This window comes from Physella acuta, unplaced genomic scaffold (genome assembly GCF_028476545.2).
Source record: "Physella acuta isolate Inbredline_101_S28 unplaced genomic scaffold, ASM2847654v3 ptg001457l, whole genome shotgun sequence".
NCBI classification, from domain to species: Eukaryota; Metazoa; Mollusca; class Gastropoda; family Physidae; genus Physella; species Physella acuta.
Genome location: NW_026732972.1, coordinates 176,189 through 248,277, shown reverse-complemented (window position 1 = coordinate 248,277; position 72,089 = coordinate 176,189). Strand labels below are relative to the sequence as shown.

Sequence of the window (72,089 nt, the reverse complement as noted above, 5' to 3'; positions counted from 1 at the left end):
TTGACAACCACGGCCTGGAGGGGACTGACCAGCGGTCAGACGTTGAATGAGTGGAGTCGTGAGGGGCCATCTTTTGTGGCGTGTCTGATTCATTTAGACGGTGGGTGGGTGGGGAGGGTGGTGAGGGTGGGGCGACCTTCATTTGGTAGCAGAAATAGTAGAATGTGTTGGGATATTTCTGTTAGGCGATATATATATATATATATATATATATATATATATATATATATATATATATATACATGTATATATATATATACATGTATATATGTATAACTAAATTGCTATGTAAATAACATACTGGCGTACTAGTCGGATCCGACTGCTAACAAAGTAAAATTGTTCAAAGTAAAATATGCACCCCCCTTCTTTTAGCACCCCCTTGTGTAACGCCACCGAATCCCCAGTAAATGTTATATAACGTGTGACACAGGCGGCGACGCTGTGACGTAAATTATCGCCCGATACTTTAATTCCGCTGATAGCCAGATCAAAGCGTGACGTCATTGGCCTAGTGAAATAGATCACAAAGGAAGGGAGGTAAACGCGGCTCATCTTCGTGGTGTCATCTACATTCCCTCCCCTGTGGGTTTGTGTTTGTTGGTGTTTTACATACTCTCCCCTGTGGTGTTTATTGGTGTTTTAGAGATTTTTAAAAAAAAACTAGCATTGTCTAAAGTTTATTTACACCAAAATTTAACTTTATAAACGATTGTACGACTAATGTTTAAACAATGTTATGCTGTCCTTGAGTATTCTTAACCCTGAGGGGGGGGGGGGGGGGGGGTTACTTGACTCACGTTAAGGAAACAAAGTCGGCTGGGTATTTTGCTGACCACACAATCTCCCTTTATATGGCAGTGGTCGCTGCAACAGATCAACTCTGTTTCATCGAGTGTCTTTGGCCACAACGGGAAAGATGATGATAGAATAAAATAATAATTATTGCGTTGTTTAATTTTTTTTAAATATGTTCATGTGTAGTTTTTTTTTTTTTACCTATATTTGAAGATATTATTAGCCCTACTTTATCAATTCAAGTTACAACCGCTACTTTGAAAATCTGTTTAGAAAAAAAAATAACTGCGCGATCTAAAAAAAAACAACAACAGTGTTATAAACTTTCTGATTAACAAATATATTTTTCTTAACACTCCGCATTTTTTAAAGCCAAAAATAAAAACAATTTAACAGGTTATAAAGAGCTAATATCTGCTGCAAATGTGCACTTTTTGTTCGTTTTCGGTAAGTGGACCAAGGTTTGTTTCCTCAGATGTAAACCTTGTCACTCTCTAGAGCTGGATCATGTCTTTTAATGTCTTTGAAGCCGTGTTTTTGAAGATCGATGGAGCTTTTCCGTTATGGGGTACCAGACGGCGATACATGGGCCCGTTTTTTAGTGTCATGTTTGATGCAAGTGTCAAGCTAGTGTTAGAGTTAGGGTTGGTGTAAGTTAAAGTTTGGTTGGAGATTTCATGAGTTGATAACAGCCGTTCTGTAATGTAAAAAAACAAAATCTTAATAGCTGCGTTTTGTCCAAAAACAGGGAAGGTTTGAAATATTGGCTTTTCTAGATTTTTGGTTATGTTGAATTTTAAAGTAATACGTTTGATATTCAATCACTGTAACACCCTCCCCCTCCCCACTCTTGGATTACTGTAACACCCTCCACCTCCCTACTCTTGGATTACTGTAACACCCTCCCCCTTCCCACTCTTGGATCACTGTAACACCCTCCACCTCCCCACTCTTGGATCACTGTAACACCCTCCCCCTCCCCACTCTTGGATCACTGTAACACCCTCCACCTCCCCACTCTTGGATCACTGTAACACCCTCCCCCTCCCCACTCTAGGATCACTGTACCACCTCCCCCTCCCCTCTCTTGGATCACTCCCCCTCCCCTAATTATTTAACATGACATAATTACCCGTCTGTGTATAGTCAGACTTAATCAGTTAGTTGTTCTAGTCTAAAGCCATTTCTTACCGTATCTTTTAGTTTTTGTTTCTCTATCTATTCCACTATCGGGAAGATACGTGTAGAGACACCCACTCACGCCCCCCACCCACACCCTACCCACCCCCCCCCCCCCTCGAACTCTAGCCTCCTAGCTCACCCCTCCCCATCACCTGAAATACTTCCTGAAACACACATTGAGTACTGGAAGAAAGAGTAAACGAGAGAAAAATCGATGATAGGTGAACAATTTTACAAGAAACTGTGACTCTACAGTGGAAACTGTGACTCTACAGTGGAAACTGTGACTCTACAGTGGAAACTGTGACTCTACAGTGGAAACTGACTCTACAGTGGCAACTGTGACTCTACTGTGGAAACTGTCATTTCATTTTTTTTCTTACTGCTTCAATACAGGGAGACTACATTAAAGAGATTAGGGGGGGGGGATAATTTTTAACTGACTTTTGTCACACTAACGTCATATTTACATTGTGCAATATTGTTCTCAACGTCTTAATTTCAATTGAGAATGTGTATATTTGTAACAAGTAAGAATAAACTTGAGCTCGGCATAGAAAGGGATAATGTGGTCAGCAGTATGCTGACAAAAAACAACATACAACAAACATACAACAAACAATATACAACAAACAACATGCAATATACACCAAACATAAGAAAAACAACATACAACAAAAATAAAACAACAAACATACAACAAACAATATACAACAAACAACATGCAATATACAACAAACAACAAACAACATACAAAATACAACATACAACAGACAACAAACAGACAATAAACAACATGTAACATTCAACAAACAACACATAGTTGGACAAAGGCTATGGAAGCATGGTTGGACAAAGGCTATGGAAGCAAATCCAAAAAGAAAAGCAGGCTGAAATCGGAGTCAATGGCCTCAATGGCGCATAACCAGTTGACACGTAACGCTTAATTGTGTTGAAGGCGTGGTCGAGTCGGCAAAAAGCTCATGGTTGATAAATTCGAACAAAGTCTCGAGTTCAAACCCACTGGCAGATAAATCTCGATCCCCTTCAACACTAATAATTAAGAACGAAGAAGAAGAAGAAGAAAGATCCTAGGTAAAGGTGAATTTCTTAAACCATGGAAATATGTTACTCTAATATCGATACCTTATTCAGAAACATAACCGTAAACTAGATTCACGTTAGTAGTCACAGCCCCTAGCCTTGATACAAAATGTACTTTCTAGACCTAACCCTAACATTCCCTCTAACATATAACCTAACCCTAACCTATTTTCTCACACAAGAGAGAGCTCAACGAATGAATCTACACTAGTTATTTGATTTCCAGACAATCTCAAGATGCGTCCCGTCATCCTAAATAGAGAAAACAAAAATATATGAAAGCTGCAAGCAAACTGTTCAATGACAGCATGACAGTTCACTGACAAAAGGACAGCTCTTTGACAGACACCTCCCCCCCCCCAACTGCCCTTATTGTCCCCGTCATCCGCCACCCGTGTTTCTTAAACCGACTGAGAACCGTCCAGATCTCTCCACTTAATTACCACATGTGGTTAGATCTCTCACCTTTTTTCTCGTTGATTCCGAGATGTTTCTCAGACATCTTGGTTTTTTTTTTGGGTTTTTTTTTTCGTTTCTTTTTTGACGGCTCAGAAAAAAACTCACCTTCTTTATAAAAAAAAAAGTGAAATGATCTTATTGATTACAACTGTGAGTTTTTATATTTTTCTGTATTGTTCTTTGTGAAAGAGGATGTTGGTGTTGTATGTAGCTAGTAGTACGTTGTTTGCTGTATTGTGTATGCTATGTGTTGTTTGTTGAATGTTACATGTTGTTTATTGTCTGTTTGTTGTCTGTTGTATGTTGTATTTTGTATGTTGTTTGTTGTTTGTTGTATATTGCATGTTGTATGTATCATTGTGGTGATACATAGTGGTGATCGTAGTGGTGATACACAGTGGAAACTTGGTGGTGATACATAGCGGTATCTTAGTGGCGATACATAGTGGTGATCGTAGTGGTGATACACAGTGGAAACTTGGTGGTGATACATAGCGGTGATCGTGGAGATGATAATAGTGGTGGGGATTCTGGTATTGTTATATGAAGTTCCCGGTATGAACAAAAACACACCGCGATATAAAAACACTGGGTATAACCCATCACCACCACAACCTCACAACAGCCTCACCACAACCCACACCACAACCCCCACCACAAGCCCCACCACAACCCCACCACAACCCCCACCACAACCCTCACCACAACCCCCACCACAACCCTCACCACAACCCTCACCACAACCCCCACCACAACCCCCACCACAACCCCCACCACAACCCTCACCACAACCCCCACCACAATCCCCACCACAACCCCCACCACAACCCCCACCACAACCACAACCCCCACCACAACCCCCACCACAACCACAACCCCCACCACAACCCCCACCACAACCACAACCCCCACCACAACCCCCACCACAACCCCCACCACAACCACAACCCCCACCACAACCCCACCACAACCCCCACCACAACCCCCACCACAACCCCCACCACAACCCCCACCACACATTAAACATACAGCCACAGATATTACCTCCACAATGAGGACAAAACTAACTGGATATCAAACACGCTGACCAGTAGCAGACGCGGCTTCCTGTGAAATGTAACACAAAAACAAATCTAATAGCACACCTCAATGCACCACGGCTTTACATTACTCAGCATGCTAGGTATTTATTTTAGCTGGACTTGCTCAGTCATTGGTTCTTAAACCTAGCACACGTGTATATAAAATCTAGAAAGCTCGCCTTAAGGTGCAAAAACTACTGTCAAATGTGTCGTAATACAGCACTCGTGTAAGTGTGAGCGTGTAAGTGTAAGCGTGTATGTGTGAGAGTGTAAGTTTGTGCGTGTAGATGTAAGCGTGTAGGCGTGAGCGTGTAGGTGTGTTCCTGTAAGTGTGAGCGTATAAGTGTAAGCGTGCATATGTCTGAGCGTGTAAATGTCAGCGTGTAAGTGTAAGCGTGTAAGTGTCAGCGTGTAAGTGTAAGCGTGTGCGCGTGTAAGTGTGAGCGTGTAAGTGTAAGCGTGTACGCGTGTAAGTGTGAGCGTGTAAGTATAAGCGTGTAAGTGTAAGCGTGTAAGTGTAAGCGTGTAAGTATAAGCGTGTAAATGTCAGCGTGTAGTTGTGAGCGTGTAAGTGTAAGCGTGTATATGTCTGAGCGTGTAAGTGTAAGCGTGTAAGTGTAAGCGTGTAGGTATGAGCGTGTACGTGTAAGCGTAGATGTGTAAGCGTGTAAGTGTCAGCGTGTATATGTCTGAGCGTGTAGGTGTAAGCGTGTAGGTGTGAGCGGCCAGAGCCGGCCTTTGAAGTGGACATTGTTGTAGACCAATCGATTCCCGCGGCTCCAGATAACAAATGCACGCGCGACATGCGCGCTCTTGAATTATGTCAAGCGGTCACGTGATTGAGGCAACAAACATCCGGGCACAGGTTGTGTTAAATGCCAGATGTGGGCTTGGTTAGATCTGTTAGGTGGGCTTTGTGAGGTGTGGGAGGTGGGCTTTGGGAGGTTTGGGAGGTGGGCTTTGTTAGATATGTTAGGTGTGCTTTATTAGGTGGGCTTTATTGGGTGGGCTTTATTGGGTGGGCTTTATTGGGTGTGCTTCGTGAGGTGGGCTTTGTTAGAAATGTTAGGTGGGCTTTGGGAATTGGGTTGTGTTAGATATGTTAGGTGGGCTTTGTTGGATATGTTAGGTGGGCTTTGGGAGGTGGGCTTTGTTGGATATGTTAGGTGGGCTTTGTTAGTTGGGCTTTGTTAGGTGGGCTTTGTTAGATATGTTAGGTGGGCTTTGGGAGGTGGGCTTTGGAAATTGGGTTGTGTTAGATATGTTAGGTGGGCTTTGGGAGGTGGGCTTTGTTAGATATGTTAGGTGGGCTTTGTTGGATATGTTAGGTGGGCTTTGGGAGGTGGGCTTTGTTGGATATGTTAGGTGGGCTTTGTTAGTTGGGCTTTGTTAGGTGGGCTTTGTAAGCTTTATTCGGAATGTGAGGTGGGCTTTGTTAGATATTGGAGTTGGTTTTTTTTTTTAATAAATGAGGTGGGTTGTGTTAGATATTGTGTCGTGTTTTGTTATATATTTGAGGTGGACCTTTATAAAAAAAAATATTACTTTTATATTTATATCAACTATTCGTATTCAAAAATGTTTTTACCATATTTATTGACATTAATTTATAAAATATTACTTTATTGACATCCTTTTAAAACCAAACCTAAAAAATTATTTCAAATATAAAAATTACTCTATATAACTTTCCATACCTTCTATGCTGATTAAGAAATTACTGAATAAATTAGATTCATTGTCGTGTACGCCAACTAACACTTACATGATATATTTTAGTTGTATCAGCCAGATACCGAGGGGTAGGGGACATAACCGCAGAAAATCTAAACCAGTCTCCTGAATGGCTAATAGAATCTGCTGATTAAAGGGGGGCAATTCTATTTTCATTTTGGATATTCCAAAACCACTTTATCGTCTGCTAAAATGAGAAATCGAGATTTAAGAGTAAACACACTTTTCCCGCGTTTTTTTTTTACCCCCTTCTGCTTGGTTAATGAATGATTTCCCGCCATTTTATTCCACGTTTAAAGCGGAGGATTTTTTTTTCGTCTGTGAAACGAAGTAAGGGCGTTAACCCTGTTGATTTATATCAGGTTTCTCGGACGGTAGATGTTGTCTGATTGTAGATATTCATCGCTGCGTTTCTTGTGGCCTTCGAACAACAAACACACGCACGCAAAACAGTAGGACAAGTAGACATTTACACGCAAACACCCACGCACGCAATGTCAGACACACACAGGCACACACACACACACACATCAGTCACGCATGCTGATACATACATACTAGCATACACACACACACATACATGCATACACACATACATGCATACACACATACATGCATACACACACATGCATACACACATATGCATGCATACACACACATACATGCATACACACATCAGTCACGCATGCTGATACACACATACATCCATACACACACACATGCATACACACATCAGTCACGCATGCTGATACACACATACATGCATACTCACATATACATGCATACTCACACACATACATGCATACACACATATATGCATACACACACATATACACCCACCCTCAAAACGATCAACAGTTGTGAATTAAGAAAAGATTTCATTTTTGAAACATTAGATCTATCAACATTAGAGGTTAGCTAGTAGACCAGTTTCAGTAACTATCTATCTGCAGCGGTGGTCTCTGGTATAAACAATCTATCTGATGTATTTACTACAGACTTGTTTGTGTAGATTAAACATACTTTGTTTTACCAATATACCTTTGATTTCTAGCCGATGGCACATTTTTAGAGGCTTTCTTAAGATTTCTAACCGACGGGATTTGGTTAGAGGCTTTTTCCTGGATTTCTATCCGACGGCATTTAGTTTAGAGGCTTTTTCAATGGATTTCTATCCGACGGCATTTTGTTAGAGGCTTTTTCTCGGGTTTCTAACCGAGGCACATTTTAGAGGCTTTCTTGAGATTTCTAACCGACGGCATTTAGTTAGAGGCTTTTTTCTGGATTTCTAACCGAGGCACATTTTTAGAGGCTTTCTTAAGGTTTCTAACCGACGGCATTTAGTTAGAGGCTTTTTTTCTGGGTTTCTAGCCGACGGCGATTTGTTAGAGGCTTTTTACCGCATTTCTTCCAAAAGGAAATTTTTAGGTGATTTCTCCGGGATTCCTACCCGACGACATTTTGTTTCACGCATTATCTGGGATTTCTTCCCGACGGCAATTTTTGCGGATTTCTACAGCATTTCTTCCCGACGGCAATTTTTAGCGGATTTCTACAGCATTTCTTCCCGACGGCAATTTGTCAGACGGGCTAGAGACGTCTGACATATTGCATTGTGGGAGCTAACAGCTGGGGCTGAAAGAAAACCATCCATCATAATCCACCCCCTCCCCCCACCCCTAACCCATCAGTACGATACAAACCCCAAATCCTCACCGGGAATTGAATCTGTGTTTACTCTGTTTTTTATGAATATTTTTTTTTCTTTTGTTGTTTGTATTGGTAAAAAAAAAAAAAATTTTATATTTTATTCGTTTTGTATTATAGCAATAACTCTCAGAGTTTTATATCTTTTTTTTCCGATTATTTTTAAAAGAGTCAATTTGTGCTTCGAGAAACGAACTTGAACTTACGTATTCGACTTTTTTACAGCCCTTGCTAGTTTCCAAATTAAATTATTCATGTAAAATGTAATAATTTCTGGTGACAGTTATATTACTCTAATCAAGTAAATAAATGTCATGTTTTTCGTATCGGTTGTAGATAACTTATTCGGTCTTTTAACGCTAACCTTAACTCCCCATTCAACATCAACCTTAACCCCTTTTAACAATAACCTTTACATCCCTTATAACCCCTACACGCTTATCGTAACATCCATTTAACGCGTACGCTAATCTACATACCGTTCAAAACACATTTAACGCTAACCTTGACCCCGTTTAACGCTAACATCGACCCCATTTAACGCTAACCTTGACCCTGTTTTAACGCCAATTCTGATCCCGTTTAACTCTAACCTTGACCCCGTTTAACACTAACCTTGACCTCATTTAACAACCTTGACTCCATTAACGCTAACCTTGACCCCATTTAACGCTCACCTTAACCGAGTTTAACGCTAACCTTGACCCCGTTTAACACTAACCTTGACCCCGTTTAACGCTAACCCTGTGTATCCCCAGCCCGTCTGGACGGAGTAAAGACGTACATGGCACTGCGGCGTGTCCCGCTCAAGCTGCAGGACCGCGTCATCAAGTGGTTCGACTACCTCTGGATGTGCAACAAGTCGGCAGACGAGGAGAAGTCCTTGAGTCTACTGCCTGACAAGCTCAAGGTCAGATTAAAGTCATCTCAGCTCTCAGTCACCTCGTCTCTCAATCACTTGACTTCACAGTCAGATTATCTCAATCATTTATGTCATTTTGTATTCATGTTATCAAGCCTGCACGTCATTCGCTACTGTTATCTCGTCTATGTTTCACCTCATGTATATGCCATCTTACATCTGCCATCTTACATCTGCCATCTTACATCTGCCATCTCACCTCTGCCATCTCACCTCTGCCATCTCACCTCTGTCATCTCACCTCTGTCATCTCACCTCTGTCATCTTGCCTCTATGTCATCTTGCCTCTATGTCAACTTGCCTCTATGTCATGTTGCCTCTATGTCAACTTGCCTCTATATCAACTTGCCTCTATGTCATGTTGCCTCTATGTCAACTTGCCTCTATATCAACTTGCCTCTATGTCAACTTGCCTCTATATCATGTTGCCTCTATGTCATCTTGCCCAGTGGCGTAACAACCATCTAACAAAAGTGGATCAAGACCTAGGGCCCCCCAAGGTCCCAGGGCCCCCGAGGTCCTAGGGCCCCAAACCTTTAAAAAACTCAATCGAGCCCTTGAAACAACTGACGCTGTTTGAAAATAATCACTTTTTAAACAAAAATCTTTAAGAACGCAACAAGCTGTTGTTGATGCAATAAAGATAAAGATTTTTAAAATACAGCTATTTAAAAATGGAATTGTAAAAGTAGATTATGTGATTAAATTGAGCTAGAAAAGTTTGAGCTTTACATTTTTCCAGCTTTCAGCGATGTGTAGGCCTACAATCAAATTTTGGAAAATGTTAATGATCCGCTTTTATGTCAATTTAGTTTCTACTTACGCCGTGGTTTAAATTAAATCATAATTTTCACACACACACAAATAATGTATTTACGTATGTAAGAAGCGAAATATATTTGCAGAATAAATAGCAAACAGCTATTTTATAAAACAAAGTAAAAGTATGTTTTCTAATACTAGACCGCCACTAGACTGCTTCTAACACCACCCAAAAACCTCAAACTACCGACCTCAGCACCAAGATGAAACCTATCACCCTGTATTTGACCCCTGGGGTTGAAATTCGACCCTAGAGACTCCAGTAGCATGACAAGACCCCTGCCATGAGTGACGACCTTCATAAACTGCTAACTTACGCCTCAAAACTGATCCCCCCCCCCACACACACACACACCCTTTCCCCACCCACGCCTGGTTTGAATACAACAACAAAACTCGTTTAACCTTTTTTAAACCTTTTTTTCACCTTTTTAAAAACTTTTTAAAAACTTTTTTAACCTTTTTTTTTAACATTTGATTGCGTAGGTTTTATTGATTCCGTTTTATGAAAGAAAAAAAATTAATTGCCTTTTAAGGGTTTGCACCGAATAATTTTTAAAAAAAATAATGTTTTCAACTATGTCATTTTTTAAACTAATTATCTTTAATACTTCAACAAAATGCAGTACATTTTTATGTTATTGATTGAACCCCACTTCTATAACAATCAAAATGCATTTTCAAAAATGTACCCAAAAAATAATCCATTATCTCTTTGACGTCATAATATAAAACTTTTTTATATTAATTTTAGTTCATCCAAGACGGTTCATTAAACACAAGACGATGACGTCCATTATTACAAAAAAAATGTCTTGACTTGAATAGTTTGCACACCATCGGAGTTTCTCGGTACTGATGCAGTTCTATAAAACTTGTGAGGGGACTTGTAAACTGAAAGGGAGACGCTGAATGTAAGATTACAGATGTAAGATTGCAGCTGTAAGATTGATATAATGGAGCTGTAACCGTGAAGCTGTAGCAGGACTGGAGTCATAAAGCTACACAGCTTGCGTCAGAGAGTCATGATGACTTCCACACCCCATCAGATACTATCGCTTTTATGTGACTCACGAATCTAAACTAACACTAAACATTAAGCCCACAATCCCATCAGATACTATCGCTTTTATGTGACTCACGAATCTAAACTAACACTAAACATTAAGCCCACAATACCATCAGATGCTATCGCTTTTGACTCACAAATCTAAACTAACACTAAACATCAAGCCCACAATCCCATTAGATGTTATCGCTTTTATGTGACTCACGAACCTAAACTAACACTAAATATTAAGCCCACAATTCCATTAGTTTAGTTGACTGTAAATTGCACCAAGATGGCGGTGCTATGCTGGTAGTTTGAACAGGAGACCAAAAGACGTATCAGTCGTTGAACTTCACGTACCGGACATGATATTTCCCCGGTGACTTTGATGATATCTCCCCTATGAATTTAATGATATTTCCCCCATGAGTTTACTACAGATTTTTTATCTGAGATAATTTTTAAAGTCTCGAATGGAGTTGTAAGAAATATTTTATGGCCCCGTGTGAGTTGGTGGTCATTAAAGAAATTTAATTTTTTTAGAAATGTTTCTTAAACTCTTTTTTCATTGAAGAAATTTTTTTTTAAAACATGCCGTTAAAAGCTTCCAGAAACAAAATGACATGACGTCATTGATAATCATTTACTGACACCCACTTTACTGACACCACTTCTAACTAAGCTCAACCTAACTCCACCTATACTCCACCTATACTCCACCTATATTCCACCTAAACTCCACCTATACTCCACCTACATTCCACCTATACTCCACCTATACTCCACCTATATTCCACCTAAACTCCACCTATACTCCATCTACATTCCACCTATACTCCACCTATACTCCACCTATATTCCACCTAAACTCCACCTATACTCCACCTATATTCCACCTATACTTCACCTATACTCCACCTATACTCCACCTATACTCCACCTATACTCCACCTATATTCCACCTCTACTCCACCTCTACTCCACCTATACTCCACCTATACTCCACCTATAATCCACCTCTACTCCACCAGGCTGAGATCGCCATCCACGTCCACCTCGACACCTTGAAGCGTGTGGAGATCTTCCAAGCCACTGAGGCCGGCTTTCTGTGTGAACTTGTGCTCCGGCTACGTCCGGTCCTTTTTTCTCCCGGCGACTACATCTGCCGGAAAGGTGAGTACAACACGACTACATCTGCCGGAAAGGTGAGTACAACACGACTACATCTGCCGGAAAGGTGAGTACACCACAACTACATCTGCCGGAAAGGTGAGTACACCACGGCGACTACATCTGCCGGAAAGGTGAGTACACCACAACTACATCTGCCGGAAAGGTGAGTACAACACGACAACTACATCTGTCGGAAAGGTGAGTACACCACGTCATACGATGACCCATGAGCATGTTGTACACGTCAGCGGGTGTCACATGTTTCTTGTAAGGGGACAGCTGTGTTTTGTCCCGACGGCCCATGGTTTAACGGGGTCCATGGTTTAACGGGGGTCCATGGTTTAACGGGGGTCCATGGTTTAACGTCAACCCATGGTTTAACGGGATTCATGGTTTAACGTCGGCCCATGGTTTAACGGGGGGTCCATGGTTTAACGGGGGTCTACGGTTTAACGGCGGTCCATGGTTTAACGGGGGTCCATGATTTTACGGGGTCCATGGTTTAACGGGGTCCATGGTTTAACGGGGGTCCATGGTTTAACGGCGGTCCATGGTTTAACGGAGGCCCATGGTTTAACGTTCTGTTGGTATAAAGCACGTGATCTTAACACCTATGGCTCACCAACTGCTCTATCCACTACCATAAGAGAGTAGGTACCTAACTCACGTTAGGGAGTGTAAAGGCGGCTGGGCATAGTGCTGACCACATTATCCCTTTATATGCCGAGGTCAAGAAACAAATGAACTCTTCTTCATCTACCCAATAGCTCGCTAGGTCTGAATAGCAATCTTTATTTTAATAACATGAGAGAAGCAGAATAGCAGTTTAAGAAGTCATGTTGTGGTTTTGTTGTACTTTGGATTTTTAATGGGTTTTTTCCCGATCGGAATACGTCAGAGTAACTGCTACCTAACGATTAAGATCAGATACTGCTGTTGGAATGGATTGAGCGAGAAAACTCACCCCCCCCCCCCCCCCCACACACACACGTGGGACTAAATACCTGAAAGAAACCTAGCGGCTTACTTCACTTGACCTCAGCCGACATATCGATCGGAAAACGTCACTTTAATTTCTGTCCAGTGTGGTGACGTAATTAAAATGATGTCATCACTCTACCGGTCATTGCTGTGTTTATCGATGCCGCCTTGTGGAAGATTTATGGGTGGGGGTTGGGTTTTTTTTTCATAAATCTGATATTGGTGGGAGGGGAGATAACTGCACGAGTCTGTCAAAGGTAAAGATAGCAGGGCTAACAAGCGAGTGACTTCCCTTGTTTGTTCAGGCTGGGATATGGAAGTGGGTGTTCAATGTTTTTATTTTATTTATTTTTTTTAAATGCAGGTTTGTTTAAATAGAGTGGTACATTTTATATCGATTTAAGTTTAAATGGATGAAGTTTGGTAAAATATTTGTTTGTACAGGTTGCTGGAGGTCGGATGGTCGGGTCGGTTCAGCTCTTTGTCGCTAAACTAGAAAGTCCCGAGTTCGAACTCCGGCCAAATTAGACTCGATAGCTTAGGATCTAGGAGTGAAAACTCCAAAATCAAACAACCGCTGCCTTTTAGTTTGTTCTAAGTTGGACAAAGGTTTTGGAAGCATATTCAGAAAGAAAAGCAGGCTGAAATCGGAGTCAACGACCTAAATGATCCATAACAAGTTGGCACGCAATACTTAAAGGTGTTGGAGGAAATTTCTTCCAACATTCCAAGGAAGAAAGTAGAAATTAAAAAGACATCTTGTTTGAAAAAATGAACTCTGAGTCTTTATTACAGAAATTCGTAATCATCACATTTAGGTATTGCTAAACGTTTAGTGTCTATGGAATAATCGATTATTTAGAAATATCATCAAAATGTTATTCTGGCAAAGGCCTGGGTGTGAGGGTGAGGGGTGAATAGAAGATCTCCCACCAGTTGTGAGGGTGGGGAAAAGCAACACTACCAAATGTGAGGGTGGGGGTGACGAAGATGATGATACCGAGCCTGGTATTAGTTTAGTGACATCCAACACACACAAGTCAAATTCAAGATGTTCTATAATTCTTTATTTTCACAAATCAATTCCCTACTTCTATTCTATACTCTATGCTGTCTACTAATATTTCTAACTACGCACACCCATGACCAATCCTAACACTATCTACTTCTAACTCTCTACCTAACTCTACATTTCTCTGACCATTCTCTTCTGTTACCTATCACCAACTCTAACTGCTCCCTAGCCCTACATATCTACGTCTGCCGCTGATCTAACTACTGACCCACGCTCCACTGGTCAGCTGACCGTACCACGTGACCGGTCAGCTCCTGTAAATCCATTGGTCTGTTTAACTAACTAGCTATAGTCTGTTTCTACCATCTACCTTGAACCAGCGTCATCACACTGGGGTTGTGACATCCTGGATTCCAGAATGTGAAACACAACGTCTCAAACTACGCTAAATATGCAGATGTAAATTTACGTGCAGCAAAAACCTGACAACCACAAGCAAAACCTGACAACGACAAACATACAAAAGAAGAAGGGGAAAAAATCTTAATAAATCATTTGTGTTGTTTCCCTTTACCCACAACTTTCAATTGCATTATTAAGAGTTCGGTATTTCTATGGTTGTTCCTGTTCGAAGCTATAAACTAACTTAGCCAATCATTACAAAAGGATATATTATTTATGTGTAAAGTTTAAAGCGATTTACGTCTTTCTATTTTAAATCACACATCGCCTAAATCAACCCATTATGCCTAGTAATTTAATTTTAATTATTTGATACAACCATGATAAATATTTTTTTAGCGCAATTTCCATACTGGCAAATTGCGTTTAATAATTCGTCATTTCTGGATGGATGGATGTGTGTCCGCAGCTCGTATCTCCTCCTCAACGAAGCAATATCGAGGACTAGTTCCAAAAGCAAATATGTTAAGCAAGTTCCGAGGATGAACATAGGCCAAAAAATTCCCGGAATTCCTTCCTGGATTTCCCGGAAAAGCCAAAAAACCTCGAAAAATACAGTTTTTGCCCATATCTCGGCAACCAGACCACTTAGCGACTTGAAACATTTACCAATCGATTCCTGCCATAATTTAGAACAATATTGCCGAAGAAAGTTTTCAAAAATATCCTTTCGTTCGGTCACAACATTTTTTAAAAATATATTTTTAACTGAGCATCGTGTAGGAGTTTTACTTATTAACATAAGGAAATTGCGCTTAAATTGTCACTAGACTTTTTATTAACTTGTTTTCAATTGGTTCTAAAAATCTATGAACCAGGTCAGCATTTAACACATTGATACATTCGTCCAATGTGTGCCCGTTCTCTTTAATCTTTATTTGTGAATTTTTTTATTTTATTTTTATTTATTTATTTATTTATTTTTTTTTTTTTTTTTTTTTTTTTTTTTTACTTTTTTATTTTTTTCGCCTCAGACACGTAATTTATAGTGTCAGTTGTGTGTACGCTTTAGTATTACAGTTTTCATCATCGGCTTGTGAGGACTGATACAGATTTACAATAGTAATATTTCTTTCTTACTGGTAGCCTGCTTTCATTCATATATGATGGTTTAATTATAGATAGATCTAATACAAAACGTCTAAATATAAAGAAAAAATAAAAAAAATAAAAAAACCAACCTGAAAATGCAAATGTGTAATTAAATGATGATTCAAGGGATTTTTTTTTCCTCGGCGTGGTGGGCTGAGGGGATGGGGGGGGTGGAATTTGGGTTTTTAAGTAGAGCTGAAAAAAAAATTGGGATTACCGAGAATTAAAATGATACAAATTTTAAGCAATCGGAAAAGTAATGTTATTACAATAAGACACATCAGCAAACATTCTTTATTTGTTAATATTAGAAGAGTTTACAAAAAAGATTAATAACAAAACCGGTATAACGTTTAATTAGACGATTCAATTTTCATGTAAAACTATGTTTTATTATTTTACTACGCTAAAATTTTAAGAATCAGCCAAAAAAAATTGTTGGCATATATACAAGGTTATATCAACCATTTTATAATTTGTATTTATTTTAACAATACATATTAATTAATATTTGAATTCTGTTATTTTTAACAATTTTTAAAAAAATCGTTTTATTTATTTTGCAATTTAATTATTAGTTACCTCCCTTGATTCCTTTACTTTGAAAAATGGGAGCTAATATTGCTAGGAAAAAAAATGTGGGCCCTAATTTAGATATATATAAAAAATCCCAAAACATCTCATAGATGTAGCAACATTTATGGGGGGGGGGGGGTTGGAGCAAGATTGACAGATCGGTCCGGTCGAGGTATTTGGTCGCTACACCTCTGGGTCATTGTAGGAATTTTAGGAATTTTTAGGAGCTTTCATAGATTATGAAGCTGTTTTAATGAATGGTGTGTGACATGTTGCATCTGTGTCCACATTCAGCGGGGAGAGTTCGGGGAGTGCTGATGAATGGGTGATCGAGAAAATTGCCTGTCAATTTTTCTCGAGGCGGAGAGGGGAGGCTACTCCGTTATTTACGCCCATGGTTTATCAGAGACGTAATTAAGTCAATTAGATTTTTTAAGACGTAATTAACTATTAAGTTCAGTGTGTGTTTATTTATTATTTTTTGTTTGGTCATTTCTAAAGAAGGGTCGCGTGATCCCCTTGAACTACAGGTTCGAGCCGCTCACTCAAACACATTAAGTTGTCAACTAGAAGAGTTGTCCCCCTTAGCGGGTTAACACCCCTGGCTTTCAAACCGCCCCCGACGCTGTGACCATGACAACGGCGTCATGCTATGACGTCATACTAATGACACGAATACCCTCTGGGATCTGAAGATTGAGAACCGCGGTTAAGACGATCTGAAGTGGGGTTTTAAACACCTAGACGCCGTCAGTCTTAAAATGTGTAGAAATCCGTCTTTCCCTCTTCTTTTAAAAGCCAGAGTACTTTAAAGTCTGAATGGGGGAAATTTTGTTCTCTTGGGGTTTGGGCTTATGTTTAGCACTAGAGTTATGACTTTATGTACGGGCTTTAAAAGGATGTAACTTTTGACTAGTGTCAGCATTACAAATACTCAGTAATTAGTACAGTGTGGCTGTCACAACACCCCCCCCCTCCAACCTTATATTGACTGTAAAAAATCCTTTTTAGGCCTAGAGATCCATTGGACAAATAAAGTAGTTTATATTTTTTTTACCTCAGTATATGAAGGGAAAGTGTGGTCGGTACTTTGCCCAGCCGCCTTTACTTTCCCTACCATGCGTTAGGCACACATCAGAGCTGGGTGGACTCAGGGCAGTGTTTCTTCCAGACATTGTTTTTCTTCCCATAAACTGTGTCGTTGAGATGTAGACCTAAAGTGTCTGTCTCTCTCCTCCAAGAGGATTAATTGGGGGCAGGGCTGAGAGGACTGCAGTCAGGGGCCCCCGATTTTTAGGAGCCCTCAAATTTGCTGCCTCATTGGTGGTTTTCACTATAAAAACAAAACTTTTAATGTTTGCAACACAAGCTTAAATTTTTTTTCCCGAAATGACTTATATATATATATATATATATATATATATATATATTTACAAACGGGCCTCCAAAAAAATTCAGCCGGGGGCCCCGCTCAAGCTTAATCGCCCCTTCTATCCCCACAAGGAACCTAAAGTGTCTGTGTCTCTCCCCCAATGGAACCTAAAGTGTCTGTGTCTCTCTCCCCCAGGGGAAGTCGGCAAGGAGATGTACATCGTCAACAGAGGACGCTTGCATGTGGTTGCTGATAACGGGAAGACGGTCCTGGCCACCTTGAAACCTGGTTGGTTCTTTTGTTTTGTTTTCTTGTGTATTTGGTTGGTTGATGTAAGGCTAGGTAGTGCAGGAGAAGGGTTGTCTTTGATTGTAAACATGGATAATATGGTCACATGACACGACAGCATACACATCTTCAAACATGTACACGGCTCTATATTCTAAATCCTAATATGTTCCCAATGATTTTGTGGTACAAGATGAGTGAATATCACCTGTTCCCTCACCACACCTCTCCAAACCTCAACACAACACTCCAAACCTCACCGCACCAATTCCACTCCAAACCTGACCACACCACTCTAAACTTCACCACAAAATCCCAATCCAAACCACTCTACACCTTAACACATTACAGCCTTTTAAATATTCACACTATAACTAAGACTAACTTAACTATTCTCTCAAAGCCTGCATTCAGTTTTAAAGCTTCAGACAGCCAAGTTCCACATTCCATTGTATCTCAATCAAAAAGGTTTGAACACACGGTGCAAGTACAAAACAAATTGTACAAGTGAAAAAAAAACTGCAAAGTTGTTCCTCAGGCTTTCATCAGTTGCCACAACGCTAATGCCACCGTTGAGAAAAAAAAAACTAAAACATTTTCTGACTTTTTCCAGTACTCATTTTTTTACAATCCTTTTAACCTGAAATTCGCGAATGCATTCAGTTCAACGTATTATGGGTTAAGGAAAAAATGAATTTAAATATTGTTGTTTTGTGTTTGTGTGTGTGTAATCAAATTTTAAAAGTTTTTTTTGGTAACTTCCTGGTCTTCTAGAAATGTGTTTCTAGATGTTTTTTTTTATTATTTAACAATTAGAGTAACCTTACGGCTTTAAACAATGCTTGTCCCATTTTTAACATCATGCGAGTTTCGTAGGCGTGGTTCATATTTCAAACTGCTAAGTTAAAGACAATAGGAAAATCCCACAGTTCACGGTGCTAAGATAGTGAGAGAAAGTCGGAAAATCTCACAGGCCAAGAACCCCGTGCTACAATGGTTTAACTTGTGTGTATAACTTTTATTTTCTTCCATCGAACTCAAGTTACAAAGATAAAGAAACCCTGTACCCCACTATCCCACAAGCCAAGAAACCCTGTACCCCACTACTCCAAGAAACCCTGTACCCCACTACTCCAAGAAACCCTGTACCCCACTACTCCAAGAACCCTGTACCCCACTACTCCAAGAACCCCTGTACCCCACTACTCCAAGAACCCTTGTATCCCACTACTCCAAGAAACCCTGTACCCCACTACTCCAAGAACCCCTGTACCCCACTACTCCAAGAACCCCTGTACCCCACTACTCCAAGAACCCCTGTACCCCACAAGCCAAGAACCCCTGTACCCCACAAGCCAGGAACCCCTGTACCCCACTACTCCAAGAAACCCTGTACCCCACAAGCCAAGAACCCCTGTACCCCACTACTCCAAGAACCCCTGTACCCCACAAGCCAAGAACCCCTGTACCCCACTACTCCAAGAACCCCTGTACCCCACTACTCCACAGTGCCATGTTCCACTACCCCAGCTCAACACCCTAGCACGTCTCTAACTCCCCTCTCTCCCTCTAGGCAGCTACTTCGGTGAGATCAGTATCCTCAACATGGGAACCGCTGGCAACAGACGCACAGCCAGCGTGCGCTCCGTTGGCTACTCGGATCTCTTCTGTCTCTCCAAGAAGGACCTGTGGGACGTCCTGAAGGAATACCCTGCTGCCAGGGTCAAGCTGGAGGCCATAGCGGTCAAACGTCTGGAGAAGTACAAGAAGGCGCCCATTGAGAAGGGTACAATGTTTATCAGGGTTATCGTTGGTCAGGGTTAAAATTATGGGTTGGTTATTTAAGAGAGAAAATAATTATCAAAAGGTTAAATGAGAATGGTAAAATATGTAGCAGGCGCTCGATTATGTTAAAAGTTATGAAGTGAGCATTTAAGAGAGATAAACTAATTATCAGAAGGTCAATTGAGAATGGTAAACTATGTATCAGATGCTCGATTATGTTAAAAGTTATGAAATGAGCATTTAAGAGAGATAAACTAATTATCAAAACGTCAAATGCGAAGAGTAAAAAACATTTCAGTTATCCATTGAGATAGGTAAAAAAAAATGTTAGGTGGTCAGTTGCCAAGAAAAATAATAATATGATAAATTTTGGACGGTAAAAAAAATATATTGATCTCTGTGTCACACTTTACACGAGACAAGGCTGTGTTGTATATTTGCAACACAAAGCAGAGTCGCAAGAAGTTGTAGGTTCATATTGCATCTCTACAATCGTGTTATGTGTAAAACAAAAAAAAGATAAATACTTACTAAAGTTACATATAGCTGAATGAAGTATAGATAAAACAGAAGCATTCAATTAAAACAAGTTTAATGTATTTAATGTTTTCAATTTATTTAATCTATTTCTACCTCTTTGACCTACTTTTGACTTCAATGTTTCCAGAGTTAAATCTCTTTGACCTACTATTTTTTTTACTTAAACGTTTCCAGAGTTAAATCTAACATACTTTTGACTTCAATGTTTCCTGAGTTAAATGTCCTTGACCTACTTTTGAATGTTTCAGTGTCCATGTCCAGAAGCCGGAGCACCCCCGGGCTGGTGGAGAGCACGGGCAAGATGCCCCTGGACTCCATGATCGTCCACCGTCACCACACCCTCCCCGTGGGTCTCATCCACAAGGACGGCTCCTCGGGCGGCCCCGCGGCCCGGGACGACCACGCCTTAAAAACACTGACCAACACCCAGAGCGAGGACAACCTCATCTCCCGCTGTGCCACCGACCAGCCGCGCCGGATGTCGTCCGATTCTCAACATCCGGTGGGGAATATGACGACGTCCATGACGATATCCAGTATGACGTCATACTGCGGGACCCCGCCGCAGAAATCGCCTATTTGCACCGAACCCGCCAGGAACCCGTTCAGCGCGCCGCCTAGTCCAAAAATAGCAGCCTATCAAATTCGAGATAACACATCTATCGTCAGCACGGCTCCGCTTATGAATGGTCATTCATCGTTAGGTCATTTGACGCCCCATCACGGCCCACCGCCCTTGTCGCCGGCGCCCCCGCAGTACGCTTATCACAACATGACCTTCCTCAACGCCGGCCAACCCATCAATTTTTTATCCCCGTTCTGCGCGCCGCCGGGAAACTACCCGGCTTCCCCGTCGCATTTCCCGGGCTCGCCTGCTAGTTACCAGCACTCCCCGACGCCTACCCTGTTGTTACCCCAACCTCCTTCCACCCCATCGTCACACGGGGGCTTGCTCTCCTTAGCAACCCAAGCCCCCATCCAAAGCTACCCGCACTCGCCGTCACTACTCCACCATTCCCCGCACAGCCTCACCTCAACATCCACCCAACTACAGCCGCACTACCCATCAACACAGCTCCACTCCCCGCACTCCCCAATCCCAGCTAGAGAACCCACGCCCTCGGAAACGTTGCTGAAGGAAATTACGCGCCTGCGCGAACGCCTCGCTCAGCTGGAAGGGGAGAACACTGCGCTGACTGTCAAACTGAACCAACAACAGTGGGACGTCGAATCGCGTCTCACCGAGTTGGAGATGCACATCTGTCAGAGCGACAGTGTCGCTAGCACAGACTTCGACGGCGATAGTCTACGGCAGGACTCTAAATCCACACCTCCCACTGTCAACAAGGAATCCATTATTTAATCAATGAATGCTTCATGCGAGTTATGTATATGCTCAAAAAACGGATGTGTCTGTGATTCAATTGAGAGCTATATTCTAATTATCATTACTAGAATAATATGTTTAATTCCAAAAAACTTGGTCAAAGGGACGTAACTCTATATTTGTGATTAACAACAGATGTGTATATTAGTGCAATATAAAACACCAATAAGTGTATGATTAGTGCTCCAGTGATACGTGTGGATTTGTTGCCGATTGGTTTTTACCATTCAAGATCAACGCGTACGATTAAGAAGACATGAATGAAGTTTTCTGCATTTTTTGTGTTGTTTATGTAAATCTAGATTACAAAATTCTGGATTACACAAAAATAATGTGTTTGTATTTAAATTTTATCTTATTTTTGGTGTAGTTTCCATTTATTGAAACTTGTCATATTGAATATTGTGTATATTTTAATATTTTTAATTTGTTGTATTTTTTTTTTCCATTTATAGTTTTTAATTATCATTATGTAATATTTTAGCCATTTCAGCTAAAATATTCTGTGGGACGAAATAAATGAAATATGCAAATTATAAATTGTCCCTCACAGATTTATTGGTTAAAAACTATTTATTTCAACATGTTATGAATATTTTACGATCATTGAAGATATGTTACAACTATTGAAACTATTAAATTTAGATTAAACTTTTTATATGGAGAAGTAGATCTTGTTCATAATAATAGACTAGTATAAGATCTAGACTTCATCAGAGGGATAATGCATAGCAAAATTACCATCTAAAATCTCCTTTCTGCAAACACTAAAAAAAGCCACCAAGCATCATTTAATATTACTGGGGTTTAAAATACTAAAAATGTGATATTGTTAAATTATTGTATTGTTAACTAGGCTATTAGATTATCAAAACAGGTATCTAGGCTATATTTTCAGAATCCTATTATTTATTTTTCTTAAACTAAACACCTTTTTTAATAATTATTTTACTGTACAAAAATGTTGACAAAATTATTCTTTTTTTTAAGGATCCAAAATAAATAATACAAAGTTTTTGTTACAAATTAGATGTAGGCTATTCTTGTGTGAAAGAATGTTCTTTGCAAAAGTATTCCATAAACATAATTTAAAAATATATGTTTATAAATATAATTATAAAAGTAATAGATTTTTAAATTAAAAATAGAAGTTAATTCACTTAGCTGGGGTAAAATTGTCTATTAAATACAATTATTTATGAAAGCAATTTTGTTTTAAATGTATATGTACATTATCATTTGTACCAGAACTGCTAAAGTAGCAATGAAAGCAATATCTATGGGACTAATTGACAGTAAACATTTTTTTTGTTTTCTGTAGTGTTTAAGGGCATGGGCAGGTGATGAAAACGTTATTAGACAAAATGCTTATTCCTAAACCCAATGCTATAAATATTTAAAATACTTAGCATATAGTTATGACTCAAAAGAGTTATGTCTAAAAATTTAAAAAATGACCGAAAATTCCCTGCCGTTGTCATGGTGAGGGCAGCCATCTTGGATTTTATTTACCTTTTTAACATTGAAATAACTTAAAGATGGCTTATGCAAATTCAATAAAAACTTACAGGATTATAGAGATACATGTTTTTAACAATTTTGATAGAATATATTTTAAAATACTTTTGTTTTTGCAATTTTTTTTTTCTGAAAATCTTTTTCTAATAATTGAAATGTGTGCAAAAATGCACAATTTTAACTGTAAAAGAAAAACCATACAAATTTTCAAAGTTGGTATATGTATACAGATTAATTAGAAAAATTTTTGATCCATTTTAATAAAAATTAAGAGTGTTTTTCAATGTTAAAATCTTAAAAAACTCCCAAGATGGCAACTATCACCATGGCTACAGCAGGAAATTTTTTGTTATTTTTAACTTTTTAGAATTAACTCTTTAAGTTATAACTATATGCTAGATATGATAGCATTAGGTTTTTAAATAAGCATTTTGGCTAATTGGGTTTACACCATCCGCCCATGCCCTTAATTTTTAAAATATTAACAAATGATATTTTAACAGGTATTTATTGATTATTTATCTGGAAAGTAAAATAAGATAATTATTACTGTGGTGAAAAAAGGTATTTCTTAAAACATTGTAAAGGAACTAAGAAGTTCACAAAATTACTAGTTTAATGGTTTTTATACAAATTTGTCATATGTAACTATTCATTTCTAAATTTATCTAGGTTAAACATTCATGTAATTATCATTGCAAATATTACCTCCGTTTTGATAATTATTCTGTTTTCTTTCCTCCCATTATACCCTAATTCCATCTTTGTCATTGCCATCATTGTAAAAGGACCAATAATATCTAGATAGACTTCTTTGTTATAAAGAAATGTTTTACTTTCATAAATAAATATTTAAATTTTGACTACTACTGTAAATATTTTATAGCATGAAGTACAAATGTCTGTGCAACAATTCATTACTTTGAAATTAAGCTACATTTATGCATTTAGTCAGGAAAATGTAAGCTGATTATACTCATTGATTAAGCATGTAAGATTATAATTTGAAATGTCATTCCAGTGGTCATTACTACTTTCAAGTTTTTATTTTGTTTTAGACTGCTTCAAAAAAGAATTGGTTATCTAGCTGTTAAAACATTTCATTTTATATTTGTTTCATTTAGTTTTAATTATATTTTTTTGAATTCTTGAACTAGGCTATTTTAATTATTATTAAAGGGAAACATCAAAACTTTGCATATTGTAAAAACCAAGTATGCAAAATATAAATAACTCATGTGAATTCTATAATATATAAAAAAAATTATGAGCCATATTTTATTATTAAAATAAATTAGTTTTCATTATTTATTTATTCCAACCATTATTTACAAGATGTGTCTTAATTTAATTTACACATTTTTGAATAGTTTTTTTTTATATTTAATGTTACTTGTTAGTTCATCCATCTAAGTATGGTAATTAATTTGTTTTTTTAATCAACCAGTTAATTAATTTAAAACTCATTAATACAGCAGAAAAATGTAATTTAAAACCAGTTCAGTTAGAATGGGAAGGCATCTTTTCACTGATTACTAAGCAACTTTAGTAATACGGTTAATGAAATTATTAAAATTTGTTTTAAACCATTCAATTAATTTTTTTGCTCAAAGAGGAATAATTTTTTATGTGATATAATTTTCATCGGTTGGATGATAGCATCTATAAATAGAATAAGTTCAAATATAAACAAAGTAAAACAACAATAGAACATAGCAGTAGTTCTTAGCTGCAGAAATGAAGAAAGAAAAAACTGTTCATCTCCTGTTAATCTCAAATGTAGATAAATATCAATATATTATACTTTCATTATTCCTTGCATGTTTCAGCCATGATACTACAACCTTTCAGAAACAATACTGATATTTTTTTAACGTTTTAACAAATATATTATGGGTATGTGTGAGTGTATTTATCTTTTCTCTTCCAAATAAGATTTAAAGGTTAGTAGAACTCAGCTGTCAGTTAATGCAAAGTATAAAAGTTTTTATTATGTTGTCTGGAATGAAAATTAATTTCTATTTAATGTTTTTGCATTTGAACTAAAAAGAAAAATTGTTGACTTATATTATAAAAACAAAAATATTCTTTAGCATGAAGTAATAACATAACTGATATTTTCTCCAATCGCCTTTATCAGAATAAAAATACCTGAAAGTTACATAAGGGGTTGTCCATCACTCTTTAAAAAAAAAAAATACTTATTCTTTCCTCCATTTAAACCCCCTCCCCCAATCACCAATTAATTTTTTTAAACAGCAATTGTTATTTTTAACATATCAATTAAATACTCTTGGTCAAGATAGGTAATACAATTTTTTTGCTATTACATTTTGTAACTAAAAAAATTTTTGAGATTATGGCAAACACATTATTTTATTTATTTTTTTTAAATGTACATTTTAAAACACAAAATTGTGATTTATAGCCCTCCACTCTTACTCACATAAAATGCTGATTACACCCCTTCATGAACTGTCATCAGGTTTTATATAATTTTGAAGGACAAGTATTGATAGAAATATCACTTGATGCTATTTCTTTATGTTAAAATATTTTTGTTGTTGGCTGTGAATCTCAATAACAAACTTTTACCTTTTTTTTAAATTATTAGGTTGATAATATGTGAGTCATATGAAATAGTATGCAACGGATCACCTCACTATAAATAATTAATTTTTTAATTAATCCCTATACTGTTAATTTGTCTTTTATAAACATATTTTAGGTTCATTTATGCTTTACTAAAAAAATTTGATAAATAATATTGATAAGCTATTTAAAAATATTCAAAGAGCTATTTTTGTAAATGTAGAAAGAATGCCATTGTTTTATTATAGATTTTATCAATTATAAAAATGAAAAATACAAAATGATATTCATTAAGATGTATTCAAACTTACAAAGAAAATTAATTGTGTATGCTAACAAAGTGAAAAAATATCTACATTTTTGTGATTTTAGCTGAGTCTCTGATTATTTTTAATAACTTTAAATAATAATAGAATAAAATTGTCCTTGAAAGTGTTGTGCCTTTTTTAAGTGTGAAAAATATGAGAATTGTTCTGTACAAGATGTTTCAATGTACAGTCCAAGTATAACTGCGCAAATAGTATTTGTACTCTGATAATTATGTTAAACTTCTTTTTTATCACTAGTATTAAATAGTATTTTAAAAAAATTTTTGATCATGGAATTTACAGTAAATTTAATAAATGTAAATTATTTGGGCATATTTAGAAAATAGTTTTTTTTTATATAATTTGAAGTATTTTAAATTACGAATTTAGAAAGTATATTTATTTTCCTTGACATAAATCTTTACTAGAAGACTTTGATACTTTGTATGAATCAATAAGAGTGTTATGTTTTACACCAATAATTTACTTCATCTCATCGACCATCATCTTTTAAACTTGTACCCACTTTGTCAGTCTTCCATGCCTCTTGATACCCCTACTTATTTAAATTTATTTAACAAAGCAATCTTTTTTTTTTAAGTATTATATTTACACCATTTTTTTATCTGCACAAGTTGTGAGATGTACATAAGTTTTCAACACAGTATAGCATCCCAGATTTTTTTTTTTATCTTTCTGGTTCTACTAAATATGATTTGAGCAGTTTAAATGGAAAGGGGGCAGTCTGGCACAGTTAAGTTAACCTTGTTTAATATTTCCTTACATCATATAGTTTTTTTAAAAGTTTCATTATGTTACCTACTGAATTCAAATTAAACCACTATTATTACTCAACTGATACATTGTTACTTCATGTCTTATTTCTGACAATTCTGAACTGTTTAAAGCAACAAAATTGATGTGTTTTGCATATGTAAAAACTTCTGGTTTTCATTAAACATTTGTTGGAGATGATGGCGAATAACTGATCCAACAAATGATGCAAAAGCAAAAAATAAAATTTGTGATAATTTATTTAATAGGTGTAGGATATGCACTATAAAAAGTAAAAATACATTTTTTAAATACTGTTCATACAGTCAGACAATCATTGAAATTCAGTGATATAAATTTAAGACTGAAATAATGCTTGAAACAAAAATTTAAAACTAAATTTTAAAATAAAATGCATTTAAAGCTCTAAAAATAAGGCAGTTTTCTAACAGGTGATTCAACAACAGAACTTATTCCGAAAATGTATTTTATAAAAATGTTTTTACTCAACTAACAAATGTTTTCTTAATCAAACTAAGGGAGATCAGTAGCAATCAATCTGAACCAACTGTCCTAGTAGTAGTTATTGGCCTTGCATATAGACAAGTACCTGGTACATAAGTTTCCCTTTCAACACTATTTTGTTTATTGTTTGATAAAGTAAGATATTTTTTGTTAACAAAACAAAAACGGTATTGTTTTTGTTTAGGGACCTAGTTCTATAATGTAAATGCTTTAAAAAATGTAATTAAGTTTTGAAAAAACAAAAATAGCTAAACAAACATCAGATCAGGCAGACATTGGCACTAAAAATTAATAATTGCAAAGCAACAAATCAAAGCTGGATTTCTTAAAGTATCTTCTAAAAGGAGAAAAAAATTTACCCAGAGAAATAAGAGATCACAAAATAAGTGATTACTTTTAACTTAAACAAAAACCAAATCAAAGCCAAAAGTGATGTCAAGTCATGTGAGAGTTCTAGCTGAGGTATCGTGTTTTGGAATGTCCTAACCTGGACTAACAGTTTAGGTATGACTAAATCAGGGGTCTCCAAACTACGGCCCGCGGGCCAGATGCGGCCCGCAAGGTCATCTCATCCGGCCCGCGGAGATCTTTTTGTCCACGGAAAATTTTTTTGTTGGTGATGACTGAGGAACTTTGCCCAGAAAAATGAAAGACATGTCTGGAACTAACTGGCCCCCGAACTGAAATTTGATAGTTAATGCGGCCCTCGGACTGAAAAGTTTGGAGACCCCTGGACTAAATGAATATTAGATACAAGAGCCTTTCATAAACAAGCTAAGTAGGTGAATTAGATTTATAACCCATTTTGACTTTAAAAAAGTTAAATATGATATATTTGCATTGTCACTAAAGATCCATTTATTTGGAAAGTGAAAAAAAATCGCTCCATTAAAAATTGATCGATTTGACCACACACCAACAAAGAGACAAATAAAAAAAGGATAATTAAAGTTTAAGAGGGGAATAATTCAATATAGGTACAGAAATAATTTAAAAAATAATAATAATTAGGAAAAAGCTGATGGACAGAATATTGTAGATCTTGGGTTAAACCAAACCACATCTCCACTCTACATCATAATCATACAAATTAACAAACTTCAAATGGGCTGCTATTTTCAAAACAATTTCAGCTTAGGTTTCTCATAAAGTGAATACACAAAAAAATTAATTTAAATTGTTTAAACTAATTATATTTTTATATCTAATACAAGAGTGAAAATAAAATGTTAAATAATTTTGTATAGCTATATGGATTTTAAAAAATTCATGATCAGATGTGTATACAAAAATCTGAAATTTAACTCATGAGAGTTAGAAGTAATTTGAACATCATTACATACAAGTAACAGTTCTCACCAAACATGTTAATACAAAATATTATTGTGCAGTATACATTCAAATTTATCACAAATAAATAGCTGTTTTCTGACAACATAAAAATATAAGCATAGAATGACAGGATTTGCATAGTAAGTAGCTAGAAGAAAAGTGGAGCTAAAACGACTAACCTCCGATCCACTTTAGAACAAATTTGACACAGACATATGTTCCTTTTCATGTTCATCCTAAATTCTAAAGAGAACTATACTTGTTCAACTACTCCCGAAATTTTAAAGGTGGGACTAAGCCAGATAAATTTGTGCAGACATTGAAGCGGTCAAGAGAAATACAGTCCAATTTGAATCAATCAACTTGTGAAATCTACCTACAATAAGCACAAGTGTGTCTATGTCTATACTGCATGTGCTAGTTCTACCAGGTGTTAGTTAAGGCTGCCTCTAGTTGGTACTTCTTCCATCTGTAACACTGTCTTTATCTAGTGAACACATACTAAAGTAACAAACAATTTTAAATAATTGAAATTTACAAAATTGTGTGTAGAAAGGGACAAAACAATTTTGATTTACTCTAGATGGTGAGTGGACCAACTGACCATCAGGAAATAAAACATGAACTGAATGGTCAGAATGAATCAGATCTGTTAAAAATTGTTCAAGAAAAAGAAAAAATTAAAAAAAAAACATTATCCAGGGTGTTTGAAAGTTATTTAAAATTTACATGCAGATAATTTATTTTGGGACATAAACCTAAAATATAAAATGTAACAATTTTGATCATACAAATATAGCTATCACTGGTATCATTCAATTGAAATTATTTAATTACATCCATAAAATGATATTACTAGAGAATCGCGCACAGCTTAAGCAAGCAAATTACTACACCATAACAATCAATAAAGTGTGAGAAATCAATGATTACTACGGAAATACAAGAAAATAAATCTTTAAAACCATGGTAAATACTAAGTAGATAAAATTTGTCACATTGAAATTGTATGTTTATTTTGGTCAAAATGCTAAAATTTTAAACAATTTTGTACCAAATTGGGATACTCTGTCTTGAGTATAAATATTTTAAAAAATAAACGTCACATAAATTTGTCAAGTTTTAGAACTACTGTATCTTTCACGAAAAACAATTTTTTTAAATAAAATAAAAAAATGAATTTAAGTAAATGATACACCAAACAATGAGCAATACAAAAAATATGCAGACATTTGAGCAAAACTGTGGGTGTAAATGTTAAATTAAATTATTTGTTCCTAATGTCACTCAGCAATGTTTTGAGTTTGTACCCCAAACTTGAAACAGTGAATGACAATGAAAAAAATTAAAAATCAAGTGCAATTAAAATAGGTTTCTAAGCCATAACTAAAAATATACTAGTTAATTCAAATGACTAAACTCTAGAAAAATGCTTAAGACATAATAACACAATCCCATTACCATAAGTAATTTTATCCTTGCTATCAAATAGCTCTGGTGATCTACCAAACACATCATTTTTAAATTAATTAACTAGTTTTTTTGGTTACTTTTTATCAAGTTGAGGTTGCTAAATGGCACAAATTTGGAGGGTCTACCAAGAAGTTTTCAGCAAAACTATAACTATTTTCAAAAGAAAATAATTACTAGTAGTTGATGGATTAATAAAAAACTGTTTGATTAGTAATTTAGCAATTTTATTTCTCAATAGCCTTAAAGTATTTATGGTCAAGTAGCCTACTGATCTTGATTAATCTTTTCATAAAGTTTGTTTCAAATGAGAAAAAAATTAGTTTAGGATTTGTATTCAATCAATACTTGCCATAAGCAGCTAAACAAGGTTTCACAATATGAAATAATCAAACCAATGGTTACTAGTTATGACAATATTAAAAAATAATAGATATTTTATGTTCAAAGAAATGTCAAATTACCCTGGAATATATTTTGCCTGAATGTTCATAAAAAAAAAAGTGAAATTTTGGTGAATCTCATTGAATTATGATAACCTGAGACATACAAAAATGCTAAAAAAATCTTTATAATGGATTAATACTTTAGTAGGATCGTACCCTCTTAATCTGCTGTCAATTATATCAGAATAAAGAATTCAATAATTGCATTGACTTCATGGATGAATTGAAAGCATAACACTTCAAGTGAAAATAATTAAATCGGAATAGGATTATCTTGCAACCATTAATTTTAAGAAACAAAATAAAATTATTACAGTTTACTATATGATCAGTCGTTTAAATTTTTGTAATACAAATGAGATCTAAAATTCAGAAAAAATATTAGAAACTGAAAGATTTTGTTAAAATATGTAGAGAGTACACATTTAGGCTACATGAATAACAGCAGGCACATAGAAATGTAAACAATACCAGCAATTCTCAACCTCTACCCCCATCTAGCAAGTCAGTTACATACAAAACATACACCACTTTCCCCAATGATACATCCCCAATGTTGTAATGAAACCATTTACAGGGTAATTAACAATTAATTAATTAAGTCTTCAACCTCTACCTTGCTTTGGACTACATGTAGACACAACAGCCATGGATGTTCACAGACTTCCCCTTTTTGACTCTAACTTGCTTTGGACTGCATGAGCCATGGATGTTCACAGACTTCCCCTTTTTGACTCTAACTTGCTTTGGACTGCATGAGCTCCCTTTGTGGCAGACACTAGAGGCACTTTCTGGTTGTCGTTATCGTCCGAGCGTTGTGACGCACTGTCCACCTCGGGGCCAGTCTTGTCCAGCCCCATCTGCCTCTCCAGCTTGTGCTTGCTGCTAGACCGTCTCGGCCCGCCCCGTGTGATACTTTTACCATCCACGTCAATCATCGGTTGGTTTTCGTTCTCCTCCTCTTCAAACACCGACCCCAGGGGGGATCTAGGTGACCCAAGTTCAGCGGGGTCAAAAAGTGGATCAGCTGGTTTTCCGTAGTCAACTGTCATGGCCTGCCTCAGGGGTGCCTTGGTGCGTGACACCCCCCGCTGTTCGCAAACCTCAGCATCTGCATCCGACCACGACATGCGCCTCTGTACGTTTGCGTTTGACCTTGGATCCTCGCTGACCAGACGCATCAGCCTCCGATTCCTGTTGGTCTTCAAGCGTATCTCAGTGTGTTTTTCATCTCTCCCGGTCAAATTCCTGTCATAATGAGAATTGACCTGCGAAAAAAAGAATTTAAAAAAAAAAGGTTAAATAAATATTTATCCTATTTAATACTACTGATATTTCAAAACTTTGATCTCTAGAACTATGCCTTCGACTTAACTAATACATTTTTATCCACAGTACATTTTATTATTTTTTATTTATTTCTGGAAAGTTAAACTGGTTTTTAAAAAAGAAAAAAGAAAATCAAGCATGTTCAGAATTAATTCCCCTGTTACAATAACTGTATAATTGTATGTCTATTAGGTTGAAAGTGAAACTTATTTTTAAAATAACCATAACTTTAAGGTTTTATATGACAAATTTATGTTGGTTTTGTTTTAAAGTTAAAGACAAACAAAATTTTTCACACTATGTACCAAACACAAAGCAGTTTTCAGATTTATCTACTAAGTAGAGTAGAAAATGTGTAATTACCATTCTGGTATTTCTTGTTGATAGCAATAAACCACGTAATTGTTTCGCATCAATATCTGTCGCAGCAGTTACAGATTTAGAACGTCCAAAACGACCTTTCCTCAACTCAACTGAAATTTAGAGAGAATTATTTTTATTTATGAATAAATTACATATTTCTAAAAAATTTTAAAACAAACTTTATTTCATAATGAAATTAAATATTTCAATAACTAATAAAGTTGAGAAACGTAAACAGCAATAAAGACAAGGACTTTACTTGGTTCCATTTCTATGGTAATGGCAGGAGTTGAAGGAGCTGATTTAGACTTGGCCTTGGGTGTTCGTTGTTGTTCAACTTTCTCAGGGAAAGGCTCTGCATAGTGTGATAAGGGTGTGGTGGCACCCAGGGTGGACAACATCATTTCTGTGTTGACATGTGGCCTGGTAATTGACAACATTTTATGCCAAAATCTCGTTTAAAAACATGTATATGATAATACTAAAACAACAAATGCAAGTTCCATTCATAGTTGTATGGAATAGTTGCTTTTTTTTTAAATAATTGAATAAAATCATAGCAAGATATAAAATCATGTGTGACTGTAGCAAAGAGTAATTTTTTTTTTTATTTGCAGTCTGCTACATTTTTTTGTAGTTACATGCTGCCAGAAAAAAGTTTGCTAAAATTGGTTAAATTTTTATTTAAAAGAAAGTAAGGGCAGCTAAAAATAAATTTCCTTTTCAGTTGTCTCTTATTCCTGGCGCATAAGAAACCAGAATCATTATCACATTCACATGTTGTAAAGGAAACATGCAGATCATGCACTTTTCATGCACTGCATGGTAGAAGTCTTGTAAGAAAAAAGTTTAAGTAAATAAATTAACCACAACTTTAATAATCGGATAGAAAAATAACAGAAAATTAAAAAAATTTATCCAATAAACTATTTTCCAAACCAAAATATTACAAGAATCTATTCAAACTCTTACTATACCAATAAAATGTATTAAAAATTAAATAGCAATAATAAGTTAAATGCAAATGTTGATTAGTAAATAAAAATTAAGATTTTTTTTTTTTTACAAATGATTAGAAAAGATTTCGTTGATCTATAAATGGCTGCTTGTCTGAGTAGCAATAATAAGTTAAATGCAAATGTAGATTAGAAAATAAAAATAAAGATTTTATTTTTTTGAGAATAGATGGTGTTGAGCTATAAAGACTGCTTGTCTGAGATTTTCACTGAACTTTATAAGTTTTAACTCTGAGATGATAACCCTAAAGATGGACTTGTTAAACCTTAAGGGTTGATAAAATATTTACAATAAATGGGCAAAAAAAGAAAAACTATAACTCACACTCAAGGATGCTTTATAGAAAAAATGCCTAGCCAAACTTGATCAAAATTAATTAAAGAGTATTCAATAATTTGAAAGCAAGCTATAAAAGGGTCAATACTTTTTTTTTAATCTATGATGTTGCAAATGATGTAATTATGTAAGAAAAGCAATTTTAAAATTAGCAATTTCTATAATATATTAAAATTATTTCAATATCATCTATTGACTATATTCCTGAACACTAAATGGGAAGTCTATATTACATAAATCACAAACAAAATATGAAACAAATTTTAATTTAAAAAAGCTAGCTATACCACGCAAAACTAATTGAACTGGAGGGAAAAAATACAAAAACCAACCAAAATTTTGGGTTACAAGTATTTTAAAAAACCTAATTTCAATTGTATGAAAACCTACTTATATTTGTCAGAAACTAGCCTATCATGATAAAGCTGACATTAGCTTCAATTCATTATCCAAAAAGTGGTTTGAAAATGTATTTACTTGTTTTAATTTTAGGCTGACTCAGTTTTTCAATTAAAATTACAAGTCATTCTCATCTACAACAAACTGGAACGCAGTTTTTAAAATACTTGTTTCAAACACTTGTACACCAGGTCAAGACAGGGTAAAAACCTAAGGGCTCTCTGTATTAAACAAAAACAAATTTGACCTTGGATTCAGGTCTAACTTTTTTAACGGTGGGCATATTTTGTTCCTCCCTCTGTTTCTTCTGCGCCAGCTAAAGAAGCAAGGGAAATGAAAAGAAATCCAAAAAAAGAAAAGGTGAGAAAATGAGGTGTAAAAAAAATTGGTTTGAACAAGCGTCTAAGGTTAGGGTTTAGCTTATTAATTCAAGCCAAATTAAAGTTAAAAAAAATGTTCAGTTATTTACAAACCACGACAATTCAATTTTAACTCAATACTCAAAGATTATTTCTTTTAGCATAAAACTGTTAACATAACCAGTTTTAACCTAAAGCTCAACGATTATTTTCCTAAGCATAAAACAGTTAACATTAAACATCAAACATCCCCCCCCCCCCCCCCACATGGACAACTTCATATAAATATGTACAGCTATTATTACAGAGGTTCCATATGTTGACAAACAAAAGTTGATATTCTGTTATATGATTCTTGAGTAATTTTATACTGTGTTCAAGTAAATTTAAAAGTATGACAAGAAATTATACAAATGTTTTGATTATACATTAATACTTGTTTTTTTTGTAAAGAAATAACTTTTACAAATATTCTTAGAAATATGTTTGTATCATCCGGTCATGCTAGGATTTTAGAAGGCAATGTTTAAGATAATAAGTCTTGAGATTGGAAGTTTTAAATTGCACAATAAAGTCATTGATTAGAGTTCAAATTGCGTAGTTAGCTTACAAACCATAATAAAAGACCACTAAGTAAAATAAACAAAATAAATCTGGTAAATTGGGCTTTGGAAAAAGTGAATTGTTAAAGTACAGCATAAAAAATATCACAAGTGTCTGCAGTGATACAGTGATAGATTTTTTTTTTATAGACACCTAAAGATTAATGTTATTAATTTAAACTTTGAAGATATAGATTAATTTTTGTATATGCTTTTTTTAATGTTCCTTCTAAGAACAAACAAAGTCTATTAAAAGTTAAACAAAAGTAGTTGTCTAAAAAAAATTGTATTTAATTAACTTAAAAAATTATTATTTTGCAACAAGAAAGGTCGGATCTATAAACATTTTTTAAAGAAATATTAGAATAAATTAATAATATGCATCAACGCCACATTTCAATTAAAGTAATTGCAGTAACTAACATTAAATAATCCTGTTAAACAGTATTTTCTTTAAAACTTTGTTGCCAGAAATTGTGAGTTGATGCAAATTAAAATTGTCTTCTGATTCTTAATTAACTCGCAGAGGAGCACATTCCAAGTGTTATTTCAGAGTATGTTTTTGAATAAAGTAGAGTTCTGGTTAAGCTGTTAAACAAAAAGTAACAGGCACTGGGTGAGGTCAAGCTATCTGGGAGGGCAGTTCTAGCAACATACGTACCCAAAGAACTGTAATGTACTAGGTATGTGACGCCTGGTTCAAACATTAAACACATATTTAAAATAAACATTCGAATATATAAATATACCGTACAATTTTTTTTTCATTTGTCTTGGTGGTAAACAACATTAAATGTTGAATTTAATTGTAAAGCCATCTTGTTTTTTGTTAACTGTTTGCCCCTATACTCATTTTTTCAAGGCAATAGACAATACTTTTTAAAATATAAAAATAATGACTTTTTAATTGTTCTAAAGATATAAAGCACATCAAATTTTATCTTGTGCTGATATTCAATATCCTTTAATAAATTTTAGATATTAATACTAAAACAAATATGTAAGCATTATGGTTATGTTATTAAATCATTCTTTTTAATATGAAGCAAATTAAACACAGCCTTAGACAATAAAATCTTCCTGTAATAGCATTTGATGTTAATCATAGAAAAATAATAAACCATGTCTATACTAAGTAAACCTCAAATACACTAACCCTCAGTTTTATTGACTTTTAAGACTTGTTAATTATAGCAAAAATTATACAATATTTGAACATCTAGTAAACCTAAAGTAACCCTTAGTTTAATTTCATTTTGAAAATGTTAACCATAGCAAAATTAAGAAACAATTTCAAAACTTAATAGACCTCAAAGTTACAGAAACAGTTGGTTGTCGCTGAATTAAGTAGACATGTTAATTGTGATGAAAATTATAAACTTTATAAACAGTAAGCAAAAAATCTCAAAATATTTTGTATTAACATCTGTCATCATGGATTTCTTATTTTAATTGATCCATTTTCAAAATAAATATCTTGGTTGTAGGCCTTGGATTTCAATGAAGGGCCATTTACGCTCTTTATGCTAATTTTATACAACTAAATAGTGACCCAGCCTGCTGACTGTGGCACTGTTTTGCAGTTTGCACATGACAGCCTAGTGCCGGTACACAATACGTAGACCTGCTGCTTTCTTGTGATTTTTGCAGGCTTTATAAATAATTGCTAGCACTAATGATATAACTAAAGGTCAGTGACTACTACTCACTGTACCACATTGTAGTTGTGGCTAATAAGAAGTGTACATAATACAGAGATTACATGAAGGTTCACCTAAAACATTACCCAACCAGATTGTAATGTTTTGATATTCTGACCACTAATAAGGGAGATAAAGGGACATAATATATGCATCCATTTCTCCCAAAAGAGTCGTGATAAACAAAGACAAATACCAAGTTAATTATGGGGAGATGTATAATAATTTCTTATTTAACATCTAATGCCTTTTATAAATATTTTATCTTTGTTTCATCAAATTAATTACTAAACACCAAAAGAAAAATTGTGAAAATAATTGTGATTGTCAAGAAGGGCTTAAAATACATGGCCATTTTCAATTTTCTAACAATTTTCAAAACCTCGTGGTTTTTTCTAATTGTAAGTTACAACCATGTTTTTAAGTTAGTGTTATAGGCTGAAAGGAATATTAAGTATATTGAAATAAAACTGGTTTCAATAGGTCAGTAGGGCCAGAATAAGCGCTTCTACAACTATTATTTAGAAAAACTGAGATATTCTTGTTATGTTTTTTCTATATACTTGATCTGTTGTTTGCTTTTTTGTGTAGAATTTGTTCACATATTAGATTATAAATATTATTGAAAAATGTATCTTTTATCTCTTAAATGCATTCACATAGTCTTACATATTTGCAAATAATACTTTATATTTTTAGTGTTGAGGAATAATGAATTGGGTTTACATTGAATCATGTGTAAAGAAATGAATTTGGCTCATTTAGCTTTTGGGTTTATCCAATTATTTTTAGATGGATTACTTATGAAAACAGATGTTTCTTTGTCCTATTTTACAAAGTTATTTTAGTAAAAGGCTTTTGTTACCAGCTATGATGTACTATTGAAATTTGACTCACGAATCTAGACAGTACGAATCAGAGCTGAACAGCAAGTTTTTTAACCATTAAATTGTGTTAGAATAAAAATAGTGGAACAATTAAATGTTTTAAAAAACAAATTTTTTAACCATTAAATTGTGTTAGAATAAAAATAGTTGAACAATTAAATGTTTTTTAAAAAACAAATTGTAAACATTAAATTGTGTTAGAATAAAAATAGTGGAACAATGAAATGTTTTAAAAAAAAATTCATAAAAAACGTTTTAATAACAAGCTTTTATGTAATGATGCACTAAAAAGTAGAAAATAAATTATAGACTACTATTTAAATAACTATAAAGAAAAGCGTGGGTCACTTTAGTATCTATTGGATACCTTTACTAATGTTAAGGAAGACACCCACGCTTTTCTTTATAGTTATTTAAATAGTAGTCTATAATTTATTTTCTACTTTTTAGTGCATCATTACATAAAAGCTGTTTTAAAAAACAATTTTTTTTACCATTACTTGTTTAAGACATTAAATTGTTTAACCATTAAATTATTTAAACATCAAATTTTTTACCATTATTTCTGTTAGGCAATAAATTTTTTAAACATAAATTGTGTTGGACATTAAATTGTTAAATACATGTTTTAAACATCTAATTAAAAACCATTAATTCTGTTTTACTAGTAAGTTTTTAACCATTAAATGTTGCAACCACTACTTATATCAGAAACCTTATCTTTTTAATCATTGAAACTTTTTTTAGACAGTTATCTTTTTAACTGTTAAATAGTTTAAACATTTGTTAGAAACAGGCAGCTTCATAGAAAACAATAATGAGTATCGACAAAAGTTCACTGTATCAATTAACAGGAATATTCTGGTATAAAAAGCATAAGTTTTTTGTATTTAAAGTTAAAAAACTTTCTAACTTTGATTTTTTTTTCTTGATTGATCTGTGCTCTCAAAATATTTGTTTTAAATCTATCAATAAAAAAACAAAGAATTTTAAATATCTATACATACATAGATTGATAAACATGTGGGATCCAAAAAATCAAAATTGTATTTTTAGTTTCTAAAAACTATTTTTCTCATGTACTAAGACAAACGTTGGTAACTTCATTACTGAAAGTATTTAGTCTCAAAATAATTAAATTATAAACTGTGAAAAGAAAATACTGAAAATGGGAAGTTAATATTTAAAAAAGAGGTTTAAACATTTTTCAAAAGTACAACACAAAAATAAAAAGCAAGAAAACAAAATGTACATACAGCTCAGGAGCTTCTTCTGGTGTTTTGGCCCCACTTAGCTTCAAGTACTTGTAATGTTCCCTGTGGATTCAAAGACAACATGTCAACTAAACCAAATCAAAGACAACATGTCAACTAAACAAAATCAAAGACAACATGTCAACTAAACTAAATCAAAGACAACATGTCGACGAAACAAAAAAAAGACAACATGTCGACTAAACAAAATCAAAGACAACATGTCAACTAAACAAAATCAAAGACAACATGTCAACTAAACAAAATCAAAGACAACATGTCAACTAAACAAAATCAAAGACAACATGTCAACTAAACTAAATCAAAGACAACATGTCAACTAAACTAAATCAAAGACAACATGTCAACTAAACTAAATCAAAGACAACATGTCAACCAAACAAAATCAAAGACAACATGTCAACTAAACTAAATCAAAGACAACATGTCAACTAAACAAAATCAAAGACAACATGTCAACTAAACTAAATCAAAGACAACATGTCAACTAAACTAAATCAAAGACAACATGTCAACTAAACTAAATCAAAGACAGCATGTCCACTAAACAAAATCAAAGGCAACATGTCAACTAAACTAAATCAAAGACAACTGATATTTAACTTCAACAACAACTTGCTTTGATTGCAGGCAGGCACCTGACTAAGTTTACAGGAACTAAAGTTGAATAAGATGGCAATTCTTTATAGCAAGTAGACACACTATTAATTTTACAGAAACTAGTAAATTCTCATAGAACTTTTTTAAATTTGTGTAATAGAAAACCTACTTAAGAAGCAAATTCTCATAGAATTCTCTTAAGTTTGTGTAATAGAAAACCTACTTAAGAAGCAAATTCTCATAGAATTCTCTTAAGTTTGTGTAATAGAAAACCTACTTAAGAAGTAAATTCTCATAGAACTCTCTCAAGCTGGCATCCCTCGGGTCTGGATCCACCTGCAGCCATTTCTTGAGGTATTTGGTGTCAAATTGTTCCAGCCTTTCCTGGTTAAATACAATTAATTACATGATCGTTATTTTAAGTTTTTAGTTTAATTAATTTTTTATGCATACATTTCTAGACAGTTAATAGAATTATTTTATACTTTTACAAGTACATCCCACATATTTAAAATAGTCAAAATATGTTTACCCGCAAATGATTTTTGCCATGGTCACCAATGATTTCTTCTATCCCTGCCATCAAGTGGTCAGTAATCTAAACAAACCAGAATCAGAATTTAATCATTTGTACAGTAATCTAAACAAAACAGAATTAGAATTTAATCATTTTTACAGTAATCTAAATAAATCAGAATTAGAATTTAATCATTTTACAGAAATATAAACAAACCAGTAATAGAATTTATTCATTTGTACAGTAATCTAAACAAATAAGAATTAGACTTAATCATTTTTAAAGTATAACATTGAATAGCTACACAACATAAAATAACATGGTATTTAACATTATTATAATACTTACGTGTGTGTTCAGCTCAGAATACATGGAACATTCCTTCTCTGGTGCCAGACCTATCTGCAGCCAGTGGACCAGAGGTTTGATGGTGATGCCCTGCAGATCAATAGATATGCACATCAAGTATGGCAATTATGGACATTTCTAAATGTCAAACTCCCAATTCAATGTACCTACATTAAGTAAGGCCACTATTGAGCTTCCTATTTCTCTAACCCCCAGGTTAAGATACATCATGTAAGGTAATTATGTAACTACATATCCCCCACCCCACCCAGTTTATGGTATCTATTTAATGTAGGTAATTATGTAACTACATGCCCCATACCCTTCCCAAGATCAAGCTCAAGATATCATCATTAAATAAGGCTATTATAAACCTAATATCACACTTGCTTAAAAATAACCCAGATATTGAATATATAATACGAGCCGGCCCGCGGCATAACATACGCCCCTATTTAGTTGTTGTTTTTTCTACTTTTCAGTAATTCAAAATTTGTGAATTCGAAAGTAGGCTACCAACGCTGCCACTGAAAATATTTCTTTAAAACACTATAAGTAGCTCATTAAGGACCATACCCCCCCCTTCCTTCCCCCCCCCCCTACATTTAAAATCGTTGGCTCTGCTTGTAAACATTTAGAGTGAACACAGCTCACTAAAACCATGTAGGGGTGGGGAGGTAGGGAGCGCGTTTACAGCTTGTTTTCTAGGCGCGTTTGCAGCTTGTTTTCTAGCGGCTCCCAGAAGAGAATTATATATATAATATTAAAAACTATGTTTTGTACATATATCCTTAAGAAAAAAAAACCCATCTTACCTGAATAAAGACAGTGAATATAATAACAGATAACGTTGTGGTAACAAACATGTTTTTGGCCGGTAAATCATTGGGGTCAAGAAGTGCAACCAGAGAAAAACAAACAGCTCCTCGTAAACCTCCATAAGCCTGGGCAAAAAGAACAAGGTTTGACTAAATGTCTTCACAAGTTTTCAGATTTAACATGAAGTAAACTTCAATTCTAGCCATCTTATGATGCCAACAAGACAATACAGTATAATATTCATGGTTTTTTTGTTGTTGTTTTTTTTTACACATATTGCTATTACAGGGACAGCAAGGCTATGTGGTAGATAAAACAATTTGAATTGTTAACTAAATCTTACCAAAACAAAATGTAAACAAACTTAAAATCATAAGCTTACAAAAAATGTAATTATAAAAATAAACTAAACAACCCTAAAATTATTTTTTAAATATTATAAAGTTTACTATCATAATCTTACAATAAAAACAATAAATCAGATAAACTTACAATAAATCAGATAGACTTACTATCATAAACTGCTCACTAAACCCAATTCTCCTGACACGATACACATCAAGCCAATTGATAATTTTTGACATTCCAAATATAACTGAAATTATAATATCAAGCCAAGTTATAATTTTTGACATTCCAAATATAATTGAAAATATGAAAATAATACATTACATTTTTCGATAAATTAATTTCTTATGGGTTTAAACACAAGAATACAGTTCCTGAAGAAACGCAATAGCAATTGGATAAAGAGTAAGTTAAAGCTATGGACGATAATAGTGACTTACTGATAAACCTGATGAACAGACAAAAGATAATAGCGACTTACTGATAAACCTGAAGAAGAGACAAAAGAATATGGTCCATAGGGTGAAGCCAGTATGCCAGACGTGCTCATCATTCACCATCACAAGGCCCAGAAACAGGAAGATTATTATTTCATTGGCAGAACTGAAAATTTTAAAATACAACATCATCTTTTTTTTATCGTATTAGATAAATATTATAATCTAATTTATGTGACCAGTCAGACTCAACAAAAACAATTATTTTTTATAATTTAACTTTTCTTCTAAATTTTAATAAAAGATTAGCATTTGAATCTGTTTGGTAACAAATCCATTTTGAACTGTTACTTGAACTACTGAAATATAAATCACAAGAAATCTTACCTGATAACTTTGGTAAAATATTTAATGGTAGTCCGAGACTTGTCACTAATGTTGTGAAACGCATACTGCATCTGGGTCAAACCACAGCCTATAATGCTGGGAAATTTAATTTAAATCATAAGCCATGATGTTAATCCTGCATTATTTTTATTAACTGTGCAGGAAATGTTTTATCTTAGTAGTGTTTTTGTCATTCATTAGAAATGCAAGAAAAGAGGATTATTTTTGCCTCTAAAAAGTACAAATTTACTACATTTAAGTTTTAATAAATCAGGGACAAAATTCTGATTTATTCGTATAATCTTATTTTAAAGAAAGAGAAAAAGTATTTTTCTCTAAGCCAATCTGGCACATGTACCAGTGTAAACTCACCTAATAATGCCAGAAAACTCAAACATTTCAGCCATCAAAAATCCAAAGTAGGCCATTGAGAAAATGATAAGTGGTTGAGCAACTGAAAATAGTTTTAGACAGGTTAATGAAAATAGACTACATTTAGAAAGGTTTATGATACAATATAATATACTTTAGATAGGTAAATGAAAATACACTAGATTTAGAAAGGTTCATGAAAATACACTAGATTTAGAAAGGTTCATGAAAATACACTAGATTTAGAAAGGTTCATGAAAATACACTAGATTTAGAAAGGTTCATGAAAATACTCTAGATTTAGAAAGGTTCATGAAATAATACTAGATTTAGAAAGGTTCATGAAATAATACTAGATTTAGAAAGGTTCATGAAATAATACAACCTGCTTTAGACAGGTTTATGAATTAATACAACCTGCTTTAAAACAGGTTAAAAAAAACACTAGATTAAGACAGGTTCATGAAAATACACTTGATTAAGAAAGGTTCATGAAAATACACTAGATTTAGAAAGGTTCATGAAAATACACTAGATTTAGAAAAGGTTCATGAAAATACACTAGATTTAGAAAGGTTCATGAAAATACACTAGATTTAGAAAAGGTTCATGAAAATACACTAGATTTAGAAAGGTTCATGAAAATACAATAGATTTAGAAAAGGTTCATGAAAGAAACCAGATTTAGACAGTTTTGAGGGAAGAAAACGATTTAAGAAAAAAGAACCAAGGAGTAGGCAGACAAATTGAACACAAACTTTACTAAAATAAGATCTTTTTTTCAACATCACTAATGTCATATCACTAATAATCGGGAAAAACTTTTTTTTTTCATTTTCATTTAGTACTATAGACATGTGATACTGTTTGTTGTATAAACTTGAATACTTTAAAACTTTACATCACTAAAAATTACAGGACATAGTGAACAAAATGTGTAAAGAGACTAGAAACCCATTTACCTTTCACAGTTGTAGAAAACTTGGTCAGAACAGCTGTAGCAATACCAGCTAAAACTCCAATGAGAAGGCCACCAAGGCAAACAACAAAGAACTTTACAACACCTAGAAAAATCTAAATAATTTCAAAGTCTAACATTACTTCTCTGGCTAAAGGAAAAAAACATCTAATTAATTTCAAAGTCTAACATTACTTCTCTGGCTAAAGGAAAAAAACATCTAATTAATTTCAAAGTCTAACATTACTTCTCTGGCTAAAGAAAAAAAACATCTAATTAATTTCCAATTAATTAATTTCTAATATTTAAAAAATGTTCTGAATTTAAAATACTTGTGTGGACTGAATATATGATCAATTTAACATAGTTAAAAACATAGAATAAAATAAAGAAACAAAACAAATAAAGTACTTACATGCAATCCTGTGATTTCATCCATCACATTGTAAGCTTGAAAGACTTTGTACAACACAACAGTCACACCATCTGGCAGAGAAATATGCTATGTTAGTTACAAAAAACAAGAAATAGAAATCATTCATTTTCATCACATTAGTTACCAAAACCAAGAGATAAAAATAATTCATTTTCATCACATTAGTCGCAAAGAGTGAAATAGGAAGGTTCTGTTAATTGTGTAGGTTGAATTTAACTTTTAACATCTGGCTAAATCTGAGATGCAATCCATGAGAACACACAAACATAAAGAAAGCCCTAAACTGACTTGGAGCATTATTGACTGAAAAAAGAAACAATGATGGAGAAGTAATATCTGTTTTATAGGGAGAGAAAAAACAAAAATGCTGGAGAACAGATACAGCTATCTGTATAGTCAGCTAGGATAAGGATATATGTTTTAAAGGGAGAGAATAAACAAAGAGAAGAAGAACAGATAACTAAGGGACTTAACCAAATACAGTGCTATCTTGTGAAAAAAAATACAACAGTTAAGTACCATTAAGTAGTGATTCTCCAAAAACAAGGAAATATAAAACATGATTGACACCAATCTCATTGAATACAGCCAACACCTGCAAGTATAAAAAAAATTGTTTTTTACTTCATTTTCAAAGATATCAAAAACCTTCCTTAAATAGGATATTGCTAACTGTGAACCTGCAGCTGTTACTATTTAAATATTCACATTGCAGCAAAAGCACATGGTTTTATTAGCTTGACCACAATTATGTGTTTGTTTACTTTATTTGTTGTTATGACAGCTACTTACAGCCACTGGGTCCACGGCTACAATAAGGGAGGAAAACACCATAATCTGCACAAAGCTTATGTCCCCTATCTCCCCCATAGCACCAACTTTTGCCAGGCCATACAGAGTTCCTCCTAAAAAAAAATATTAACATATTAACATGAACTGACATAAACTCCATGCAATAGAGAATTAGCTAATTTTGTTTAACTTAAGCTGACTGAAATTTAGGAATTATTGCTAAATGGCAAAAGCTTGTGATACAATATGTAATGTTTAAAAATTTAAATGACTTAAACTGCCTTTTAATGGCAAAAAGCAAATTTCTATTTGAAACTGAGAGACAATAAATAAGCTCAGTACTAAAGCTGAAAAGGCTTCACTAGTTGTTAATTTTTTTAATACACCAAAAACTAAGGTAAAATACCCTACTAGCCCCAACAAAATAAATGTATATCTTGTTGTAAAATGTATAATAAAGTTACTATTCCAAGATAAATTTGGCAAAAGAGGGATGTAATACTAAATGGGTTAGCTATTCAATGCATCTTAACAAATACATTTTTATTCAAGAACACACAAGTAGAAAAACATGTCGCCGCTAATCTAATTTAACACTGTCAAACACTGCATAGCTTTACAGAGGTTTTATTTACACCGAAAATTCGTTAGCTTTGATCCAACTTCACACTTTGATAATGAACTAGGCTTTCAAAAATCCATATTACTAATAATTGTTTTTTTTAAATAGATTTTTAAACATGAGCATTTGGCAAGAGAAAAATAAAATACTCTGTTTTAAGGCTACACCAAGAAAACAGGAACAAATTAATTAACACCAAACACAATTTCTTATTGATAAATTAGTGCAAACAAAAACTCTACACCATCAATACAACAACAATGGTTTAAACACTATAAATATATTCAGTATCATATTTTTTTTTACTGGTGTACCAAATTACTACATAATACTATGTTTTAAAAACAAAGGTAACATGCATTAAATGGCATGTCTAATCCAGGGATCTGTGATAGATGGGAACTACTGTTCTAGCCAATAATAAGAGATTTCTTTAAGACAACTCTTCAATTCAGCAGTCCCTTGATATGGATCAGAGAACTGATCATGTCAAATCTACAAAGCATTTATTTCTCAAATATCTGCAGCCCCTTTTTTATGTTTACTGAAACAATTTGGATACCACGGACATAAGCTGAGCCAAATTAAATGAACACCAAAAAAAACCCATTAATGGAGCTGTATAGAAAGGTAGGGTTGCTATTTACTAAATGTCTGCAGTTTTAAAAACTCTAAAACAAAGTGAATTTAACTTCATTAAAATAACACAAAATCAATTTAAAAATCAGTGATATTGAGGTTAATTAAAGGAAAGAAAGAAACATACAGTAGGAAAGAAGAAATTTCATAAAATATTGATATAATTTTAGTTTTTTAATACATTTATTCTGTGGAGAAAGGTTTAATTTTTGGAAATGTGCTAAATTAATTTCAAAGACAAACGAGCAGAGTATTATTACATAAACACAATACATATAAATAGTTAGCACTTGACAGGGGAAAGAAGACATTTGAAACCTGCATGGCTTATAGTACCTTTACCTGAATAGAGTATTTTGTCAAAGAGAGAGAAATTAACATGTGAAATACAGACAGACATGCACATTACTGAAGCAGGCTGTATGTTTTGTTTACTTTGTACACAGATACACTGACATGCCATGAAGACTTACCCAACATTGCACATGCAAGCACTGTTCCCTGGGGGTCACAGACCAAAATGGAGTGGTAAAAATATAAAATAAAAATATGCATTTGTTAGATATTATCATGGTTTCATTTGTTTTTATTAAACTCAACCACAACCTCAATTTTTTTTTTTGATTTTCATGCAGATCAAATTCAAACCCTTGTGTGGACAAATAAAATAATAACTGTAACACTGCAAAAATTAAAGTGTTTATGATTCATAAATAAAATTTTACCCCTACAAATCAGATAGGAACCATTTACATACCCCATTATCAAATTTAAAGTTGCTGAACTTCCATCCCCAAATACACATTAAAAAAACCCAAATAACATATAAAGCTCCATTAGGATTCACATCACTATTACTTTTGAGTCATCCCATTCACATCATTTTAGAGTAGTGAATAGTAGGAAATTTTTACTTAAATAATTTGACATGTTGTGATAATAACTTTTTTTGGTAAAAACAGAAAAATCTTTCCAATGTTAATACTAAGGCTAACTGTAACAGGACATACAACAAAGCAAAGCTCAAAATTTCTAATTTAGCATAAAATGTAAATGTTAAGACTTCAGTGCACATTTTTGAAAAATCATTCGTAATTTTTTAAATTAACTTAATTTTACAACCTAAATGGCAATCTACAGCCTTTATTCAAGTGTAAAGATTGTGTTAATCTTAAGGATAGAACAACCTACAAGACATTACTATACCAATCATGTTATCTTCTAGAACATATGTATGAAAAGGTAAACAACTTGCCAAAATTGTAACCAAATTTATAAAAGGTGAGATTAATTAACAAAAGGTGAGACTACAGATTCAAACTGAAACATTTTGAAATTAGCACCAACAACTGTGGGGAGGGGGGGGGGGAGGCATGCTTTACTGTGCAGGAACCAGCAGACGTTAACCATCAATGAATAATGCTTTAAGTGGTATTTTGTCAGGCATGACAATGTTTAATCAATCAGATCTTTATAATTTCTGTTGAAAGCTTTTTGTGTTATTCTACTGTGTGTTTATGCATGCAGGAAATTATGATTCAGTAGGAATCTGGTCTAGTGAAAAATGTGGTTTTCATCAAATTTCTCTTTGATTGTTGAATTTTAGTGCAGTTGATAAAATTTAATAACTGTTTTTTTTTAATAAACCCTTTTGTGAACTTTAAAAACATACAGAAACTCTATTTAGTAATGAAATGTATTTATTTTAAATTGAATTCCATCAAAGTGAACCAAAATCCAAAGAAAAAAATCAGTAACAATTTTACTACTCTGGAGTGTAGCATGCCAAACTTTAACTGGGTTTAAATACAATCCATCCATGAAACAGTTCAATTTATGTAACACAAAAAAACATGACCATTAGGCCAATTTAATATATTTGTCTGCTTTTTCTTGTTAAAAATAAAGTGCCATTTTTTTTAATTTATATTTTTGTAAATGAATTAAGAATTGAAAACAGAAAAAAATACCTACCAAAGATAACTTACATAGAACATAAATTCTGTAATTGCAAATGCTATAAATGTTATGCAAGACTTTCAGTTATGTTAAAAATAAAATGGTTTCAAATAATAAATATTTTAAGAAATAAAAGTTGAGGTGGGTAAAATAAAACAGAGTGGGCTGATACAGTACATTGACAGGTTGTAACACATGCAGGTGATCAAAATAAAGATGGGGATATCTGACTAAAACAATGTGAGGGTCACATAAAGGTCAAGGTGACAAAAATATGTCACATAAAGGTCAAGGTGACAAAAATAGGAATGGTGTCACATAAAGGTCAAGGTGACGGAACTTACCAGCACAGCAAACAGCAAGATGCTGCCAAAGTTTTCAATGAAGGTTCTGTCATGAAGGCTGAAAGCTGCCTCCAGGATGATGCTGCAAACAGAACAAGGGAGGTTATAAAAGTTGTGGCATGCTGGGTTATGGCCCCTTACACAAGCTTAAATAGCCAGCCTTACACGTTAAATCAATCACTGCATTAAATAATGACTGGTTTAGGCAGTTTATGGGGTAAAAGAAAAACCAGATATAATCAAGATAAGAAGAAAAAATCTTTTTGTCAGCTTACTGCGTTATTACTGCGTTTATATGGTTTAATATAACAACACAAAGTTCAGGGTTACTTACTGTACAATGGTTTAACATAACAACACAAAGTTCAGGGTTACTTACGGAGGCAGCAAGAATATAAAAAACTCATGAGGCTTGAAAAATGTTGGTAAACTTTCAGCCAGACCTGTAAAACTAATAGAAGAGAACAAATAACAAACCATCTTTTCATGTTTCATGTTTATAAAAAAAAAGCTAAGTAATTATCTATATATATAATTCTCTTCTTGGAGACGTTAGATAACAAGCTGTAAGCGCGCCTTGCAGTCCCCTCTCTTCCTCTCTAGGAAGTCCGGTGAGATGTGGTTCACGCTTAATTTTTTACAATCGTGGAGCCGGGTTTAGTTACGGCTATTAGGGGCAGGGGGTTGGGGGAAGGGGGGTTATCGTCCTTAACCAGCAACTGATAGAGTTTTAAAGCAAATATTTTCAGTGGCAGCATTGGCACTGTCGATTTCACAAATTATAAATTACTGAAAAGTAGAAAATAAAACAACTAAATAGCGGCATATGATATGCAGCGGGTCAGCTCGTACTTTATAAGCTTCTAAATACACCAACAATTGAAAATGTATATTGTTTTTAACATAGCAGTTGATTTTTAAAATCTTTACAGCTATAAATAAAATCAGTCCAAAGACCGTCTCAAGATTAACAAAAAAGAAAACTAAAAGGTGAGCCAGACTAGGGATCAAGATTGAGTAAAAGGTGCAGATAAATTTTACTTACTGAATGACAGCTCCAAATACAGTGCCTAGGATGATAAGTATGCTGCAAGTAAAACAACACCATTATTACAATATGCTACATATTTTCAGAATTGTCTTACAATGGTTATAAAGTATGCTATTATTTAATACTTGATAATTGTGCTATGTCAATGTTTTGAAACCAAGTCCAAATTTGGTATGTATACATTGTTAGGTCCATATTTCATTAATATGTGTAGGCCCATGGTTAAGTTTATGCTGCAAATATTTATAAATATGCCATATATAATGTGTATGTTTATATGACCACATAAAGTACACTTTAATATTACATATACACATACCAGTAACTTAAATATGTATTAATGCCAAAATAAGAGAAGTTTGTTTTCATTTTTTGTTTGCGTCATTAAATAAAGCACTAACAGTAACAAGATGCCATGATTTGCTATTATTATTACAAATTATCCCCACCCCTTGTGTGTTAAAAATCTGGTAAACATAAACACAATGTACATAAAATGTTCAGTTCAGTATGTTCACATAAGACCTTCATTCTGTGGCATGTTTGACTTCATTACATAATCTACACCTCCCAACTTGCCTGAAGTAACCTTTAACCTGTGTGCTTGTTCAGGTAATGTCTTGTAAACAATGACAAAACCAGGGAACTGTTTCCTCTATCACCTCCACTGTTTTATCAGCAGAGTTAATGCCCCCAATGTGGCTCTAACCTAGAGTTAATGCCCCCATGTGGATCTAACCTTTAAGCAATGGTGGCCAGATAAGACTCTAGGGGAATAATTGATACAAAACTAAGGGAGGGAAGCATTCAAAGTCAAACAAGAGTTAATGCTGGTTTAGATTTTATCCAAGACTAAGTCAAGCCTTCACTGTTTATGGGGATTCAACAAATTTGCAACAATTGTTTTTCATTTGGTCTCGAGAATGAAACCAAACAAATAGGAAACAACATTCCTATATAAACCAAACAAGAGAAGGAGTTAAACTAATTATGCTAGATTCACCCCAAACTATGGTGGGTTTTTTTTGGAAATTGAAAATTACTAGAAACAAAAAGAAAACATTTGATTACTTTCCTTTTACTGCAAAATAATTTTTGCTATGTTAAAAAAAGTGTTACTGTTAAACAGTTTATATGGTAATGTTTTCTTTAGGTCAAACTGACCTAGTCAATAATACACACCTCAATTTAGAACCAATGAGGGAGTGAAGAGACAAAATTAGTAATTGCCATCTACGCCTGCCAAAATTCTCTTCATCAATAGTTTCTAGAATTTATAAGGGGATCTAGTAGAGTTTCCTGTCTCAAAGTGAATACTTTCTAGAATTTATAAGGGGATGTAGTAGAGTTTCCTGTCTCAAAGTGAACAGTTTCTAGAATTTATAAGGGGATCTAGTAGAGTTTCCTGTCTCAAAGTGAATAGTTTCTAGAATTTATAAGGGGATCTAGTAGAGTTTCCTGTCTCAAAGTGAATAGTTTCTAGAATTTATAAGGGGATCTAGTAGAGTTTCCTGTCTCAAAGTGAACAGTTTCTAGAATTTATAAGGGGATCTAGTAGAGTTTCCTGTCTCAAAGTGAATACTTTCTAGAATTTATAAGGGGATGTAGTAGAGTTTCCTGTCTCAAAGTGAACAGTTTCTAGAATTTATAAGGGGATCTAGTAGAGTTTCCTGTCTCAAAGTGAACAGTTTCTAGAATTTATAAGGGGATGTAGTAGAGTTTCCTGTCTCAAAGTGAACAGTTTCTAGAATTTATAAGGGGATCTAGTAGAGTTTCCTGTCTCAAAGTGAATAGTTTCTAGAATTTATAAGGGGATAATAAGTCTCATGTCTGAAAGTGAATAGTTTCTAGAATTTATAAGGGGATGATGAGTTTCCTGTCTCAAAGTGAATAGTTTCTAGAATTTATAAGGGGGAATCATGGGTCTCATGTCTTAAAGTGAACAGTTTCTAGAATTGATATTGTATGTTCCCTGTCTGAAAGCGAATCTGTTAAATAATGTTTTCATTGTTTACTGTATTGTTAAGAGCTATGGTACAAAATTATCCCGCTTTGGTTTACTTAAAACTGCGTACAGTGATTAAGAAAATCCACTATTGTGATATAGCATAGAGGTCAACAACCTGAATATGCTCTAGTGCAGGCTGACAATACCTGGTCTATTATTGATAATGTGTACTCACACTAAAGGTCAGTGGGACAAAAATAGCCTAACATTTTATTCCATCAGCCCCCAAATGAGTCAGGACAGAGAAACTAGACAGATGAAAGACCAAACATTGACAGGTCCATCTATTATGCAAGTATTTTAGCAGGGTAACCCTTTATCTTGAAATCTGTGGTCTATGCTTTTTTTCCCCACCATAGCCTGGTAATCTCACTATACATGTATGTAGCTTTAGGACCTACTTGGGCTGCGATAGGCATGATGTAATTAATTAATTAATTAATTATTGAACGCAAGTCTCTAGAAAATCTTGGGGTTTTTTTAACTTTAAAACTATACACCTACCACTACTACAGAAACATTACTGATAATGGTTTAATAAAATAAAATTATTAACATTCATGGTTTTAAAAAAAAAAAACATTTTATTATTTATTTGCAAAAAAACTATCATTCACCATTAAATCTACACACCACAGCAAAGGGAGAGAAAAATATGCACACTGCAATTTCATTGGTGCAGATTTAATTTGACAACAATCAGATTAGCCTGTTGTTTTTTAATTGAGCAGGCCAGCATATTGAACTTGAGATCTGTACTACTGATAATTCAATAGATTACACAGGGCTTTTCTTAATAACAGGATGCAGATTACAATACAATAGCTGCATTCAAACATACTTTGATTGGGGAATGGTTTGTTTTTAAAAAAAAGGTGTAAATAAGCTTTTAAAGCAAGGTCTGTTGCAAGATGAATAGAAATCTGGTAAAGAATGACATTTTAGTAGTAGAAAGGGTGGAATAATGTACTTTTAGAACAGGAAGAATGGGTTTTTTTTAACTTAGTTGTTTTTTTTAATGGGGTTTGGAGGTGATATGGAGGAACATTAGCTTTGATCTTTATTCAGTTATAACTTCTGCAGTGTAGAATGGTGAGGTATATATGACATTTTTCTGGTTATTTTAAAACAAGAGACTGTTTAAAAAACATCATTGTTGTTACGTCCCTTACATGTCCCCTGCTTGTGTGTGTGTGTGTTGTGTGCTGGAACGACAGGTACCCTCCCTTTGGTGTATAGTTGTATCCCTTGGTTGAGTGTGTTTACATGGAGCGAGAGGTGTTCACGTGAGGTGTGACGGGTGTCAGAGCGTGTGCTAGTGTGTGAATCAGGTAGTTGTAGTGTGGCTGTGGACGTGGAACATGGAACGTGGTGTTGAGTATTGTATTTATGTTGTAGACCCCTTTTGATCCTTTTATTATTTAAGTACTGTATATATTATTAAATATCTTGTTATTGTTGTTATAGAGTGTTAGTGTTATTGTTCTATACGTCGTATTTGTCTGTTGTTATTTATATACCCCTAGATTCTAGAACCCAACATTTGGGGGCTCGTCCGTTTAGCATGGCTACTACCAGGAGTGCCAGAAGACAGCTAATAAGTGACTTGAAGGAGGAGGGAAAACTAATCGGGCTGACCGATGACAGTTTGGCGGAGTGGGTAAAGGAAGAGTTGAGGAGGGTGGAAGATGCGAAGGTCGAGGTTGTAGCAAAGGTATGTAACCCTGTACCCCGCTTGAGGGACGTGGCGGCGATGACGGTGGACGAAGACCTGGGTGCGTATGTGAGGCATTTTGAGAGTCAGGCAAAGAGACAAGGCATTGACCCCAAGGACTGGTCGCTCCTTCTGACGGACAAGATGAGTGGACAACTGAAGACTTTCCTCGTTGAGACGGGACTGAACTTGCATCATGACTTCGAGTCAGTAAAGGTAAAGTTATTCACGCACGCAGGTTTCAACGAGGAAAAGTATAGGGTCAGATTCCACCAGCTAGTACCAACACACGACGATATGAGAAGCTTCGCAGTCAACACAGAAGCCGCGTTGAGAGCGTGGGTCCGGCAGTCGGAGACAAAGGAAACGTTTGAGGACTTAGTGAACCTCCTGATTGTTGATCGGATAAAATCGGTGGTCACATGTGATCTGTTGGAGAGGCTGAATGGTGCTGCTAAGGTAAGTGTGGAAGATAATCTTAAAGTTATTGACAACTATAAGAGCACGCAAAACGCTAGAGTGACGAGGCCAGTAAATCAAACCCCTCCTTACGTCGCTGCTAGTTCTACAGCAGAGAGGACACCCTGGCAAAACACGACACCGCGATCTCCAGGACACCACACTTGCCCTGGTGTACAGCCTATGCATGGTGTTAGGAAGGTCAGCCGGAGCAGTGAATGTTTCACATGTGGACGTTATGGACACTATGCCAGGGATTGTCATAGCAATAGTAATAGCGGCTTTACTTGGAGAAATAGGTCAGATAAAAGAGCTGTTATGGAGTATGGAAACAACAAAAGACCTTATCGGTGCTACAAGTGCAATGAACAAGGTCATATTGCCAAAGAGTGCAGTATGGATATAGATACAGGCGCCTGTTATAGCTGTAGAAAGCCAGGCCACATACAACGAAAATGTCCCAACGGGACCAGTGGAGCGAGCAACTGGCGTACTGAAAATGTACATCGACGGTCAGATGATCTCAAGTGTTATTGCTGCGGTGGTGTTGGTCACATATCACGGGTGTGTCCCACAGCTCAGCGTGATATGTTAGGAAATTTTTCCCTGCTTAAAGACTCGCATATGAGAGTGAGGTAAAGCACGAAATTTGGAGGCGTATCCTTACAAAGGTAGTGTCCTTGGTAAGTTTTTTGTTAAGATAATTTATTCAATCAATGTTAATTTTTCTTTGTTTTTTTTTTACAGAAGCTGTGTACGATGATTACGGGCTGGAGACGATTAATGAAGTTAAAACGGCTATCGAGAAAGGAACTCAGTTTGATCGCCTTTAAGAAAAGATGACCATCTATGGCGACGTACGCATCTGCCGATGGGCCCTTACACTACAGGAAACAGCCTGTACTGTGAAACATATCAAGGGAACTGAGAACTTTGTAGCAGACATTCTATCACGAGTGTTTTACGCCAACTAGTGTATATGATATTGAGAAATGTATTAATGTTGGAGTATAGTATGATTATGTTAAGGAATTTACTATTGAGGCATTATAATATAATTATATTGAGAAATGTTTGAGAAAGGTATTACTGATGCAGTTTAGAATGATTATGCAAATCAAATTTTTTATTGTGGCTTCTCACATGCATGTATCTTCATAGGTTGAGATAGTCAGACCACGAGCTTGGTGCCCGGCCGGAGAAAACCATAGTCCACACTCAGGACCGAAATGTTAAAGCTGGATGCGAGCCACACTCTGGACCGAACTGTCCAGGCTGGATACAAGCCACACTCTGGACCGAACTGTCCAGGCTGGATACAAGCCACTCTCTGGACCGAACTGTCCAGGCTGGATACAAGCCACACTCTGGACCGAACTGTCCAGGCTGGATACAAGCCAAACGCTGTCCCCACCGGTCAAAGCGAGGCATCCTAAGGGCTGAAGAATAAATAGTCGAGCTCGGGCACCAACAGTGGCTAATGGAACAAGAGATGTTTGATCTCTTTAAGGAAAAGAGATCTGAAGGTGGAGGGGAGGGATGTTACGTCCCTTACATGTCCCCTGCTTGTGTGTGTGTGTGTGTTGTGTGCTGGAACGACAGGTACCCTCCCTTTGGTGTATAGTTGTATCCCTTGGTTGAGTGTGTTTACATGGAGCGAGAGGTGTTCACGTGAGGTGTGTCAGGTGACGGGTGTCAGAGCGTGTGCTAGTGTGTGAATCAGGTAGTTGTAGTGTGGCTGTGGACGTGGAACATGGAACGTGGTGTTGAGTATTGTATTTATGTTGTAGACCCCTTTTGATCCTTTTATTATTTAAGTACTGTATATATTATTAAATATCTTATTATTATTGTTGTTATAGAGTGTTAGTGTTATTGTTCTATACGTCGTATTTGTCTGTTGTTATTTATATACCCCTAGATTCTAGAACCCAACAATTGTGATTTCCATTCTCTGTTTTAAATATCAAAGATAGTGCAATACTAAATGTGTGTGTTCAGATGTCTTCCTAAAAATGTTATATAATATGTGTAGTGCAGTTATAAAAATTGTCAAGTTTTTTTTAGTTTTAACAAATGTGCATGATCTTTTAATAATTAATATTTATAAAAAAAAACCACCTACCATGACTCAGGTATTTTACTGGATAAGAAATTTGCATGATGGTAACCTGTTGAGTGACAAAATTAAAAAGTTGAAAGAAAAAAAATATCAGCCAGAAATGAAACAAATGTTAATTAAAATTTCTTTACACCAGATGTGCGTGACATGTCTCCCATTCTAAAAATTTAATTAACCAGATGAAATATATTAACCTGCTGATTTAGGGCAGGATAAAAATCTTAAAAGAGAATAATTATCAACAGGATATTTTAAACTATAAAACCCCACAACAATACCCGTCACAAAATACAGAAAAATAGTTTGATCATAAAAACACAATGCTAATTATAAGGAAGCAAAAAAGATAATTCACTTGAGCAAACGGTTTTTTACATTTAAAATGGCAAAAATAAAAATCATGGGATGCATAAAAATAATTGTGTTCTTCTTTCTCAACCAAGATTTAAATTTACTACAGGAAAGGCAAGAGCAAAAATTTTGAACCATTATTAGTATTAAATATTATCACAAAAACTCAATTTTTTTCATAATTACTACTAAGAATGGCATTATAATACAACCTTTAAGTTAACCTTACAATATCAGTCGTGAGAGGATTTAATCCTGTTTATTTATCACACATCATATGATTTACTCATCATGTATTGATTCTTTTATTGATTATATTGTGTGCACATTAGTGGTGGAATGTTTTAAAATTCTTAAATATCAGTATGTTAGATTCTTAAATATATTTCTAGAATCTCCACAGTCAAAAAACAATAATGGAGCTAAACTACAAAAATGATCAAGAAATACAAAAGAACCTAGTGATGAACTGTTGTGGATAGCCACATTTCTAAACAATAAACATTATACATAAATAGTTTATTAATATACATAAAATTGGTAGGCTACTTATTCAAAAATAGTGCACCGATTATATATTTCAATAGCTATTCTAATTTAAGTACTACTTTGATAATATACATACCGATTTTACTTATCCCTGCCAGTAATACAACAATAGTGAATATAATAGGCTCCTTGACTTCTTCATATGCAACAGCAGCAACATGTAAGGCCCCGTGGTGACCATGACCTTTGCTGTGAGCGCCTGAATTATTTGAATGTGCAGTGTCATTTCCATGAGTTGACACATTCTCAGGAGTGTGATCGGAAATTACAGCATCCGCAGTTGCACACAAAAATGAATGAAAGAATATAAATAATCCAACAACTTGGTGACACATTGGTAACTGTGGCAACCGGGGGGAAACCCCTCTATACCAGCTCTGTAGCACACACACCATTTTATTTCCTTCAAAACTATCCTGTTCTGATAAGTCAGTCCTAGTCAACCATCGCTAACAGCTACTGGACTCATCAAGATCTTTAAACCTAAAAATAAAACATTTTTCAATAATTTAAACATATCAAGAAAATGTAGGCCTATTCTTTTTTTTAGGTTTAAAAAAACATTAATCATTAAACTACAATAAGATGAAGTATCAAGGTAAACAATATTTAGTATTGGAGTCTTATTTTTAATATGTTTAAGTAAAATATTTTATTTTATTGCTTAGCCCATAATATAAATGCAAAATACATAATCTGGTAGCTTTTCACTTTTAATTTAAAAATGAATTGAATCTGCAGTCATCTGCTTATCAAATAATACAAGCACCTGTCAGAAAACACTGGGCTTTCAACAGGAAAGTAAAATGTAGACTTTTTTCCTGAATTATTTTTACAAAATTTATTGGTAAAATTAGTCTAGGGCAGTGGTTTTTAACAAGGAGTATAGTGAGTCTGCCAAAGCACTGAAATTGAATTCAGACGTCAAGATACATGCTCGACTCATGTGATTCATGATCAGAATTTGCTAGTGCGGACGATAGAAATATTTAGAAGCGTTTGGCGCATATGCAATTAGTGGGGTTCTGTTCCTCCAAAAAGGTTATGAAACACTGGTCTAGGGCTTTATGTCAGGGTCAACAAGAGACATTCTACATTATTTCTGCCTAAGATATACAGTCACAGAGCTGCAAGTAAGTTACATTTTTGTTCTGTCTTTATTGCATCAGAAGTAGTTCTAAAGCCTAAAATGGAAGTGGATTTTTAAGCCACAGGTTTTTTAATCACTATAACTGACTATAACACATACCCTGCCCTAAAGTAGAATTTATTTTATTTGCAGCAGTCACATCTGCCAACTATTCTTTTGCAGCTAAAATAACTTAATAACTAGATCTAGCTAGATCTATATCTAAAGTCTACACTGAGAAAACAAGGCTTTTTCAGTCCTTAGCTCCAAAAGCACTGTGCAGGCTACGATCTAGTCTAGATCTAGATCTATAACTATAATTAATATAAATTTAAATTATAAATCTACAGGGCCTAGCCCTAGGCCTATTTAAATTTAAAATACAACACGGCAGGTTCTACTGTCACAACGGTGTCCACTGACTGCGTGTGTCCACCCACTCACTCACTGAGTCGTCTGAGTCTGGTAACTGGTTAGACGTCTAGAGACTAGATTTTAGATCTAAATCTCTATATCTAAAAATCTAACAGAACAAGCAAGAAAAAAATCTAAGCTAGATTTTACTCTACCAAATGCAAATCCAAAACACAATCAATGAAACCACACTCAAACAACGGAGTTGTTACTCCACTCCGTTCATACCGTCTCTTGGTTTTACGCGTTTGTTCGAAGTCGCAGGGGTTCACTTCCGGGTAGCAAGTTACCAACGAAAACATCAAACTTTTTATTTTGACGCTAGGCAAATAGGAGAGCTTGCATTGCATCTGTTATTTTGAAAACCAGTTATTTCCCTTTATTTCACACACCGGCCATTCCCCAACAGCTTTGAAATGTTACTAAACTAATCATTTGTTTTTTGGTTTTTTTTTTGTTGTTTTTTTTGTAATGTTTTTTTAAGCTTGATAAATACGCTCGCTTTTTTAGTAATTACTGTATTTTTTTTTTTACAATATAAAGGAATAATTCATAAATGGCGTCACCCTAGGAGGAGACATGTGACGTTGGAGTTAGGGGGGGGGGCGGTTAAGTTTATTAAAATTAAATTACGACGAGATTGTGTGTCGGGGATGGGTCTGGCGACTTGTGTGGCGATAGGTCTTGGGTTAAAAAAATTGGTTAATATTATGCGACATCATGTATGGATGACCCACAGAGTTTCTTCCAGGCATCTCTTCGGGGGGGGGGGGGGCAAAGCCCCCCCCCCCCGAAAATTTTTTACCGCCCCCTCCCCCCCCCCCCCCCCGAACGAAATGAAATTTATATAATTTATATAGAAAATATATACTTTTAACAGTGTCCGCCCCCCCCCCCCTGAAGAAAGTTTACCGCCCCCCCCCCCCCCCCCCCCCCGGAGAAAAAAGTTCTTCAACACCGATGACCCAGTGTTTAATTGAGACACATTTACCCTGGGGGGGGGGATTGAAACTTTCGGTTAGGAGAATTAAAATTTCTAGGGGGTCGGGACACTGGTTAAAGTATAAATAATTTTTTTTATAAAAAAGCGTGACGTCATTTATGGACAACTTCAACAGGAATGACAGATACTTTCTTCGGCAGGAAGCAGAAAGTAATCACACAATCGGAACACGCCATTTTACAGATGACAGGGGACTAGAGGAAAGGTTTCGTGTTATGCAGTTTGATGCACGCGTCACAGAGAGCATAACAAGGAAGGGGGAGGGGGGGGGGGTAACGAATCCCAATCAGAAACTACGAGCGTGCGATCCAATACGTAAAATCAACAGTTAGAAGCTCAGCGTCAATACCTCATTAACACTTCATTACCACGTGGAATCAACACCTAAATATCACCTTAACACGGCCCATTGTAATGTAAACGGCAATTGATTCATCTTTAGACCTGTTGTAGGATCAACATTAAAGTAATAAGAGCAGTGTTTCTATCAGACTTTTTTCTCGGGAGGGGGGGGGGGGCTAAAAATTTCCGGGGGGGGGGGCAAATGCAAAAGTATTTTTATATAAATTCTAATTCGGGGAAGGGACAGTATTCGTACTTCGAGAGGGCGGGGGAGGAGGGCTGAGAGATGCCTGAAAGAAACTCTGAATAAGAGCTCCCATGAAGGAATAGGGGGGGGGGCTGATAATAATGTGAAAACAATTTCACACACGACCGAGATTAGAGGGGGCAATACATGCACCGACTTAAAATAACTATACATAATTCCTAGAAGTTTCACAATAATAACTGACGTTTCAACCAACCCGTTGTTATACCCATCTTTGTTTTCATATTAAACGTAAAAAGAACTGTATTATTGAGGTAATTTTAAAAAAATATCCGGACGCAAACAAAGCTTGATGAAGAAAGGGAAATCACTCGAATGTTTGAGATGCTTTAGCTAAGATTAGTGCATTGTTAGGAGCAGTGGCGTCAGCAGTGAGGTGTCAGTGGGGGGGGGGGGGGGGGGAGTGGCATGGAGCCCGCGCCCCATAGGCCCTGAAAATAGGAAACCGCGACAATTTTTGTCTACAAAGTTTTCGTCTACGACAATTTGCCTAACGAGTTAGGTCTACTGACATTTGGTCTACGACGACATTTGGTCTTACACGACATTTGATATAACACGACATTTGATATAACACGACATTTGATAGAACACGACATTTGGTCTACCGACATTTGATCTAACACGACAATAATGTCATATCTTGCAATATCTTGCCTTCATTCAAAACAGCTTTAAAAACAGTCAAAGAGATAAAGATACTATTATGGTTTTCACATCTTATGAAAATTTAATCCAACTAATGTCACAATTTTCAATGCTAGGCCTAGACTAGATCTATATCTAAGGTAAACACACTAAAAAAAATAAAATATGTATGGTAGATCTAGACACATTTCATTTTTCCACATTTTCAAAATCCAAGCTCAGCCTCAGAAATAAAACAACGGATCGTAATCTGAGAATTGCAATTAATCCCCGTGTGCCTATTGATTTTTAAATCATTTCTACACCAGTGCGAGGCTTCACCGTCGTGAGACCACGTGATAACGAGGGCAGACGGCATACCATACTCTCGCAACCAAAGCCCTAACATCAGCCCGCACTTAAAGCCACAGATCTGGAAGAGAAATTAACCTCGCTTCTGTTTGTTTGTTTTTATACTGCCGTCATAATTATACCAAACGCATTCAATGGTCATGAATACGCTAGTTAATACTATGCTTGGTAAACTGACAGCACTTAGCTTAATACGGATAATGGCTGTTGTGATGTAGAAGAAACGATTATGGTTAGGGTTGGGTTTAGAGCGGGCGAGTTTAGGTCTAAGACAACGCATTATTGAAAGCGCACAGTACTTGTTTTTTCAGGCATCTTCTGGAAGTTTCAAGAACACCTCCCCCCCCCCCCCCGGAGAAAAATGTACGAAAACATGAAACCTATCACTGTACCCCTCCTCCCCTTAACCCCCACCTATGCGCTTATTTTTGTTAATTAAATCAAAATAATTAACTCTTTAAATGAAATTTGTGTTACAAGCGCAGACATTTCTATAAATAGATTTTGATGATTAAAGAACATAGGCCGACAGAAACGGCCCATCTCCCTTTAACACGCCCCCCCCCCCCCCACACACACACACATATTCTTCCACACGTTCCTATAGAAGCAAGCTAACCTGTAAAAAAAACAACATTCCAATAGATGTAAGCTAAACTGAAATAAAACATTCCAATAGATGCAAGCTAAACTGAAATAAAACATTCCAATAGATGTAAGCTAAACTGAAATAAAACATTCCTTTACATGTAAGCTACCATGTAATCAAACATTCCTACAGATGTAAGCTACTGTGTAATCAAACATTCCGATACATACCACCCCACATGTAATTCTATGCTGCATATTTTAGCTTTCTAAAAGCGTACAATACAGTCGGAACTCCTTAATGGACGTCTTTAAAAAAATAATTCTAAATTGATTGTTTCAGCACTTATGGAGCTAGATGACACTACAGAGGGGTGGGGTGTGGGGGGGGGGGGGGGGGGGGGGGGGCGTCTGGTCCACCGGGGCTATCGTCTGCTATTGGTGTCAATTTGTAAATTCGGTCGGGTCGCCGCGCCCTCTGATTTCCAATCTGGTTTCAGACAGCACCCCCCCCCCCCCCCACATGATTAAGTGTCGGGCCTTGTATAACAAACGCTCCGTTGATATCATGGCTTCATGTCAGGGAGGGTTCAGCATGTTGGCCTATATTTTTTTTTATGGCACCCGAACAGACATAATGTCGTCACAAGTCAAGTGCTGGTCGGGCATTACGTCCCAAGCATGAAAGTAGATACGTCCAAAGCATGAAGGTAGACTATACGTCCACAGCATGAAGATAGAGAGTACGTCCAAAGCATGAAAGTAGACAGTACGTCCCAAGTATGTACGTAGACAGTACGTCCCAAGTATGTACGTAGACTGTACGACCCAAGCATGAAGGTAGACTGTAGTACGTCCAAGTATGTATGTAGACTGTATAGCCCAAGTATGTAGGTAGAGAGTACGTCCAAAGCATGAAAGTAGACAGTACGTCCCAAGCATGTAGGTAGAGAGTTCTCCCAAAGTATGAAAGTAGACAGTACGTCCCAAGTATGTAGGTAGAGAGTACGTCCTAAGTATGAAAGTAGACAGTACGTCCCAAGTATGTAGGTAGAGAGTACGTCCAAAGCATGAAGGTAGACAGTACGTCCCAAGCATGTAGGTAGAGAGTTCGTCCAAAGTAGGAAAGTAGACAGTACGTCCCAAGTATGTAGGTAGAGAGTACGTCCCAAGCATGAAAGTAGACTGTACGTCACAAGCATTAGGTAGACAGTATACCCCCAAGCATTAAAGTAGACAGTACGTCCCAAGCACGAAAGTAGACAGTACGTCCCAATCATGAAGATATACTGTACGTCCCAAGCATAAAAGTGGACTGTACGTCCCAAGTATGAAGGTAGACTGTACGTCCCAAGCATGAAGGTATACTGTACGTCCAAAGCATGAAGGTAGACTGGGGACTATGACTGGTATAAGTTCCAAGTATGAAGGTATATTGTTTTATATTAAAAAATTCCGATACCACTGCGACCCCACGCACACCAACTTACGCGCACACACACACACACACACACACACACACACACACACACACACACACCACCACCACCACCACCACCACCACCACCACCACCACTGCACAGCAATGAAATAGTAAAGTTTAGTTCGAGTGTGTTCATTTAATACCTCTTGGTAGTTTAATTGCTCACGAAATGTGTATAAAAAATGCAATTATAACCAGTCTCCAGACAGTGAATCATGAAATAAAACAGAAAAAAATAGGGAGGAGGGGGGGGGGGGAGAATCGAGTTAAAGGAAAAATAAAATGGTTACACAACACGGCTTTCGAGCATCTACCTAACCCAACATTACACAATATAACAAAATGACAAAACACTAACCCCCCAACCCCCAACCCCACATCACACAATATAACAAAATGAATAAACCCAACCACTTAGCATTACATAAAATGTGCACAACCCCTATGACGGTTCAAATCAGCGACGAAACTACAAAAAAATGTATCCAATGTAAAGTCTCCCTTTAAAATTACTAAAACTATTTGATGTTTGATACCATAGGACTTCAGCTTCTTCTAAAAATAGCTCTAGACTGCGGTGGAGGGGGGGGGGGTTAAAATATAGCCATCGTCGATGGTAACTAGACTTAATTTCCATCTGAGCAACAGTTAGAACTGGTAACGTATTGATGATACACTGGGATCAATATTGTTGAATCGATATTTTAAAATCGCGCTAGTTCTGATCAGCCAGCTGATATATACACTATTTTCCGGTCGATTTAAAGCTTTTATCGATTTAAAAGATCAATAATTTCAATCAGCAAATTAATAATTCGCTGGACGTGGTTCTTTTAATGTTTAAAACCTGCAAATTATAAAATGATTTTTACTTTCTCGTATATACGTAGTATAGAGAAAGTATTGTAATCGTGCAAAAAAAAAAAAATCGAGATTTTTACAAATCTCGACGTTTTACACCTCACTGATACGGAAAAACATAATTTTGCAATCTTGTCCGTATGTCTGTGTGTGTGTGTGTGTGTCTGTCTGTGTGTCCGTGTGTAAACACGATAACTTGAGTACCGTTACTGCTAGGTTGATGAAATTTCATATATAAGTATTTTATCAAAATCGTAGATCCGTATCAACTTTTGAGCGATTTCCGATAACCGGAAGTGGTACTTTTTCTACTTTGAATTTTTCAAAAGCCTATAACTTGAGTACTATTTCAGATAGATAAATGAAATTTCACATGTAAGTAAAAGATCTAATTCTCTACCTTCTGTTAAATTTTGAGTAATTTCCGTTGACCGGAAGTAGTAACTTACGCTACTTCCGATTTCTCAAAACACTAATGTAAATTTTAAAAGTACTAATAATATTGCGCACTATTATGCGCTTTTTTATTTCGCGTTCACTTGGTGTGCAATTAATTTGTCTAAGAGATTTTATTCTATTTTTAAAACTTTAAGTATTAAATATGGATTAAAAATCATGTCTATAGCCCGAGTTCCCATCCCCTGTTATTTTATATAAAAATATTCGAGAAAGTTTAGGGGAGATCACTCCCGGTTTATTTTTTTAAGTTTTTAAAAACAATGGCAGCGGTGGGATTTGAACCCACGCCTCCGAAGAGACTGGTGCCTTAAACCAGCGCCTTAGACCGCTCGGCCACGCTACCTGCTGAGAGCGCGTCTCAATGCTTCAAATAGATAAGAAAGAGTTTAATTTTTTTATATTTTTTTTTTAAGGCTGAAGGCTGTAGAATCAATCTAAATCTATTGCTATACAAGCTTTTATCTAACTTTACAAGATCCACTCTGTTGAAAGAATCGATGATGTCTTATTTAGGCTACTACGCCAACATTAAATGGAGATTCTGTAAACCACCATGCTGGTACGCGTAATGATGCACGGTGCAAAACTTAGATGCACAGTACAGTGCGCAGCAGCATTAGTTCCATGACCTTAAGCGAGCCGGCTTTCTCTGGGATCTGATTGATTAGCTTTCAGTCTAGCTTTCAACTCGGCCGGACTAATATGCCAGAAAAAAAAAGTGTAGGCCCTAATTATATTATCAATATAGGTCAGCGTTGAGCTAATTAGAGTGGCTGATACTAATTAAACTAATCCTCGTGATGGTCATTAAGATAATCCCATTTTGTTGATTTTATCTGACCTTTCTGTTGGCCAGAGTTTCTTTCAGGCACCTTTTTTGGGTGGGGAGGGGGTGGGTGACACTGACACAAACGAAATAGAAAACATAATTTTTATAGAAAATATACACTTTAACCGGTGAATGCCCTCTGGAAATATAAGTATAAAGTGCCCGCACCCCCTCCCCGGGAAAATTTATAAAAGAAACACTGCTTTTGACTAGGCATATATATCTACAGGTCTATAGACCTATTTACAAATGAAAGTAAGTCTGTGTGTCTATTATGCATTACTACATTATTCATTCAATCGCCATGTACCTTTAAAGGTGTTGAGATAGGCCTACTTATTGCAGGGGACAGGAGAAGGGAAGAAAATAGAACAAGTAGCTCTATAAAAGCTTTTATAACACACAGTTTGAAAATAAACAGAAACTAGATTATTTTTAGGTATAAATATAACAGTAAAAGTTATAAATTTTTTTCTATTAGGAAATTAAAAAATATAATAGCTAGTTGATATTTTAGTTTATCAATAATTGATATCGTTCTAAATTTCGAATTCTCGCGAATAAAAATATGTGATTTAAATCTGTGTTCTCCGGTGCATTCATGCTTTTAAATATCACAAAACCTATATTACATTATTAGTTATTTCCCTTCTGTTGTGGATTACTAGGCTTCAACTAATTTAAATCATTAGTGTAATATTAAATTCGATATTCGTGAATTATCTTCGGAAACACAACTATAGACAAAACTTAGAAGAAAGTGCTAAATGAGAATGTGATCAAATCTAAGTTACAAGATTTGTCGCCAAACCCACAGACATTTGACCTAATAAAATGCATGAAAAAAAGATATAACGCTAAAAATGTGTGGCTAATGGAAAACGTTGATAACACTAATTCTTTTTTTTTAAAAACCCAACACTGAATTAAGTAGCCTAATGAACAACTGATAAACGAATTGATTTTCTAAAAACATGCAATCTCCACACGATTTTGACACTCTGAAATAAAAGCTACAAACATATAATGTTTTTTTTTATTCTTCTATAGGCCCCTGTAGCTGTTTCTGCCTAGTATTTCCCATAATCCCTTGCGCCAAATCATCCACTCGAATACATAACAGAATCTTCGGCATGCAAGTATTCGATTATCGGTTTACCGATTCTGCCAGTTAAAACATCGACACTCTCACACTAGTGTAACATTTTTCCAGTCAATGGGGCCTTTTTCAAGTACGTCACTAGCGCTGAGTTGCTGTTCTATTGTTATTTTTTAAAAAGATGTTTAGTTTGTAGGCGTTAAGGGCGTGGGGAACTTAATTTAAAGAGATGGTATTTGACATCCTGCTAAATTTAGATTGTGGCTTTCTCGAATCGAGGCTAATCTAAATTGAAGTTAACTTATATAATGGATATAGTTCACCAAGGTTAAAAAAAAATGCGTTTCTATTTTTAAAAGAACGTATATAAAGGACTAAATTAGATATATCCTGGCTAACTTAACCACACTACATCCTGGCTAACTTAACCACATTTCATCCTGGCTAATTTAACCGACTAACTTAACCACATTTTATCCTGGCTAACTTAACCGACTAACTTAACCACATTTCATCCTGGCTAACTTAACCGACTAACTTAACCACATTTCATCCTGGCTAACTTAACCGACTAACTTAACCACATTTCATCCTGGCTAACTTGCACACAATCCATCTGGACTAAACCACACACAGGTATAACTTACACCACACACACGCACACACATACAGACAGACAGACAGACAGACAAGAGCCACTTAAATAAAGAATGAGCATCATGTCCTGGTCCGCCGTCCATTAGAAAATAAAAAAAACTTGAGTAGATCACGCAACTGTGTTTACTGGTGGCTGTAGGTATGGATGGTAGTGGTGGATGTTGGCATGGATGGTAGTGGTGGCATGGATGGTAGTGGTGGCTGTTGGCATGGATGGTAGTGGTGGATGTTGGAATGGATGGTAGTGGTGGCTGTACTTATGGATGGTAGTGGTGGCGTAGATGGTAGTGGTGGCTGTTGGCATGGATGGTAGTGGTGGCATGGATGGTAGTAGTGGCGTGGATGGTAGTGGTTGTTGTGGTATGGATGGTAGCGGTGGCTGTTGGTATGGATGGTAGTGGTGGTTGTTGGCGTGGATGGTAGTAGTGGCTGTTGGCGTGGGTGGTAGTGGTGGATGTTGGATACTTTGGATAAATGGTGCATATATAGGTGTATATGAATGTGGTTTCGGTTTATATGCAGGTGTAGGTGTAGGTGTAGGTGTAGGTGGCGGTGTCAGTTCCCGTGCCCGTGCCAGTGTAGGTCTAGGTGCAGGTATAGCAGGGTATATAATGATGTATATGTATAGCAGGCCTATTTGCTGATCCTTCTTCGTGACCGGAAATGCGTGTAGCAATAGGTAAGACACTTAGCGCCACTGCCCCCTTATCAAACTCCAGCAGTGTTTCTTCCAGACTTTTTTCTCCGGGGGGGCACTTGAAATCTTCGGGGGGGCGGTAAACTTTCTTCGGGGGGGCGGACACTGTTAAAAGTATATATTTTCTATATAAATTATATAAATTTCATTTCGTTCGGGGGGGGCGGTAAAAAATTTTCGGGGGGGCTTCGCCCCCCCCCCCCCCCCCGAAGAGATGCCTGGAAGAAACTCTGAACTCCAGCAACACGCAGTGAACGAACAGCAGCGCCAGCGTGTAGCAATCAATAGACAGAACACACCCAGGGTAATTCTTGACTTGTGTATCTTAGAGACATACACGTATGATGCCATGCTGACGGGGGAGGGGGGGGGGGGGTGCTGCAGGTGTGTTGGGAGGGTAGGGGTGGGATGTTTCAAGAGGCTTGTAACTGTCTATATTAGGTAGGTCGGAATAGGGTATGGGCACTTTGTTTTTATGAAGAGAAAACAATATATTTTTTTTAAAACCAGCGCTATATCATTAGACAGATGATACATGTCACTATCGAATAAAGTCTTATTACTAAGTTATTACCTAATCGTTGGAAGTCGTTTGGCTCCCGCTTATGTCTTAAAATTAAAAGTAATAAAAAAAACACCTGCAATAATTTATAATCAGGACCATTATAACACATCTACACACATCCTACGACACTCGAACATACACGCAGATAGCCTACACATCCACGCAGAAGCAATTTTTTACTTACATTTTCTTGACCACGATACTTAAACGGAACAACACGGCTTATTTTTTTACTGCTTGAACTAGCTCCAGCATAAAGCGTTTGGTAAACATGTTTGACTGTTGATGTCCCGGCTAGTTGATAGACATGCGCGATCGATGCTAAATACGGTTTATGACAAGGGGAGACAACTTTATGGGTTGTTTAAAACATTCTTTCCCTTTATTTTTTAGTGTCTGATTTGTGTTTCTAATAGCTGTTTTTAACTATATTGTGTTTATATTTTAATGTGTTTATCTATAAAAAAATACAACGGTATTACAAAAGTAATAAATTGATTTATTTACCGTAAATTTGCTAATTTACTGGTATTTTTTTTTAAAGATTTAATCTTGCTGATCTATCAGGGAGTAGTTGTTTAAATAACAGTTAAAAAAAAATCTTTTCTTGTGCGTGAATGGGGTGGGGGGATATCCGCCTAGCATCGAAGTTTCTGGGCGCTTTTGGACTGGAGGGAATAATGATAGTCAATAGGTCATTTCCATGTGGACATTTACGTCACAACTCTAGCGTCCGTATGTTTATACTAGTCATAAATTATTCATAAAAACACACAACTACCGATGCTTTGAGCAAATGTATAAGTCGTATACGACAGTAGCCACGGTATCTGTTGTCGTAAAATCAAAGTCAGTGAACTCTACTTCATCTGTACTATGGACCGTCAGGTTTGTCAGACTACTTTACTACCATTATCTAATAAAAGAACTTTTCAGAGTCCACTCAGCTCTAATGGGTACCTAACTCATGATAGGGAAAGAAAAAGCTCAGAAAAAATATGAACTCTACTGCATCTGGCCATAGATCGCAATGTCTAAAGAGGATTCTTTACATTTTTAACTTTACTTTCTAATAAAGCACTTTGGCTGAGAGGGATGACGTTTCTCGTATTGTCCATAAACAGCCAAGCTCTTATATAACATCCAGCCTCCATAACGTTAACAACCAGCCCCTGATAACTCACCCCCCCTCCACCCACCCCTCGGGAATGAGGTGGGTGAGTGATGGTGCCCAGCCAAACTGCTCATCAATATACGCCTTTCTTGGTCTACTTTTTCCAAAGCTTGCTGACGTCATAATATTTTTTTTTAAAAAACCTCACAAACAATAGATTGTGTAATCAGTTCTTCAACCCCACAGTCCAGTACACAAACATCAACGGGTGTGGGGTGGGGGGGGGGGATGGGGTGTATTGATTCTAGGGCGAAGAACTAATAGCACATGAACGGGCAGAACGTGAGGAAATCAAACTTTCCCCAGGACGTATCCATCAGATGATGTGTGCCGGGGCGAACGAGGACCTCACCAATTGGTTACCTCATTCTTTGCTTAAAGTCAGAGCTGGAGGGAAGGGGAGGGAAGAGGCTAGTTCGTTTTAAATCGATTTTATTTTTAAATTTTAGGTTTGGTCGTAATATTATTGCATCTGTGTATGAGACTGTATAAGCTATCTTGTATAATATAGCCATAAGCTAACATCTAGATGTGTGCTACCACATAAACAAGTATGGCTTTCTATCTGGATACAGCTATTGCCTACCACCTAGCTGCATACTAGAAAACGTACCAACTAGCAAGCTACTAAGACAAACCACCCATCTACTTTTTTGTAAGATCTACAACCTTTCTGGTAAATAAGGCCTAAAAGACCTAGCAAGCAGCCATGATCTATTACCAAACTACATACTGTAAGACCTACCGCCTAGCTTGGTACTGTAATACCTACCACCTAGATATCAGCTATGACCTATCACTTTGCTACGTAGCTATGACCTACCATCTAGCAAGCAGCTTTGACCCACTATCTAGCAAGCAGCTATAACGCCCATGTACAACATACTGTGAGACCTACCTCCTAGCTTTGTAATGTAAGACCCACTACATAACTATCAGCTATGATCTAAAACTAGCTAGCAGCTATGACCTACGAACTAGCAAGCAGCTATAACCCACCATCTAGCAAGCAGCTATAACCCACCATCTACCTAGCAGCTATAACCCACCATCTAGCAAGCAGCTATAACCCACCATCTAGCAAGCAGCTATAACCCACCATCTAGCAAGCAGCTATAACCCACCATCTACCTAGCAGCTATAACCCAACATCTAGCAAGCAGCTATAACCCACCATCTAGCAAGCAGCTATAACCCACCATCTAGCAAGCAGCTATAACCCACCATCTAGCAAGCAGCTATAACCCACCATCTAGCAAGCAGCTATAACCCACCATCTACCTAGCAGCTATAACCCAACATCTAGCAAGCAGCTATAACCCACCATCTAGCAAGCAGCTATAACCCACCATCTAGCAAGCAGCTATAACCCACCATCTAGCAAGCAGCTATAACCCACCATCTAGCAAGCAGCTATAACCCACCATCTACCTAGCAGCTATAACCCACCATCTACCTAGCAGCTATAACCCACCAACTAGCAAGCAGCTATAACCCACCATCTAGCAAGCAGCTATAACCCACCATCTAGCAAGCAGCTATAACCCACCATCTAGCAAGCAGCTATAACCCACCAACTAGCAACATACTGTAAGACCTACCACTTTACAAACAATTAAAAGTTATATTACAGTACCATCGCACCACGTACCCAACCCAGCTTTATCAACAACCACTATGGATAAATATCGTTAGTATTAAAAGTGAACACTTTAAAATTTTACCGGGGGGGGGGGGCGACACCAAATGCAAAATTTTTAGAGAAAAATAAGGAGGGTGGGGTGATACCAAAAGGTGGCGCACCGGGTGGCACCCGACCTATCGACGCTACTGCTTATAATCCTATAATATAATTCTCCAACTATATATAACAGTTTTAATCATATTTAAGCGTGAAACAGAGATGTGCGATGTCAGGTCAAACCCCTGGCGAAAAATGTAAAAACCAAATTTTTTTTTTCTTCCAAATCACGAAACCGTATTGACGTTGATGAACTGCCTCATTTACTCCTATCTGTTTTCATTAAAGCTAAATTAAAAATTGAATCCTAAATCAAATTTCTAATTTAATTAGCCAAGCCAAGTTTTTATCAAACTAATAAATGTTTGTAATTATCGTGGATTTAATTAATTTTTATCTAATTACCATTATATGACTCATAAACCATGCGGAATATGATTTGATTTGGCTTAACTAAAATTTTACAAAGAGTTTCCACTTATTCTCATCAAACTGTAGATTCTAGATATATTATCATAAATCGCACTTTTAAAAAGCAGATATATTCATTTTTATTTTTCGTAAACAGGCTTGAAAAGCTGGTTCCAAATGGTTGGTGCCAGATAGCATAGTTTTCAACCAAAATTGAATATCTTATAACATTTGAAAAATGAATACAAAATTACTTCCGATTTTATTAAGGCTAAAAGACAACAGCAAAGGAGAATGGGACCGACCTCTACACAAGAATCTTGTCAGTTCGGATGGTGCAATTGATTTATTGATAAGCCATAGACTGGGCATAGAAGCGTGCTAATACTAGCCCTACATACGCACTCCCCCCCCCCCTCCCTTTCCCCATCCCAACTAGTACTCAGAAAGCACTCTTAGTTCTTTCAGAACGACTTCAAAGACTTGTTTTTAAATTCATACGACAGTGCATGGCGAACAATGATCTTCTGGTACCTTATATCGGAAGAGTACATAAAACCTATTTCTGCAACCTAGCACAGAGTTTCTTTCAGGCATTGCACCCCCCCCCCCCCCCCCCGGCCATCTCTCCCCCATTGAAGCAAGTCTATAGTAACTCCGAACGAAATAGAAAAAAAAATTGTTATATAGAAAATGTATACTCTAAAAGCAGTGCCCCCCCCCCCCCCCCCCGCGAGAAAAAAATGTCTTAAGGAAACACTGACCACGAAGCCTC

The 72,089-nt window shown here is 35.7% G+C and overlaps 3 protein-coding genes and 1 non-coding gene across 8 annotated transcripts in view; 1 reads left to right on the top strand and 3 right to left on the bottom strand.

Annotated features, from left to right (window-relative positions):
* Positions 1–3,586, bottom strand: part of LOC131928048 (caprin-2-like) — a 5,634-nt gene extending 2,048 nt beyond the window's left edge. Inside the window, exon 1 of the mRNA XM_059283950.1 lies at positions 3,550–3,586. Coding sequence (XP_059139933.1) covers positions 3,550–3,586 — 37 coding nt within the window. The remainder of the gene's footprint in view (positions 1–3,549) is intronic.
* A 1,859-nt stretch (positions 3,587–5,445) lies between these two features.
* Positions 5,446–21,777, top strand: LOC131928047 (cyclic nucleotide-gated cation channel beta-1-like). The gene is made up of 6 exons (XM_059283948.1): positions 5,446–5,509; positions 8,825–8,976; positions 11,893–12,034; positions 17,728–17,820; positions 19,394–19,606; positions 20,394–21,777. The coding sequence occupies exons 1-6, from the start codon at positions 5,446–5,448 to the stop codon at positions 21,506–21,508; spliced, it is 1,779 nt and encodes a 592-aa protein (XP_059139931.1). The 3' UTR covers positions 21,509–21,777.
* Positions 21,778–26,980: 5,203 nt separating this feature from the next.
* LOC131928050 (Na(+)/H(+) exchanger beta) lies at positions 26,981–68,286 on the bottom strand. Of its 5 annotated transcripts, none has more exons than XM_059283957.1 (24): positions 68,173–68,286; positions 56,672–57,078; positions 55,699–55,744; positions 49,387–49,428; positions 48,721–48,792; positions 48,342–48,423; positions 46,512–46,539; positions 44,778–44,890; positions 44,505–44,580; positions 43,965–44,035; positions 43,554–43,665; positions 42,592–42,673; positions 42,220–42,315; positions 41,877–41,998; positions 41,560–41,642; positions 41,044–41,172; positions 40,229–40,318; positions 39,896–39,961; positions 39,641–39,747; positions 38,746–38,805; positions 34,189–34,257; positions 32,449–32,612; positions 32,190–32,299; positions 26,981–31,765 (listed from the first exon to the last, which is right to left on the bottom strand). In XM_059283957.1, the coding sequence occupies exons 2-24, from the start codon at positions 56,988–56,990 to the stop codon at positions 31,211–31,213; spliced, it is 2,694 nt and encodes an 897-aa protein (XP_059139940.1). In that variant the 5' UTR covers positions 56,991–57,078; positions 68,173–68,286; the 3' UTR covers positions 26,981–31,210. The 5 variants fall into 5 exon arrangements, with proteins under 5 accessions (XP_059139940.1, XP_059139941.1, XP_059139942.1 ...); XM_059283958.1 differs by lacking the exon at positions 68,173–68,286 and adding an exon at positions 59,936–59,955; XM_059283959.1 differs by lacking the exons at positions 34,189–34,257; positions 68,173–68,286 and adding exons at positions 35,564–35,596; positions 58,294–58,381.
* Positions 64,403–64,484, bottom strand: Trnal-aag (transfer RNA leucine (anticodon AAG)). Its single transcript has one exon. It is a non-coding gene; the product is annotated as a tRNA-Leu (tRNA).
* Positions 68,287–72,089: the final 3,803 nt, after the last annotated feature.

What these genes read in the sequence shown, in the direction of transcription:
- LOC131928050 (XM_059283957.1), bottom strand. Translation starts at nt 56,990, where the DNA reads ATGGTGTGTGTGCTACAGAGCTGGTATAGAGGGGTTTCCCCCCGGTTG. An exon ending in TAGCCGTGGACCCAGTGGCT is followed by an intron (nt 44,581 to 44,777) that starts GTAAGTAGCTGT and finishes TTATACTTGCAG; the next exon opens with GTGTTGGCTGTATTCAATGA. An exon ending in ATGAAATCACAGGATTGCAT is followed by an intron (nt 43,666 to 43,964) that starts GTAAGTACTTTA and finishes GAAATTATTTAG; the next exon opens with ATTTTTCTAGGTGTTGTAAA.
- LOC131928047 (XM_059283948.1), top strand. Translation starts at nt 5,446, where the DNA reads ATGTCAAGCGGTCACGTGATTGAGGCAACAAACATCCGGGCACAGGTT. An exon ending in GGTTGTGTTAAATGCCAGAT is followed by an intron (nt 5,510 to 8,824) that starts GTGGGCTTGGTT and finishes GTGTATCCCCAG; the next exon opens with CCCGTCTGGACGGAGTAAAG. An exon ending in GAAGGCGCCCATTGAGAAGG is followed by an intron (nt 19,607 to 20,393) that starts GTACAATGTTTA and finishes TGAATGTTTCAG; the next exon opens with TGTCCATGTCCAGAAGCCGG.